We start from the raw sequence: 72,089 nt of genomic DNA, 5'->3' as shown, positions 1-72,089 counted from the left end.
CTACAACAGAGGCAACAACAACAACAATTGAACAAACAACAACCACAAATAAACCAACAACAACAACAATTGAGGCAACCACAAATGAACTAACAACAACTACAATGGAGGCAACAACTTCAACCACAAATGAGCCAACAACTACAACTGAAGTAACAACAACCACAACTGGGCCAACAACAACCAAAATTGTGCCAACAACTTCAACCACAAATGAGCCAACAACTACAACTGAAGTAACAACAACCACAACTGAGCCAACAACAACCACAATTGTGCCAACTACTTCAAACACAAATGAACCAACGACTACAACAGAGGCAACAACAACAACAATTAAACCAACAGCAACCACAACTGAGCCAACAACAACCACAATTGTGGCAATTACTTCAACCACAAATAAACCAACAACAACCCCAATTGAGGCAACAACTTCCACCACAAATGAACCCACAACCACAATTGAGGCAACAACAACCACAACTGAGATAACATCTTCAATCACAAATGAACCAACAACTACAACTGAAGTAACAACAATCACAACTGAGCCAACAACAACCACAATTGGGCCAACTACTTCAACCACAAATGAACCAACGACTACAACAGTGGCAACAATAACAACAATTGAACCAACAACAACCACAATTGAAACAACAGCAACCACAATTGTGCCAACTACTTCAACAACAAATGAACCAACAACCACAATTGAACCAACAACAGCCACAATTGTGCCAACTACTTCAACCACAAATGAACCAACGACTACAACAGAGGCAACAACAACAATTGAACCAACAACAACCACAATTGAGGCAACCACAAATGAACTAACAACAACTACAATGGAGGCAACAACTTCAACCACAAATGAGCCAACAACTACAACTGAAGTAACAACAACCACAACTGAGCCAACAACAACCACAATTGTGCCAACTACTTCAAACACAAATGAACCAACGACTACAACAGAGGCAACAACAACAACAATTAAACCAACAGCAACCACAACTGAGCCAACAACAACCACAATTGTGGCAATTACTTCAACCACAAATGCACCAACGACTACAACAGAGGCAACAACAACAACAATTGAACAAACAACAACCACAAATAAACCAACAACAACAACAATTGAGGCAACCACAAATGAACCAACGACTACAACAGAGGCAACAACAATTGAACCAACAACAACCACAATTGAGGCAACCACAATTGAACCAACAACAGCCACAATTGTGCCAACAACAACCAAAATTGTGCCAACTACTTCAAACACAAATGACCCAACGACTACAACAGAGGCAACAACAACAACAATTAAACCAACAACAACCACAACTGAGCCAACAACAACCACAATTGGACCAACAACAACCACAATTGTGCCAACTACTTCAACAACAAATGAACTAACAACCACAATTGAACCAACAACAGACACAATTGTGCCAACTACTTCAACCACAAATGAACCAACGACTACAACAGAGGCAACAACAACAATTAAACCAACAGCAACCACAACTGAGCCAACAACAACCACAATTGTGGCAATTACTTCAACCACAAATGCACCAACGACTACAACAGAGGCAACAACAAAAACAATTGAACAAACAACAACCACAAATGAACTAACAACAACTACAATGGAGGCAACAACAACCACAAATAAACCAACAACAACCCCAATTGAGGCAACAACTTCCACCACAAATGAACCCACAACCACAATTGAGGCAACAACAACCACAACTGAGATAACATCTTCAATCACAAATGAACCAACAACTACAACTGAAGTAACAACAATCACAACTGAGCCAACAACAACCACAATTGTGCCAACTACTTCAACCACAAATGAACCAACGACTACAACAGAGGCAACAACAACAACAATTAAACCAACAACAACCACAACTGAGCCAACAACAACCACAATTGAACCAACAACAACCACAAATGAACCAACAACAACAACAATTGAGGCAACCACAAATGAACTAACAACAACCACAATTGAGGCAACAACTTCAACCACAAATGAGCCAACAACTACAACTGAAGTAACAACAACCACAACTGAGCCAACAACTTCAACCACAAATGAACCAACGACTACAACAGTGCCAACAACAACAACAATTGAACCAACAACAACCACAACTGAGGCAACCACTTCAAACACAATTGAAGCAAGTTCTTCAACAATAAATGAAGCAATAACAACCACAATTGAGGCAACAACAACTACTATCACAACCACAGCTATTCTAGCCCCAACCACAAGAACGACAATTACCTCAGCACCTGCCACATCAACCAGAGCTTCATCAGCCCGTACTACAACAATCAGAACTACCCCAGCACCTACCACAAGCACTACAACTACTCCAGCCCCTACTACAACTACAACAACTCCCACCACAACAACCACCACGACTACAACTAGAGCACCATCTCGTCCAGCTCCTACATTTGAGATTCGGGCTGTCCTTTTCATAGTATTTGAGTCAGCGCTTACCGACCCACAGAGTCCAGAGTTCCAGCAACAAGCAGTTGTGGTAGAAAATGCAGTAAGTACTCTTTTGTACTACATGACAAATGCAAGTTATCGGTCTGCAGCCATTGGCTGAAATTACACAGTACAGATTTACATACTGTAGATTGTGTATTAGTGAACATGCAATTCATATCTGTGTGGGTCAAAAAAAGGTTACATTTCAGGATGAATCTGAAAGAGTATTTTCTATTTAGTAAATCAGCCATTATAATAACACTCTGCCACTCCAGGGTTAAGCTCTCCTATTTTTTTAAAAGGGAATGGATTGGAGATGGAACTCTTTTTGGTTTACTGTATGTTATGCCCAAAACACATCATTGATTAACTATTAGACTCAGTGCAACCCTTTTGAATCATGCATCAGACACTTGTACTTGCACCAAATGCACCACTGTGTGCTAACGAAGGGACCTATATTTGAAAGCCAGGCCATGCACCTGGAAACCACAGTAACACAATAAAAATAAATTAAACAATATTGAAATTCATAATTAGATACTGACCATATTATGATGGTGCAAATAATTAAAAACAAAACAAATGAAAAAATAATTCTGTCTGTGTTTCTGTGCAGTGTGATTTCATCTATCGACGACGCTTTGGATTTCTGTTTGTGCGGACCATTGTGAGAGCATTCAGGTAAATCTCCCTCATATATTGTATCACAGTGAAAAAGCAAGATATATTTTGAGACTAAAATAAATGTTTTGGCATTGTTACAGGCTGGCTACTAGATACCGAGCGGACACCATTGAATCAGAAGTTGAGACAGATGTTGACGTTGTGTTCAATGAGACTTCAATTGAGCCCCTCCCTACAAGCTCTGTTGTTGTTGAAGCCCTGGCTATCGCTGTAAATGACTCAAATTCAGGCTTCAATCTTTCTGTGGTTCCTGGATCCATCTTTGTGAGAAGTAAGAAAATGTTTGTTTCAGAAACTAGTAATAGTGATCAAACATGAATTAACATAAGAATAATGAATAAGTCACATATTTAGTGCAGTAAACAGTACTATCTCTTCACAAATGTTTGTGTGTGTGTGTGTTTCCTAGGTGAACCCAAATCAGCAGCCATTGTCCAGTTCCGTACCAATGACACATTTATTGCTGACCTTTTGAATTCTTCTTCGTTTGCCTTCAGTAAAAGATCCTCACTTATCAAAACAGAGGTACAGTAGCCTATATTTCATGAGTTATAGCTGCTGACTGCTTTGATCAAACCATTGATTGTGGACTTTTCTCCATTTCTTTCAATCTATGTAGCTAGAGCCATTTTTCTTTGAAGACTACCAGCCAGATTTCATCAGCCTCACACCAACAAGCTTCAGGTGACTGCCACCTGCAAACTGTAACAAGTATAGATAATTGTGTGTGTGTTTATGTGTGTATGTGTGTATGCTTTTGAGAGAGTCAGTGTGTGTGTGTGATGGGATAATGTATTGTTAATAGCTGCTCAGGTTACACATGTATTCTAATCTTGCCTTTGCTATGCTACTGCATTTCCCCTTCACCAGCAAAGGATCAATTATCCATGAGACGAACATGACCATAACCTCTGATGCAACGTTCCCCAATGATACACAGATTATAGCCACCCTGACTAGAGCTGCCTTGAGTGGAAACTTGTCATTTACCATCATCTTCATTGACAGCACAGGTAAACTGATTTGTTTAATATACTTAGTGAGCTCACAATATATTGTATAAATAATGCATTGCACATTGTGTACTCCATTCTCTGTATTGTAAGTCAGCGTAGCATCAAAATAAGTTTGAAAATAGTATCTTAGGGTAAAAAACCACCTGTGTTGCTTTGTTTGCATAAACGGCTAATATGGAATTGCATTTCAACTTGCTTCTATCTTGAGTCTGTTCTAACTTCCTCTTTTTTTTTATTCCCTAATTCCCACGCACACACACGCACACACACACACACACACACAGCCATGTCAGCAGGTGAAGTCAGCAGCAGTGTTAACCTCCTGAGTGCCTGTGGACTCACCATCATATCGCTCCTTGTGGCTCAGCCCTGGTAGACCCAGAAATCTCTCACATTTGACCTCGCCCAAGTGGAGTATCAACATAAAGAGAGAATGTTTCGTGGATCTAATTCCACCAAAAGAGATACAATGAATTATGAGTATTGTCTCTTTGAAGAGGACACACATTATATATGTAAGGTATAACGTCCGCAGAGGTGTCCTGTTATCCGGATTTAATGGACGAGGGCGAGAGGCAAAGAACTCCCCGACGCGCAGTGGAGGGGGGTTGCCTCCACCCAAGTCCATTAATTCCATGTAACAGGACACCTAGAAGGACGTTATCCCACTTATTACCCGGTTGCCACTATAGGCAATAGTCATGCCTTTATAGCATGCAAAGGAAACACGCGGTTCCGTTTAAAAAGAAGCCGACTTGTTCAGTTTGTTTTACAACTTTCTTTTGCCCTATAACAGCGATAGCATGGACGGTTAACTTGTTTACAGTTGATTCTATTGTCGTGAAGCCTGCTTCCAGGCTCAACCATCGTCCTACTGTTACCATTCATAAGCATTGATATGTGTTGGATTCACGATCGTTTTGCGTTGTGTTTTAGTTCTGATGTCTGTATTGAAGATGGTCAATAAAGCTTGACGGCTGGATCAGGATCGGTGATCAAAATAATTTATTGTAGATGGTACAACACTCACTAACCGAGCACAGGCTAAGTCTCAAACAGTAAAACTGCTAGTAGAAGCGGGCCACTGCTGAATGGTGATTAAACTTTTTTTTTTTTTTACCAGATCTACTTCATAGGTGTCCTGTTATTCAGAATTAATAGCCACCCCATCAGCCAATCAGAAAAGATTCTTTTTTCTCTTTGGGTGATAAGCTATCTTAAATGATGGAGACCTGTGCTGTACAATGATTGACAGACTGAATGTTTTTTCCTTGTCTTGAAAAAGCTAGCTAGCTAAATAGCAAATATTTAACATTGCCTAAGTGTGAGATCCTGAAAGGTGTCCCACTGACTTTTCTTGCAATAACCACCCAGTAAGCATGTGCACTAAAGCTGTCATTTGTTATGAAGAAAGAATAAAGAATCAACAGGCTTGTACATGCACAAGTGTTAATCAGTAATCATTATGTGTACTCATGTAAAATCAGAATTCACTCTGAGCATTTCTGTATAATGCAATATTATGGTTGAAAAACTCTATAAATATGTAATAAATTATTATTTAAGCTTGAAAATGTATTTCTTCAATGTCTCATTTAATCTTCAAATGGATGTTGTAGCATGTGGGGGAGACTCCAATCTCATTTAGAATTGTGTGTTCCTATGGGCTATTTGCTCAGTTTCTGTTTGTGATTCCTGATGCAATATCAAAGATATTAGATATTCATTAGTACAGCCGTTTAGTACAGGGGTTCCCAAACTTTTCCATGACAAGGCCCCCCAAATACCACAAGGTTCTGGCCAAGGACCCCCTTGATGTGTTATTAAATATAATAATAGACAATACTACGGCAAATGTAAAAATACATTAAGCTAATCCTAATAATTATTTTAGCCACAAGCACTTCGCGATGGAGCATACAGTGTGTAAAAATTGCATTTAGATAGATAGATAGATAGATAGATAAATAGATAGATACTTGATTTATCCCCAGGGGAAATTCAAGGTCTCAGAAGCATACAGACATCCCACACACATTCACTAACAGCAGAAAACAGTCATTAAAAGTATATAATATAAAAAAACACAACTAAGCAATAAGGACAGTAGAAGATAAAGAATATAAATATAAATATACTAAAATACAAATTATATTAAATAACACTTAATCTAAATCAATTCTAAAAACAGTATCCACATAGTGGGTGATTAATCAAGAGGCGCTTGCAATGACTGAGGCAGGGACTGAGCCTGTGATTCTCTGTGCATAGTAAGGTAAGGTAAGGTGCTCTGTGTGAGTGAGTGTCATGGTGATGGTGCAGATGATAAGTCCAACAGTGCAACAGTGCAACAGTGCAAGACTAAAGTCTAGAGACCAGCATAAAATAAATAAGGACATATCAGCGAGTAGGCAAGGTAATATAAAAAAACTATAGACAAAACTATATCTATATATATTTAGAAAAGGTATAAGTGTGGCCACAATTCGGCTGTGCCATGGAGGGGGGGGGTTATGCATATGTGTTAATATAGCACGCAAACAGTGAGGCAGTAAGACAGTGGTAAAAGTGGCTAGTGGACAGACAGTATCCAAACATGGAGGGGGTAAAGAGGCAGACAGACTATGCGGAGAAGTCTATCTCTCCACTTCCCTTAAGTGAAGCGTTGAACATTTGAGGCTTTCTGCTACATGAGCGTTATCACTCTACTATTATTCCCAGTCATTATCATGGAAAATATAATGTTCAGATATGTGACAAATTATTATTATTATGGCATTGTATAACAAACCTCATAGTAATAGGTATATTTTACATTTTTTTACATCAAATGTATTTATTTGTTGCTTTTATTTTTCCTTTCAACTTGCTGAGGCCCCCCTGGCACCCCCTCACAGCCCCCACTTTGAAAACCACTGGCTTAGTAAACCAAAAGGAGGCTATGGGGTACACTGACTATATCATTAATGGGTTTTTGCCACCCACTGGCGGATACATAAAACACAACTATCCTATGGTTTGTAAGCTCTAAGCCATGTTGTTGCTAATGCAAACAACAGTCTAGCTAAAAACCCCTCTGATTAACCTGTTAATAAAACCCAGGGGGGAATTCACCCTTCGCTAAGTCCCACCCTTCTTAGTTACTGTTGCTATGCCTGACAAGCTTTAGCACCCTGCACGTCTATTACATAGGGGGAGAACCGGGACTTTTCAATGAAATGTAATTTACAAAGACATCGTACCACACTGAAAGCTAATATTTTGTCACTAGCAACCTACATCTGTCCTCTGTCAAATACAGTTGGAATTTCATCTCTGAACAAAACCGTTCATGAGTTATTTAAGCAGAAGTCGAATGTGCGTTTTGTTTCATTCGACTCTCCTGGCCAGAATGAATGGAACAGGCATGGGGGACGAAAGAAACATATCATTTAAGCTATGTACTTCCCACAACTTCAATATTTGACAACATATCATGAATGGTACTTCAAATAGGTGTTATTTTTAATAGATTGCTGATGGGCTATACATCTTGGTGAACGTCTGTTAACAACTTCTTGCCGTTATCGTGAAGCGTGTATCTCGCGGTTATGGAAATATCATGCAATATGCCATTTTTTATAGTTAGAACAATATGTGTTCCCAATTATATTATGTTTCTATAGTGTAACATGTTATTTTACTGTGTCTTTACGTGGGTTAGGGCACCACACATCCAAATAAGTGCCCTTCATGACCCACAGGCCTTCAGTCTCCACAGGTTAACATGGCAAAACTCGAAAAGCTTGTCAGACCTCCCGTGCCTAGTGACGGGTTGCTAAGCCACGATTGGCCTGTGGCGGTTTTTGGGTGTGGCTTAGCGAAGGGTGAATTATCCTTTGTGAAATAATCGGTTATTTATGAACTGTCCAGTAGGGGGCATTGTGTAATAATTGGTTGTTTATGAACTGTCCAGTAGGTGGCACCCCAACACTATATTTGATGTTCAATGCTAAATATGTATAAAACAAGACAAGACCCCCTAATGGTAACATTATTTATTATGTATTACTGTAAGTTAAAACAGACATGGAATGGAGACTTACCAGACTGTGATGCAAACCACCACTTGAATATCTGCCAGTATATCTCTGTCAATGCACTGCTACCTACATGTGCTGTGCATGCCAGTTGTCTTATTTCATTCAATAAGTGTCCAATATTTTATCAGAAATTGATCAATGATTATGGCTGGGCTTGCTTATATAATATGTATTGGATCACCTCTGAACTTTAACTATTAAATGAGCTTCTCCTAGATACTAACTATGTCTATGCCTTTGACATGCATTGATCATTTTCCAATAAGCACTATAGCCCTAAAGTGTCATAAAGGAATGTCCTAGGGTGTGGTAAGAGATGTTCTTTGTTTGCATATGTATGTGTGTGTGTGTGTGTGTGTGTGTGTGTGTGTCTGTGTGTGGGTGTACATGTATGTGTTGTCCGGGGGGGGGGGGGGGGGGGGGGGTGAGTCTTTTCATTACCTCCCATTAACATAAAATGTTGCTTTCAACGTCACATTACCACACCTACGTATGTAGTATACCTCTCAAAACAGAATAATTTCACAGATACATCACAAACATATGAGCAGAATCACAGCGCAAACTTCAAGGATTTAACTATCACAAGAAATGAAAACAGAGCTGGTTGAGCAGCTTTGACTTCTACCAACTGCATACTAGGTTTAGGTGAGTGAGACTTTCAAAACAGAAATATGAATGCAACTCACTTTTTTGTGCTTAGAAAAATTATTTGTAACACTTAACATGTTCGCATGTTAGCCACTAATACCTAATTAAAGGCTGTATTAGTGACTTGTAAGGCATGTGTTAGGCAACATTAGTCATTTGTTAGGCGTGTATTCACAAATGTTCTTGTTCATGGCGAATTAGGCCTTTATTCTTGATATAATCTTACTAATGACCCAGTAAGCCTGGATCTCTACTTACTAATTAGTAGTAAGTACCAAAAGAGAATATGTATAACCCACTAGTATACTGTCTTTATGAATTCCAAATAGTGGGAGAATGCAGGATAAGCAAGTATATGGATCAACCTCGCTGGACTTCACTGCCCAGGTTGCTGTGTAATGGGGTAAAGAATGTCTGTATTGACCAGGGGTTATAGGCTCTAGACTGTAAGACTATAGAATATGGAATCAATTCTTGACTAGTAAGTACATACTGGATAGGTATTACTGATGATAATGTGCCTGCTGCTAAGGAACCAGTTTCCACTTAAGAATGGGAGCCAATCTCCCAGTTGCTAAGTGCTGTTTGACATAGCAACCTGGGCAGTGAAATACAGCAATACAGCAGAGGTTGAGCCATGTACTTGCTTATTCTACAACTGTTCTCCCACTATTCGGAATTTAACCAGACAGTATACTAATGGATTATACATATTCTCTTTTGGTACTTACTACTAATTACTAAGTAGAGATCAAGGCTTACTAGTGGCTTATGTTGAGGAGTCATTTATCTCATTGTGCATGTCTTTCCAATTAATATTAAAGCCAGACGAGAATATACTATTACAATAGTTGGCCTATCATAGTTAACAGATATTAACTAGACTATAAGATTATTTTTGCCATTTTCACACAGTAGGGTATCCCATTAGGACTCCATTAAACGCGAATCAGCCAACTCATAATTAAATATGTAATATCACATATGTTTTGCTCCAATCGTATTAGTCTAGGCCAGTGTTTCTCAAAGTGTGGACCGGGGACCACTGGTGGTCCGCAAGCTATCCCAAGTGGTCCGCGAACAGACGTGGTAAAATACAATATAGATGTGTTGTTTGCAATATTGAACCAACTTGTATGTAAATCCACAGTTCTGCAACACTATCTATGTAAGATATGCCAGTATGAATCCTCTGACACAATAAGCAAAGTGCAAAGACAATAAGCAAGGTGGTTCAGTGAGTAGGCCTATTGTGTAGGCTAATATACCATTTTTTTTAGGTGATTCGTGCGTTTCTTTTTTATTAGTTAGGTGGTCCTTCGTCTGAAAAACTTTGAGAAACACTGGTCTAGGCCCTACTACATAGATTAACAGCCTAGTTGGATGTGATGGTACGACAATGTTTTCGTATATTTAATTGTTTGGAAGAGCAAAATAAATGCTAGGCCTACATATTATTCTTTAAAAAAAAACTATTCAGATGTCCTATATTGAGATTTCAAAGGCTACTGTAATCTCGCCTCACCCATTCCATTTAAAGGTATTGTTCAACACTAGCCTCGGTGCCATTCCGATCTTAGTCCCGCCCATAACATTTGAGGTCGGGAAGTTCGGTCTGGCATTGTTCCATTGTGGTGGAAGTATGCTCGCCCTATATCGGGCAGACCAATCAAATCAGGCTTTACGATGATGGATAGGTGAGCAACAGCACCTGGTCTATCACGTCATCTGAGCACGCTTTGATTACGCTTATGTTTGAAACAAAAACGCTGTGGCTAGAATGATACATGGCTTTTAAGACCCCATATGGAAAATTCATATTATTTAATGAGGTTGTATCACTGAAAACGATTATTTCTGAAAACTTTTGCCAAAGTTGAGATGTGGGAAAACTTGTGGTTTCACTTTCATCAAGGGAAAACATCGCTGTTGCATTGCAACATGTTCCCTCGCTCGTTTGAAATCTCAGATTGACCACCTGTTCGAGGGATTTGCGACAGCCTTTCCCAGCTGTTTAACATGTTTGTAGCATATCACTGTTCAACAGAATTATTTTTAAAAACGGAGGGGATATAGGAGAAGAAGGATGGTTTGTGTGTTTTCTTCCTACACCTCACGGTAAGCTATTTTGTTGCTCTGATTGGTTAGGTCTATCCAATTGAGGAATTACCCCCCCCCCCCCCCCCCGTATCGGTTGAAACACGCCCCATAATTACGTCATTAGTTGAATACAACCTGGCTCGACCCACTTATTGCATTTCATCACACCTTCCTGCTGGTGATTCTCTCATTAAATACATCATTGCCAAACTAATGTTAATTACATTTTTTTTGACCACAGGTCCTCCAACTTATAAAAATGTGGAAAAGAGCAGCTGCTATAACCATGATGATTTTTGGTGGGTTGCATAAGAAAATAATCATATTTAGTTTTGAAGTAAAATAAACATATTTCCTTCTTTGTAATAACTACCTTCTAATTTTCCTAAAGTATCAACTACAATTGGAGCACCAACATCAACGACCAATATACCAACACAATCAACTACAACGGAACCAACCACAAATGAGGCAGCAACAACCACAATTGAACAAACAACAACCACAGATAAAGCAACAACAACCACAATTGAACTGACAACAACTACAATTGAGGCAACAACAACCACAATTAATCCAACTACTTCAACCAAAAATAAACCAACAATAACCACAATCGAACCAACTTCAACTGTGGCAACAACAACCCCAATTGAGCCAACAACAACCACTTCCAAACCATCAACCACAACTGAGGTAACAACAACCACAAATGAGCCAACAACTTCAACCACAAATGAACCAACGACTACAACAGAGGCAACAACAACCACAATTGAACCAACAACCACCACTGAGGTAACAACAACCACAATTGATCCAACTACTTCAACCACCAATGAACCAAAGACTACAACAGAGGCAACAACAACAACAATTGAACCAACGACTACAACAGAGGCAACAACAACAACAATTGAACCAACAACAACCAAAATTGCGCCAACTACTTCAACCACAAATGAACCAACAACTACAACTGAGACAACAACTTCAATCACAAATGAACCAACAACTACAACTGAGGCAAAAACAAGAACTGAACCAACAACCACCACTGAGGTAACAACAACCACAATTGATCCAACATCTTCAACCACAAATGAACCAACAACTACAACTGAGACAACAACTTCAACCACAATTGTGCCAACTACTTCAACTGAGGTAACAACAACCACAACTGAGCCAACAACTTCAACCACAAATGAACCAACGACTACAAGAGAGGTAACAACGACCACAATTGAACCAACAACCACCACTGAGGTAACAACAACCACAATTGATCCAACTACTTCAACCACCAATGAACCAAACACTACAACAGAGGCAACAACAACAACAATTGAACCAACGACTACAACAGAGGCAACAACAACAACAATTGAACCAACAACAACCAAAATTGCGCCAACTACTTCAACCACAAATGAACCAACAACTACAACTGAGACAACAACTTCAATCACAAATGAACCAACAACTACAACTGAGGCAAAAACAACAAGAACTGAACCAACAACAACCACAACTGAGCCAACAACTTCAACCACAAATGAACCAACGACTACAACAGAGGCAACAACAACCACAATTGAACCAACAACCACCACTGAGGTAACAACAACCACAATTGATCCAACATCTTCAACCACAAATGAACCAACAACTACAACTGAGGCAAAAACAACAAGAACTGAACCAACAACAACCACAACTGAGCCAACAACTTCAACCACAAATGAACCAACGACTACAACAGAGGCAACAACAACCACAATTGAACCAACAACCACCACTGAGGTAACAACAACCACAATTGATCCAACATCTTCAACCACAAATGAACCAACAACTACAACTGAGCCAACAACTTCAACCACAAATGAACCAACGACTACAACAGAGGCAACAACAACCACAATTGAACCAACAACCACCACTGAGGTAACAACAACCACAATTGATCCAACATCTTCAACCACAAATGAACCAACAACTACAACTGAGACAACAACTTCAACCACAATTGTGCCAACTACTTCAACTGAGGTAACAACAACCACAACTGAGCCAACAACTTCAACCACAAATGAACCAACGACTACAAGAGAGGTAACAACGACCACAATTGAACCAACAACCACCACTGAGGTAACAACAACCACAATTGATCCAACTACTTCAACCACCAATGAACCAAACACTACAACAGAGGCAACAACAACAACAATTGAACCAACGACTACAACAGAGGCAACAACAACAACAATTGAACCAACAACAACCAAAATTGCGCCAACTACTTCAACCACAAATGAACCAACAACTACAACTGAGACAACAACTTCAATCACAAATGAACCAACAACTACAACTGAGGCAAAAACAACAAGAACTGAACCAACAACAACCACAACTGAGCCAACAACTTCAACCACAAATGAACCAACGACTACAACAGAGGCAACAACAACCACAATTGAACCAACAACCACCACTGAGGTAACAACAACCACAATTGATCCAACATCTTCAACCACAAATGAACCAACAACTACAACTGAGACAACAACTTCAACCACAATTGTGCCAACTACTTCAACTGAGGTAACAACAACCACAACTGAGCCAACAACTTCAACCACAAATGAACCAACGACTACAACAGAGGTAACAACAACCACAAATGAACCAACAACAACCACAATTGTGCCAACTACTTCAACCACAAATAAAACAACGACTACAATAGAGGCAAAAACAACAACAATTGAACCAACAACAACCACAATTAAGGCAACAACAACCACAAATGAACCAACAACAACCACAACTGGGCCAACTACTTCAACCACCAATGAACCAAAGACTACAACAGAGGCAACAACAACAACAATTGAACCAACGACTACAAGAGAGGTAACAACGACCACAATTGAACTAACAACAACCAAAATTGCGCCAACTACTTCAACCACCAATGAACCAATGACTACAACAGAGGCAACAACAACAACAATTGAACCAACAACAACCACAATTGCAACTACTTCAACCAAAAATGAACTAACAACTACAACCGAGACAACAACTTCAATCACAAACGAACCAACAACTACAACTGAGGCAAAAACAACAAGAACTGAACCAACAACAACCACAACTGAGCCAACAACTTCAACTACAAATGAACCAACGACTACAACAGAGGCAACAACAACCACAATTGAACCAACAACCACCACTGAGGTAACAACAACCATAATTGATCCAACATCTTCAACCACAAATGAACCAACAACTAAAACTGAGACAACAACTTCAACCACAATTGAGCCAACTACTTCAACTGAGGTAACAACAACCACAACTGAGCCAACAACTTTAACCACAAATGAACCAACGACTACAACAGAGGTAACAACAACCACAACTGAACCAACAACAACCACAATTGTACCAACTACTTCAACCACAAATGAACCAACGACTACAACAGAAGAAACAACAATTGAAACAACAGCAACCACAATTGAGGTAACAAAGACCACAAATGAACCAACAACAACCACAACTGGGCCATCTACAACCACAAATGAACCAACAACTACAACTAAGACAAATTCAATCACAAATAAACTAAAAACTACAACTGAGGTAACAACAACCACAACTGAGCCAACAACAACAACAATTGTGCCAATTACTTCAACCACAAATGAACCAACGACTACAACAGAGGCAACAACAACAATTGAACCAACAACAACCACAATTGAGGCAACAACTTCCACCTCAAACGAACCAAAAACTACTACTGAGGTAACAACAACCACAACTGAGCAAACAACTTCAACGACAAATGAACCAACAACTACAACTGATACAACAACTTTAACCATAATTGTGCCAATTACTTCAACTGAGGTAACAACAACAACAATTGAACCAACAACAACCACAATTGAGGCAACAACAACCAAAAATGAACCAACAACAACCACAACTGAGCAAACAACTTCAACAACAAATAAACCAACATCTACAACTGAGGTAACAACAACCACAACTGAGCCAACAACAACCACAATTGTGGCAACTACTGCAACCACAAATGAACCAACGACTACAACAGAGGCAACAACAACAATTGAACCAACAACAACCACAATTGAGGCAACAACAACCAAAAATGAAACAAAAACAACCACAACTGAGCAAACAACTTCCACCACAAATGAACCAACAACCACAACTGAGGCAACAACAACCACATTTGAACCAACAACCACCACTGAGGTAACAACGACCACAATTGAGCCAACATCTTCAACCACAAATGAACCAACAACTACAACTGAGACAACAACTTCAACCACAAATGTGCCAACTACTTCAAATGAGGTAACAACAACCACAACTGAGCCAACAACAACCACAATTGTGCCAATTACTTCAACCACAAATGAACCAACAACTACAACTGAGGCAACAACAACCACAATTGGGGCAACAACAACCACATTTGAACCAACAACAACCACAATTGAACCAACAACCACTACTGAGATAACAACAACCACAATTGAGCCAACATCTTCAAGCACAAATGAACCAACAACCACACCTGAGCCAACAACAACCACAATTGTGCCAATTTCTGCAACCACAAATAAACCAACAACTACAACTGAGGCAACAACAACCACAATTGTGCCAACTACTGCAACCACAAATGAACCAACAACTACAACTGAGGCAACAACCGCAATTTACACAACCACCACAATTGAGGCAACAACAACAACAATTGAACCAACAACAACCACAATTGTGCCAACTACTTCAACCACAAATGAACCAACAACTACAACTGAAGGAACAACCACAATTGAGGCAACAACAACCAAATTTGAACCAACAACAACTACAATTGTGCCAACTACTTCATTTGATCCAACAACAACCACAATTGCACCAACTTCTTCAATCACAAAAGAACCAACGACTATAACAGAAGCAAAAACAACAACAATTCAACAAACAACAACAACAATTGAAGCAACAACAACCAAAAATGAACCAACAACAACCACAACTGAGCAAACAACTTCAACAACAAATAAACCAACATCTACAACTGAGGTAACAACAACCACAACTGAGCCAACAACAACCACAATTGTGGCAACTACTGCAACCACAAATGAACCAACGACTACAACAGAGGCAACAACAACAATTGAACCAACAACAACCACAATTGAGGCAACAACAACCAAAAATGAAACAAAAACAACCACAACTGAGCAAACAACTTCCACCACAAATGAACCAACAACCACAACTGAGGCAACAACAACCACATTTGAACCAACAACCACCACTGAGGTAACAACGACCACAATTGAGCCAACATCTTCAACCACAAATGAACCAACAACTACAACTGAGACAACAACTTCAACCACAAATGTGCCAACTACTTCAAATGAGGTTACAACAACCACAACTGAGCCAACAACAACCACAATTGTGCCAATTACTTCAACCACAAATGAACCAACAACTACAACTGAGGCAACAACAACCACAATTGGGGCAACAACAACCACATTTGAACCAACAACAACCACAATTGAACCAACAACCACTACTGAGATAACAACAACCACAATTGAGCCAACATCTTCAAGCACAAATGAACCAACAACCACACCTGAGCCAACAACAACCACAATTGTGCCAATTTCTGCAACCACAAATAAACCAACAACTACAACTGAGGCAACAACAACCACAATTGTGCCAACTACTGCAACCACAAATGAACCAACAACTACAACTGAGGCAACAACCGCAATTTACACAACCACCACAATTGAGGCAACAACAACAACAATTGAACCAACAACAACCACAATTGTGCCAACTACTTCAACCACAAATGAACCAACAACTACAACTGAAGGAACAACCACAATTGAGGCAACAACAACCAAATTTGAACCAACAACAACTACAATTGTGCCAACTACTTCATTTGATCCAACAACGACCACAATTGAGCCAACATCTTCAACCACAAATGAACCAACAACTACAACTGAGGCAACAACAACCACAATTGGGGCAACAACAACCACATTTGAACCAACAACAACCACAATTGAACCAACAACCACTACTGAGATAACAACAACCACAATTGAGCCAACATCTTCAAGCACAAATGAACCAACAACCACACCTGAGCCAACAACAACCACAATTGTGCCAATTTCTGCAACCACAAATAAACCAACAACTACAACTGAGGCAACAACAACCACAATTGTGCCAACTACTGCAACCACAAATGAACCAACAACTACAACTGAGGCAACAACCGCAATTTACACAACCACCACAATTGAGGCAACAACAACAACAATTGAACCAACAACAACCACAATTGTGCCAACTACTTCAACCACAAATGAACCAACAACTACAACTGAAGGAACAACCACAATTGAGGCAACAACAACCAAATTTGAACCAACAACAACTACAATTGTGCCAACTACTTCATTTGATCCAACAACGACCACAATTGAGCCAACATCTTCAACCACAAATGAACCAACAACTACAACTGAGACAACAACTTCAACCACAAATGTGCCAACTACTTCAAATGAGGTAACAACAACCACAACTGAGCCAACAACAACCACAATTGTGCCAATTACTTCAACCACAATTGAACCAACAACCATCACTGAGATAACAACAACCACAATTGAGCCAACATCTTCAAGCACAAATGAACCAACAACCACACCTGAGCCAACAACAACCACAATTGTGCCAATTTCTGCAACCACAATTAAACCAACAACTACAACTGAGGCAACAACAACCACAATTGTGCCAACTACTGCAACCACAAATGAACCTACAACTGAGGCAACAACCGCAATTTACACAACCACCACAATTGAGGCAACAACAACAACAATTGAGGCAACAACAACCAAATTTGAACCAACAACAACTACAATTGTGCCAACTACTTCAACTGAGGTAACAACAACCACAATTGTGCCAATTACTTCAACAACAAATGAACCAACAACTACAACTGAGGCAACAACAACCACAATCGAGACAACAACAACCACAATTGGGGCAACAACAACCACATTTGAACCAACAACCACCACTGAGGTAACAACAACCACAATTGAGCCAACATCTTCAAGCACAAATGAACCAACAACTACAACTGTGACAACAACTTCAACCACAATTGAGCCAACTACTTCAACTGAGGTAACAACAACCACAACTGAGCCAACAACTTTAACCACAAATGAACCAACGACTACAACAGAGGTAACAACAACCACAACTGAACCAACAACAACCACAATTGTACCAACTACTTCAACCACAAATGAACCAACGACTACAACAGAAGAAACAACAATTGAAACAACAGCAACCACAATTGAGGTAACAAAGACCACAAATGAACCAACAACAACCACAACTGGGCCATCTACAACCACAAATGAACCAACAACTACAACTAAGACAAATTCAATCACAAATGAACTAAAAACTACAACTGAGGTAACAACAACAACTACTGAGCCAACAACAACAAGTGTGCCAATTACTTCAACCACAAATGAACCAACAACTACAATTGATGCAACAACAACCAACATTGATCCAACAACAACCACAATTGCACCAACTACTTCAATCACAAAAGAACCAACGACTACAACAGAAGCAACAACAACAACAATTCAACAAACAACAACAACAATTGAACCAACAAAAACGACAATTGCGCCAAGTACTTCAACCACAAATGAACTATCAACGACAACTGAGGCAACAACAACCACAATTGAGCCAACGACTTCAACGGAGGTAACAACAACCACAACTGAGCCAACAACTTCAACCACAAATGAACCAACAACTACAACTGAGGTAAAAGCAACCACAACTGAACAAACAACAACCACAATTGTGCCAACTACATCAACCAGAAATGAACCAACGACTACAACAGAGGCAACAACAACAATTGAACCAACAACAACCACAATTGAGGCAACAACAACCAAAAATGAAACAAAAACAACCACAACTGAGCAAACAACTTCAACCACAAATAAACTATCAACGACAACTGAGGCAACAACAACCACAATTGAGCCAACGACTTCAACTGAGGTAACAACAACCACAACTGAGCCAACAACTTCAACCACAAATGAACCAACAACTACAACTGAGGCAACAACTTCAACCACAAATGTGCCAACTACTTCAAATGAGGTAACAACAACCACAACTGAGCCAACAACAACCACAATTGTGCCAATTACTTCAACCACAAATGAACCAACAACTACAACTGAGGCAACAACAACCACAATTGGGGCAACAACAACCACATTTGAACCAACAACCACCACTGAGGTAACAACGACCACAATTGAGCCAACATCTTCAACCACAAATGAACCAACAACTACAACTGAGACAACAACTTCAACCACAAATGTGCCAACTACTTCAAATGAGGTAACAACAACCACAACTGAGCCAACAACAACCACAATTGTGCCAATTACTTCAACCACAAATGAACCAACAACTACAACTGAGGCAACAACAACCACAATTGGGGCAACAACAACCACATTTGAACCAACAACAACCACAATTGAACCAACAACCACTACTGAGATAACAACAACCACAATTGAGCCAACATCTTCAAGCACAAATGAACCAACAACCACACCTGAGCCAACAACAACCACAATTGTGCCAATTTCTGCAACCACAAATAAACCAACAACTACAACTGAGGCAACAACAACCACAATTGTGCCAACTACTGCAACCACAAATGAACCAACAACTACAACTGAGGCAACAACCGCAATTTACACAACCACCACAATTGAGGCAACAACAACAACAATTGAACCAACAACAACCACAATTGTGCCAACTACTTCAACCACAAATGAACCAACAACTACAACTGAAGGAACAACCACAATTGAGGCAACAACAACCAAATTTGAACCAACAACAACTACAATTGTGCCAACTACTTCATTTGATCCAACAACGACCACAATTGAGCCAACATCTTCAACCACAAATGAACCAACAACTACAACTGAGACAACAACTTCAACCACAAATGTGCCAACTACTTCAAATGAGGTAACAACAACCACAACTGAGCCAACAACAACCACAATTGTGCCAATTACTTCAACCACAATTGAACCAACAACCATCACTGAGATAACAACAACCACAATTGAGCCAACATCTTCAAGCACAAATGAACCAACAACCACACCTGAGCCAACAACAACCACAATTGTGCCAATTTCTGCAACCACAATTAAACCAACAACTACAACTGAGGCAACAACAACCACAATTGTGCCAACTACTGCAACCACAAATGAACCTACAACTGAGGCAACAACCGCAATTTACACAACCACCACAATTGAGGCAACAACAACAACAATTGAGGCAACAACAACCAAATTTGAACCAACAACAACTACAATTGTGCCAACTACTTCAACTGAGGTAACAACAACCACAATTGTGCCAATTACTTCAACAACAAATGAACCAACAACTACAACTGAGGCAACAACAACCACAATCGAGACAACAACAACCACAATTGGGGCAACAACAACCACATTTGAACCAACAACCACCACTGAGGTAACAACAACCACAATTGAGCCAACATCTTCAAGCACAAATGAACCAACAACTACAACTGTGACAACAACTTCAACCACAATTGAGCCAACTACTTCAACTGAGGTAACAACAACCACAACTGAGCCAACAACTTTAACCACAAATGAACCAACGACTACAACAGAGGTAACAACAACCACAACTGAACCAACAACAACCACAATTGTACCAACTACTTCAACCACAAATGAACCAACGACTACAACAGAAGAAACAACAATTGAAACAACAGCAACCACAATTGAGGTAACAAAGACCACAAATGAACCAACAACAACCACAACTGGGCCATCTACAACCACAAATGAACCAACAACTACAACTAAGACAAATTCAATCACAAATGAACTAAAAACTACAACTGAGGTAACAACAACAACTACTGAGCCAACAACAACAAGTGTGCCAATTACTTCAACCACAAATGAACCAACAACTACAATTGATGCAACAACAACCAACATTGATCCAACAACAACCACAATTGCACCAACTACTTCAATCACAAAAGAACCAACGACTACAACAGAAGCAACAACAACAACAATTCAACAAACAACAACAACAATTGAACCAACAAAAACGACAATTGCGCCAAGTACTTCAACCACAAATGAACTATCAACGACAACTGAGGCAACAACAACCACAATTGAGCCAACGACTTCAACGGAGGTAACAACAACCACAACTGAGCCAACAACTTCAACCACAAATGAACCAACAACTACAACTGAGGTAAAAGCAACCACAACTGAACAAACAACAACCACAATTGTGCCAACTACATCAACCAGAAATGAACCAACGACTACAACAGAGGCAACAACAACAATTGAACCAACAACAACCACAATTGAGGCAACAACAACCAAAAATGAAACAAAAACAACCACAACTGAGCCAACAACTTCAACCACAAATGAACCAACAACTACAACTGAGGCAACAACTTCAACCACAAATGTGCCAACTACTTCAAATGAGGTAACAACAACCACAACTGAGCCAACAACAACCACAATTGTGACAATTACTTCAACCACAAATGAACCAACAACTACAACTGAGGCAACAACAACCACAATTGGGGCAACAACAACCACATTTGAACCAACAACCACCACTGAGGTAACAACGACCACAATTGAGCCAACATCTTCAACCACAAATGAACCAACAACTACAACTGAGACAACAACTTCAACCACAAATGTGCCAACTACTTCAAATGAGGTAACAACAACCACAACTGAGCCAACAACAACCACAATTGTGCCAATTACTTCAACCACAAATGAACCAACAACTACAACTGAGGCAACAACAACCACAATTGGGGCAACAACAACCACATTTGAACCAACAACAACCACAATTGAACCAACAACCACTACTGAGATAACAACAACCACAATTGAGCCAACATCTTCAAGCACAAATGAACCAACAACCACACCTGAGCCAACAACAACCACAATTGTGCCAATTTCTGCAACCACAAATAAACCAACAACTACAACTGAGGCAACAACAACCACAATTGTGCCAACTACTGCAACCACAAATGAACCAACAACTACAACTGAGGCAACAACCGCAATTTACACAACCACCACAATTGAGGCAACAACAACAACAATTGAACCAACAACAACCACAATTGTGCCAACTACTTCAACCACAAATGAACCAACAACTACAACTGAAGGAACAACCACAATTGAGGCAACAACAACCAAATTTGAACCAACAACAACTACAATTGTGCCAACTACTTCATTTGATCGATCCAACAACGACCACAATTGAGCCAACATCTTCAACCACAAATGAACCAACAACTACAACTGAGACAACAACTTCAACCACAAATGTGCCAACTACTTCAAATGAGGTAACAACAACCACAACTGAGCCAACAACAACCACAATTGTGCCAATTACTTCAACCACAATTGAACCAACAACCATCACTGAGATAACAACAACCACAATTGAGCCAACATCTTCAAGCACAAATGAACCAACAACCACACCTGAGCCAACAACAACCACAATTGTGCCAATTTCTGCAACTACAATTAAACCAACAACTACAACTGAGGCAACAACAACCACAATTGTGCCAACTACTGCAACCACAAATGAACCTACAACTGAGGCAACAACCGCAATTTACACAACCACCACAATTGAGGCAACAACAACAACAATTGAGGCAACAACAACCAAATTTGAACCAACAACAACTACAATTGTGCCAACTACTTCAACTGAGGTAACAACAACCACAATTGTGCCAATTACTTCAACAACAAATGAACCAACAACTACAACTGAGGCAACAACAACCACAATCGAGACAACAACAACCACAATTGGGGCAACAACAACCACATTTGAACCAACAACCACCACTGAGGTAACAACAACCACAATTGAGCCAACATCTTCAAGCACAAATGAACCAACAACTACAACTGTGACAACAACTTCAACCACAATTGAGCCAACTACTTCAACTGAGGTAACAACAACCACAACTGAGCCAACAACTTTAACCACAAATGAACCAACGACTACAACAGAGGTAACAACAACCACAACTGAACCAACAACAACCACAATTGTACCAACTACTTCAACCACAAATGAACCAACGACTACAACAGAAGAAACAACAATTGAAACAACAGCAACCACAATTGAGGTAACAAAGACCACAAATGAACCAACAACAACCACAACTGGGCCATCTACAACCACAAATGAACCAACAACTACAACTGAGGCAACAACAACCACAATTGGGGCAACAACAACCACATTTGAACCAACAACAACCACAATTGAACCAACAACCACTACTGAGATAACAACAACCACAATTGAGCCAACATCTTCAAGCACAAATGAACCAACAACCACACCTGAGCCAACAACAACCACAATTGTGCCAATTTCTGCAACCACAAATAAACCAACAACTACAACTGAGGCAACAACAACCACAATTGTGCCAACTACTGCAACCACAAATGAACCAACAACTACAACTGAGGCAACAACCGCAATTTACACAACCACCACAATTGAGGCAACAACAACAACAATTGAACCAACAACAACCACAATTGTGCCAACTACTTCAACCACAAATGAACCAACAACTACAACTGAAGGAACAACCACAATTGAGGCAACAACAACCAAATTTGAACCAACAACAACTACAATTGTGCCAACTACTTCATTTGATCCAACAACGACCACAATTGAGCCAACATCTTCAACCACAAATGAACCAACAACTACAAATGAGACAACAACTTCAACCACAAATGTGCCAACTACTTCAAATGAGGTAACAACAACCACAACTGAGCCAACAACAACCACAATTGTGCCAATTACTTCAACCACAATTGAACCAACAACCATCACTGAGATAACAACAACCACAATTGAGCCAACATCTTCAAGCACAAATGAACCAACAACCACACCTGAGCCAACAACAACCACAATTGTGCCAATTTCTGCAACTACAATTAAACCAACAACTACAACTGAGGCAACAACAACCACAATTGTGCCAACTACTGCAACCACAAATGAACCTACAACTGAGGCAACAACCGCAATTTACACAACCACCACAATTGAGGCAACAACAACAACAATTGAGGCAACAACAACCAAATTTGAACCAACAACAACTACAATTGTGCCAACTACTTCAACTGAGGTAACAACAACCACAATTGTGCCAATTACTTCAACAACAAATGAACCAACAACTACAACTGAGGCAACAACAACCACAATCGAGACAACAACAACCACAATTGGGGCAACAACAACCACATTTGAACCAACAACCACCACTGAGGTAACAACAACCACAATTGAGCCAACATCTTCAAGCACAAATGAACCAACAACTACAACTGTGACAACAACTTCAACCACAATTGAGCCAACTACTTCAACTGAGGTAACAACAACCACAACTGAGCCAACAACTTTAACCACAAATGAACCAACGACTACAACAGAGGTAACAACAACCACAACTGAACCAACAACAACCACAATTGTACCAACTACTTCAACCACAAATGAACCAACGACTACAACAGAAGAAACAACAATTGAAACAACAGCAACCACAATTGAGGTAACAAAGACCACAAATGAACCAACAACAACCACAACTGGGCCATCTACAACCACAAATGAACCAACAACTACAACTAAGACAAATTCAATCACAAATGAACTAAAAACTACAACTGAGGTAACAACAACAACTACTGAGCCAACAACAACAAGTGTGCCAATTACTTCAACCACAAATGAACCAACAACTACAATTGATGCAACAACAACCAACATTGATCCAACAACAACCACAATTGCACCAACTACTTCAATCACAAAAGAACCAACGACTACAACAGAAGCAACAACAACAACAATTCAACAAACAACAACAACAATTGAACCAACAAAAACGACAATTGCGCCAAGTACTTCAACCACAAATGAACTATCAACGACAACTGAGGCAACAACAACCACAATTGAGCCAACGACTTCAACGGAGGTAACAACAACCACAACTGAGCCAACAACTTCAACCACAAATGAACCAACAACTACAACTGAGGTAAAAGCAACCACAACTGAACAAACAACAACCACAATTGTGCCAACTACATCAACCAGAAATGAACCAACGACTACAACAGAGGCAACAACAACAATTGAACCAACAACAACCACAATTGAGGCAACAACAACCAAAAATGAAACAAAAACAACCACAACTGAGCAAACAACTTCAACCACAAATAAACTATCAACGACAACTGAGGCAACAACAACCACAATTGAGCCAACGACTTCAACTGAGGTAACAACAACCACAACTGAGCCAACAACTTCAACCACAAATGAACCAACAACTACAACTGAGGCAACAACTTCAACCACAAATGTGCCAACTACTTCAAATGAGGTAACAACAACCACAACTGAGCCAACAACAACCACAATTGTGCCAATTACTTCAACCACAAATGAACCAACAACTACAACTGAGGCAACAACAACCACAATTGGGGCAACAACAACCACATTTGAACCAACAACAACCACAATTGAACCAACAACCACTACTGAGATAACAACAACCACAATTGAGCCAACATCTTCAAGCACAAATGAACCAACAACCACACCTGAGCCAACAACAACCACAATTGTGCCAATTTCTGCAACCACAAATAAACCAACAACTACAACTGAGGCAACAACAACCACAATTGTGCCAACTACTGCAACCACAAATGAACCAACAACTACAACTGAGGCAACAACCGCAATTTACACAACCACCACAATTGAGGCAACAACAACAACAATTGAACCAACAACAACCACAATTGTGCCAACTACTTCAACCACAAATGAACCAACAACTACAACTGAAGGAACAACCACAATTGAGGCAACAACATCCAAATTTGAACCAACAACAACTATAATTGTGCCAACTACTTCAATTGATCCAACAACAACCACAATTGCACCAACTTCTTCAATCACAAAAGAACCAACGACTATAACAGAAGCAAAAACAACAACAATTCAACAAACAACAACAACAATTGAACCAACAAAAACGAGAATTGCGCCAAGTACTTCAACCACAAATGAACTATCAACGACAACTGAGGCAACAACAACCACAATTGAGCCAACGACTTCAACGGAGGTAACAACAACCACAACTGAGCCAACAACTTCAACCACAAATGAACCAACAACTACAACTGAGGTAAAAGCAACCACAACTGAACAAACAACAACCACAATTGTGCCAACTACATCAACCACAAATGAACCAACGACTACAACAGAGGCAACAACAACAATTGAAACAACAACAACCACAATTGAAGCAACAACAACCAAAAATGAACCAACAACAACCACAACTGAGCAAACAACTTCAACAACAAATAAACCAACATCTACAACTGAGGTAACAACAACCACAACTGAGCCAACAACAACCACAATTGTGCCGACTACTGCAACCACAAATGAACCAACGACTACAACAGAGGCAACAACAACAATTGAACCAACAACAACCACAATTGAGGCAACAACAACCAAAAATGAAACAAAAACAACCACAACTGAGCAAACAACTTCCACCACAAATGAACCAACAACCACAACTGAGGCAACAACAACCACATTTGAACCAACAACCACCACTGAGGTAACAACGACCACAATTGAGCCAACATCTTCAACCACAAATGAACCAACAACTACAACTGAGACAACAACTTCAACCACAAATGTGCCAACTACTTCAAATGAGGTAACAACAACCACAACTGAGCCAACAACAACCACAATTGTGCCAATTACTTCAACCACAATTGAACCAACAACCATCACTGAGATAACAACAACCACAATTGAGCCAACATCTTCAAGCACAAATGAAAAAACAACCACACCTGAGCCAACAACAACCACAATTGTGCCAATTTCTGCAACCACAATTAAACCAACAACTACAACTGAGGCAACAACAACCACAATTGTGCCAACTACTGCAACCACAAATGAACCTACAACTGAGGCAACAACCGCAATTTACACAACCACCACAATTGAGGCAACAACAACAACAATTGAACCAACAACAACCACAATTGTGCCAACTACTTCAACCACAAATGAACCAACAACTACAACTGAGGGAACAACCACAATTGAGGCAACAACAACCAAATTTGAACCAACAACAACTACAATTGTGCCAACTACTTCAACTGAGGTAACAACAACTACAATTGTGCCAATTACTTCAACAACAAATGAACCAACAACTACAACTGAGGCAACAACAACCACAATCGAGACAACAACAACCACAATTGGGGCAACAACAACCACATTTGAACCAACAACCACCACTGAGGTAACAACAACCACAATTGAGCCAACATCTTCAAGCACAAATGAACCAACGACTACAACAGAGGTAACAACAACCACAACTGAACCAACAACAACCACAATTGTACCAACTACTTCAACCACAAATGAACCAACGACTACAACAGAAGAAACAACAATTGAAACAACAGCAACCACAATTGAGGTAACAAAGACCACAAATGAACCAACAACAACCACAACTGGGCCATCTACAACCACAAATGAACCAACAACTACAACTAAGACAAATTCAATCACAAATGAACTAAAAACTACAACTGAGGTAACAACAACAACTACTGAGCCAACAACAACAATTGTGCCAATTACTTCAACCACAAATGAACCAACAACCACAATTGCACCAACTACTTCAATCACAAAAGAACCAACGACTACAACAGAAGCAACAACAACAACAATTCAACAAACAACAACAACAATTGAACCAACAAAAACGACAATTGCGCCAAGTACTTCAACCACAAATGAACTATCAACGACAACTGAGGCAACAACAACCACAATTGAGCCAACGACTTCAACGGAGGTAACAACAACCACAACTGAGCCAACAACTTCAACCACAAATGAACCAACAACTACAACTGAGGTAAAAGCAACCACAACTGAACAAACAACAACCACAACTGAGCAAACAACTTCAACCACAAATAAACTATCAACGACAACTGAGGCAACAACAACCACAATTGAGCCAACGACTTCAACTGAGGTAACAACAACCACAACTGAGCCAACAACTTCAACCACAAATGAACCAACAACTACAACTGAGGCAACAACAACCACAATTGTGCCAACTACTTCAACCACAATTGTGCCAACTACATCAACCACAAATGAACCAACGACTACAACAGAGGCAACAACAACAATTGAACCAACAACAACCACAATTGAGGCAACAACAACCAAAAATGAAACAAAAACAACCACAACTGAGCAAACAACTTCCACCACAAATGAACCAACAACCACAACTGAGGCAACAACAACCACATTTGAACCAACAACCACCACTGAGGTAACAACGACCACAATTGAGCCAACATCTTCAACCACAAATGAACCAACAACTACAACTGAGACAACAACTTCAACCACTAATGTGCCAACTACTTCAAATGAGGTAACAACAACCACAACTGAGCCAACAACAACCACAATTGTGCCAATTACTTCAACCACAATTGAACCAACAACCATCACTGAGATAACAACAACCACAATTGAGCCAACATCTTCAAGCACAAATGAAAAAACAACCACACCTGAGCCAACAACAACCACAATTGTGCCAATTTCTGCAACCACAATTAAACCAACAACTACAACTGAGGCAACAACAACCACAATTGTGCCAACTACTGCAACCACAAATGAACCTACAACTGAGGCAACAACCGCAATTTACACAACCACCACAATTGAGGCAACAACAACAACAATTGAACCAACAACAACCACAATTGTGCCAACTACTTCAACCACAAATGAACCAACAACTACAACTGAGGGAACAACCACAATTGAGGCAACAACAACCAAATTTGAACCAACAACAACTACAATTGTGCCAACTACTTCAACTGAGGTAACAACAACTACAATTGTGCCAATTACTTCAACAACAAATAAACCAACAACTACAACTGAGGCAACAACAACCACAATCGAGACAACAACAACCACAATTGGGGCAACAACAACCACATTTGAACCAACAACCACCACTGAGGTAACAACAACCACAATTGAGCCAACATCTTCAAGCACAAATGAACCAACGACTACAACAGAGGTAACAACAACCACAACTGAACCAACAACAACCACAATTGTACCAACTACTTCAACCACAAATGAACCAACGACTACAACAGAAGAAACAACAATTGAAACAACAGCAACCACAATTGAGGTAACAAAGACCACAAATGAACCAACAACAACCACAACTGGGCCATCTGCAACCACAAATGAACCAACAACTACAACTAAGACAAATTCAATCACAAATGAACTAAAAACTACAACTGAGGTAACAACAACAACTACTGAGCCAACAACAACAATTGTGCCAATTACTTCAACCACAAATGAACCAACAACCACAATTGCACCAACTACTTCAATCACAAAAGAACCAACGACTACAACAGAAGCAACAACAACAACAATTCAACAAACAACAACAACAATTGAACCAACAAAAACGACAATTGCGCCAAGTACTTCAACCACAAATGAACTATCAACGACAACTGAGGCAACAACAACCACAATTGAGCCAACGACTTCAACGGAGGTAACAACAACCACAACTGAGCCAACAACTTCAACCACAAATGAACCAACAACTACAACTGAGGTAAAAGCAACCACAACTGAACAAACAACAACCACAACTGAGCAAACAACTTCAACCACAAATAAACTATCAACGACAACTGAGGCAACAACAACCACAATTGAGCCAACGACTTCAACTGAGGTAACAACAACCACAACTGAGCCAACAACTTCAACCACAAATGAACCAACAACTACAACTGAGGCAACAACAACCACAATTGTGCCAACTACTTCAACCACAATTGTGCCAACTACATCAACCACAAATGAACCAACGACTACAACAGAGGCAACAACAACAATTGAACCAACAACAACCACAATTGAGGCAACAACAACCAAAAATGAAACAAAAACAACCACAACTGAGCAAACAACTTCCACCACAAATGAACCAACAACCACAACTGAGGCAACAACAACCACATTTGAACCAACAACCACCACTGAGGTAACAACGACCACAATTGAGCCAACATCTTCAACCACAAATGAACCAACAACTACAACTGAGACAACAACTTCAACCACAAATGTGCCAACTACTTCAAATGAGGTAACAACAACCACAACTGAGCCAACAACAACCACAATTGTGCCAATTACTTCAACCACAAATGAACCAACAACTACAACTGAGGCAACAACAACCACAATTGGGGCAACAACAACCACATTTGAACCAACAACAACCACAATTGAACCAACAACCACTACTGAGATAACAACAACCACAATTGAGCCAACATCTTCAAGCACAAATGAACCAACAACCTCACCTGAGCCAACAACAACCACAATTGTGCAAATTTCTGCAACCACAAATAAACCAACAACTACAACTGAGGCAACAACAACCACAATTGTGCCAACTACTGTAACCACAAATGAACCAACAACTACAACTGAGGCAACAACCGCAATTTACACAACCACCACAATTGAGGCAACAACAACAACAATTGAACCAACAACAACCACAATTGTGCCAACTACTTCAACCACAAATGAACCAACAACTACAACTGAAGGAACAACCACAATTGAGGCAACAACAACCAAATTTGAACCAACAACAACTATAATTGTGCCAACTACTTCAATTGATCCAACAACAACCACAATTGCACCAACTTCTTCAATCACAAAAGAACCAACGACTATAACAGAAGCAAAAACAACAACAATTCAACAAACAACAACAACAATTGAACCAACAAAAACGAGAATTGCGCCAAGTACTTCAACCACAAATGAACTATCAACGACAACTGAGGCAACAACAACCACAATTGAGCCAACGACTTCAACGGAGGTAACAACAACCACAACTGAGCCAACAACATCAACCACAAATGAACCAACGACTACAACAGAGGCAACAACAACAATTGAACCAACAACAACCACAATTGAAGCAACAACAACCAAAAATGAACCAACAACAACCACAACTGAGCAAACAACTTCAACAACAAATAAACCAACATCTACAACTGAGGTAACAACAACCACAACTGAGCCAACAACAACCACAATTGTGCCAACTACTGCAACCACAAATGAACCAACGACTACAACAGAGGCAACAACAACAATTATACCAACAACAACCACAGTTGAGGCAACAACAACCAAAAATGAAACAAAAACAACCACAACTGAGCAAACAACTTCCACCACAAATGAACCAACAACCACAACTGAGGCAACAACAACCACATTTGAACCAACAACCACCACTGAGGTTACAACGACCACAATTGAGCCAACATCTTCAACCACAAATGAACCAACAACTACAACTGAGACAACAACTTCAACCACAAATGTGCCAACTACTTCAAATGAGGTAACAACAACCACAACTGAGCCAACAACAACCACAATTGTGCCAATTACTTCAACCACAATTGAACCAACAACCATCACTGAGATAACAACAACCACAATTGAGCCAACATCTTCAAGCACAAATGAAAAAACAACCACACCTGAGCCAACAACAACCACAATTGTGCCAATTTCTGCAACCACAATTAAACCAACAACTACAACTGAGGCAACAACAACCACAATTGTGCCAACTACTGCAACCACAAATGAACCTACAACTGAGGCAACAACCGCAATTTACACAACCACCACAATTGAGGCAACAACAACAACAATTGAACCAACAACAACCACAATTGTGCCAACTACTTCAACCACAAATGAACCAACAACTACAACTGAGGGAACAACCACAATTGAGGCAACAACAACCAAATTTGAACCAACAACAACTACAATTGTGCCAACTACTTCAACTGAGGTAACAACAACTACAATTGTGCCAATTACTTCAACAACAAATGAACCAACAACTACAACTGAGGCAACAACAACCACAATCGAGACAACAACAACCACAATTGGGGCAACAACAACCACATTTGAACCAACAACCACCACTGAGGTAACAACAACCACAATTGAGCCAACATCTTCAAGCACAAATGAACCAACGACTACAACAGAGGTAACAACAACCACAACTGAACCAACAACAACCACAATTGTACCAACTACTTCAACCACAAATGAACCAACGACTACAACAGAAGAAACAACAATTGAAACAACAGCAACCACAATTGAGGTAACAAAGACCACAAATGAACCAACAACAACCACAACTGGGCCATCTACAACCACAAATGAACCAACAACTACAACTAAGACAAATTCAATCACAAATGAACTAAAAACTACAACTGAGGTAACAACAACAACTACTGAGCCAACAACAACAAGTGTGCCAATTACTTCAACCACAAATGAACCAACAACTACAATTGATGCAACAACAACCAACATTGATCCAACAACAACCACAATTGCACCAACTACTTCAATCACAAAAGAACCAACGACTACTTCAACCACAAATAAACTATCAACGACAACTGAGGCAACAACAACCACAATTGAGCCAACGACTTCAACTGAGGTAACAACAACCACAACTGAGCCAACAACTTCAACCACAAATGAACCAACAACTACAACTGAGGCAACAACAACCACAATTGTGCCAACTACTTCAACCACAATTGTGCCAACTACATCAACCACAAATGAACCAACGACTACAACAGAGGCAACAACAACAATTGAACCAACAACAACCACAATTGAGGCAACAACAACCAAAAATGAAACAAAAACAACCACAACTGAGCAAACAACTTCCACCACAAATGAACCAACAACCACAACTGAGGCAACAACAACCACATTTGAACCAACAACCACCACTGAGGTAACAACGACCACAATTGAGCCAACATCTTCAACCACAAATGAACCAACAACTACAACTGAGACAACAACTTCAACCACAAATGTGCCAACTACTTCAAATGAGGTAACAACAACCACAACTGAGCCAACAACAACCACAATTGTGCCAATTACTTCAACCACAAATGAACCAACAACTACAACTGAGGCAACAACAACCACAATTGGGGCAACAACAACCACATTTGAACCAACAACAACCACAATTGAACCAACAACCACTACTGAGATAACAACAACCACAATTGAGCCAACATCTTCAAGCACAAATGAACCAACAACCTCACCTGAGCCAACAACAACCACAATTGTGCAAATTTCTGCAACCACAAATAAACCAACAACTACAACTGAGGCAACAACAACCACAATTGTGCCAACTACTGCAACCACAAATGAACCAACAACTACAACTGAGGCAACAACCGCAATTTACACAACCACCACAATTGAGGCAACAACAACAACAATTGAACCAACAACAACCACAATTGTGCCAACTACTTCAACCACAAATGAACCAACAACTACAACTGAAGGAACAACCACAATTGAGGCAACAACAACCAAATTTGAACCAACAACAACTATAATTGTGCCAACTACGTCAATTGATCCAACAACAACCACAATTGCACCAACTTCTTCAATCACAAAAGAACCAACGACTATAACAGAAGCAAAAACAACAACAATTCAACAAACAACAACAACAATTGAACCAACAAAAACGAGAATTGCGCCAAGTACTTCAACCACAAATGAACTATCAACGACAACTGAGGCAACAACAACCACAATTGAGCCAACGACTTCAACGGAGGTAACAACAACCACAACTGAGCCAACAACTTCAACCACAAATGAACCAACAACTACAACTGAGGTAAAAGCAACCACAACTGAACAAACAACAACCACAATTGTGCCAACTACATCAACCACAAATGAACCAACGACTACAACAGAGGCAACAACAACAATTGAACCAACAACAACCACAATTGAAGCAACAACAACCAAAAATGAACCAACAACAACCACAACTGAGCAAACAACTTCAACAACAAATAAACCAACATCTACAACTGAGGTAACAACAACCACAACTGAGCCAACAACAACCACAATTGTGCCAACTACTGCAACCACAAATGAACCAACGACTACAACAGAGGCAACAACAACAATTATACCAACAACAACCACAGTTGAGGCAACAACAACCAAAAATGAAACAAAAACAACCACAACTGAGCAAACAACTTCCACCACAAATGAACCAACAACCACAACTGAGGCAACAACAACCACATTTGAACCAACAACCACCACTGAGGTTACAACGACCACAATTGAGCCAACATCTTCAACCACAAATGAACCAACAACTACAACTGAGACAACAACTTCAACCACAAATGTGCCAACTACTTCAAATGAGGTAACAACAACCACAACTGAGCCAACAACAACTACAATGGTGCCAATTACTTCAACCAGAAAAGAACCAAGTACAACTGAGGCAACAACAACAATTGAACCAAAAACAACCACAATTGAGGCAACAACTTCAACCACAAATGAACCAACAACCACAATTGAGGCAACAACAACCACAATTGCACCAACTACTTCAACCACAAATGAACCAACGACTACAACAGAAGCAACAACAACAACAATTCAACAAACAACAACAACAATTGAAACAACAAAATCGACAATTGCGCCAAGTACTTCAACCACAAATGAACTAACAACGACAACTGAGGCAACAACAACCACAATTGAGACAATAACTTCATCCACAAATGAACCAACGACTAAAACAGAGGCAACAACAACCACTATTGAACCAACAACAACCACAATTGCGCCAACAACTTCAACCACAACTGAGGCAACAACAACCACAATTGAACCAAAAACCACCACTGAGGTAATAACAACCACAATTGAGCCAACATCTTCAACCACAAATGAACCACCAACTACAACTGAGACAACAACTTCAACCACAATTGTGCCAACTACTTCAACTGAGGTAACAACAACCACAACTGAGGCAACAACTTCAACCACAAATGAACCAACGACTACAACAGAGGTAACAATCACCACAACTGAACCAACAACAACCACAATTGTGCCAACTACATCAACCACAAATGAACCAATGACTAAAACAAAGGCAACAACAACAACAATTGAACCAACAACAACCACAATTGAGACAACAACAACCACAATTGAGGCAAAAACAACCACATTTGAACCAACAACAACTACAATTTTGCCAACTACTTCAACAACAAATGAACCAACAACTACAACTGAGGTAACAACAACCACAACTGAGCCAACAACAACCACAATTGAGCCAACTACTGCAACCACAAACGAACCAACAACTACAACTGAGGCAACATCCACAATTGAGACAACAACCACAATTGAGGCAACAACAACCACATTTGAACCAACAACAACTACAATTTTGCCAACTACTTCAACAACAAATGAACCAACAACTACAACTGAGGTAACAACAACCACAACTGAGCCAACAACAACCACAATTGAGCCAACTACTGCAACCACAAACGAACCAACAACTACAACTGAGGCAACATCCACAATTGAGACAACAACCACAATTGAGGCAACAGCAACCACATTTGAACCAACAACAACTACAATTTTGCCAACTACTTCAACAACAATTGAACCAACAACTACAATTGAGGCAACAACAACCACAATTGCACCAACTACTTCAACCACAAATGAACCAACGACTACAACAGAAGCAACAACAACAACAATTCAACAAACAACAACAACAATTGAACCAACTACAGCCACAATTGAAACAACAAAATCGACAATTGCGCCGACTACTTCAACCACAAATGAACTAACAACGACAACTGAGTCAACAACAACCACAATTGAGACAATAACTTCATCCACAAATGAACCAACGACTAAAACAGAGGCAACAACAACCACTATTGAACCAACAACAACCACAATTGCGGCAACAACTTCAACCACAACTGAGGCAACAACAACCACAATTGAACCAAAAACCACCACTGAGGTAATAACAACCACAATTGAGCCAACATCTTCAACCACAAATGAACCAACTACTACAACTGAGACAACAACTTCAACAACAATTGAGCCAACTACTTCAACTGAGGTAACAACAACCACAACTGAGCCAACAACTTTAACCACAAATGAACCAACAACTACAACTGAGGTAACAACAACCACAACTGAGCCAACAACAACCACAATTGTGCCAACTACTGTAACCACAAATGAACCAACGACTACAACAGAGGCAACAACAACAATTGAACCAACAACAACCACAATTGAGGCAACAACAACCAAAAATGAACCAAAAACAACCACAACTGAGCAAACAACTTCCACCACAAATGAACCAACAACCACCACTGAGGTAACAACGACCACAATTGAGCCAACATCTTCAACCACAAATGAACCACCAACTACAACTGAGACAACAACTTCAACCACAAATGAACCAACAACTACAACTGAGGCAGCAACAGCCAAAATAGAACCAACAAGAACTACAATTGAACCAACAACAACAAATGAACCATCAACTACTATTAAACCAACAACAACCACAATCAAACCAACAATCACATCTGAGGCAACAACAACCACAACTGGGCCAACTACAACCACAAATAAACCCACAACTACAACTGAGGTAACAACAACAACAACTGAGCCAACATCTTCAACCACAAATGAACCAACTACTACAACTGAGACAACAACTTCAACAACAATTGAGCCAACTACTTCAACTGAGGTAACAACAACCACAACTGAGCCAACAACTTTAACCACAAATGAACCAACGACTACAACAGAGGTAACAACAACCACAACTGAACCAACAACAACCAAAATTGTACCAACTACTTCAACAACAAATGAACCAACGACTACAACAGAGGCAACAACAACAATTGAACCAACAACAACCACAATTGAGGCAACAACAACCAAAAATGAACCAAAAACAACCACAACTGAGCAAACAACTTCCACCACAAATGAACCAACAACCACAACTGAGGCAACAACAACCACATTTGAACCAACAACCACCACTGAGGTAACAACGACCACAATTGAGCCAACATCTTCAACCACAAATGAACCACCAACTACAACTGAGACAACAACTTCAACCACAAATGAACCAACAACTACAACTGAGGCAGCAACAGCCAAAATAGAACCAACAAGAACTACAATTGAACCAACAACAACAAATGAACCATCAACTACTATTGAACCAACAACAACCACAATCAAACCAACAATCACATCTGAGGCAACAACAACCACAACTGGGCCAACTACAACCACTAATAAACCCACAACTACAACTGAGGTAACAACAACAACAACTGAGCCAACAACAACAACAATTGTGCCAATTACTTCAACCACAAATGAACCAACAACTTCAATTGAGGCAACAATTTCAACCACAATTGATGCAACAACAACCAAAATTGATCCAACAACAACCACAATTGCACCAACTACTTCAACCACAAATGAACCAACGACTACAACAGAGGCAACAACAACAATTGAACAAACAACAACCACAACTGAGCCAACAACAGCCACAATTGAACCAACAAAAACAACAATTGCGCCAAGTACTTCAACCACAAATGAACTAACAACGACAACTGAGGCAACAACAACCACAATTGAGACAATAACTTCATCCACAATTGAACCAACAACCACAATTGAGGCAAAAACAACCACATTTGAACCAGCAACAAACACAAATGAGGCAACAACAACCACAATTGCACCAACTACTTCAACCACAAATGAACCACCGACTACAACAGAAGCAACAACAACAACAATTCAACAAACAACAACAACAATTGAACCAACTACAGCCACAATTGAAACAACAAAATCGACAATTGCGCCGACTACTTCAACCACAAATGAACTAACAACGACAACTGAGGCAACAACAACCATAATTGAGACAATAACTTCATCCACAAATGAACCAACGACTAAAACAGAGGCAACAACAACCACTATTGAACCAACAACAACCACAATTGCGCCAACAACTTCAACCACAACTGAGGCAACAACAACCACAATTGAACCAAAAACCACCACTGAGGTAATAACAACCACAATTGAGCCAACATCTTCAACCACAAATGAACCACCAACTACAACTGAGACAACAACTTCAACCACAATTGTGCCAACTACTTCAACTGAGGTAACAACAACCACAACTGAGGCAACAACTTCAACCACAAATGAACCAACGACTACAACAGAGGTAACAATCACCACAACTGAACCAACAACAACCACAATTGTGCCAACTACATCAACCACAAATGAACCAATGACTAAAACAGAGGCAACAACAACAACAATTGAACCAACAACAACCACAATTGAGACAACAACAACCACAATTGAGGCAAAAACAACCACATTTGAACCAACAACAACTACAATTTTGCCAACTACTTCAACAACAAATGAACCAACAACTACAACTGAGGTAACAACAACCACAACTGAGCCAACAACAACCACAATTGAGCCAACTACTGCAACCACAAACGAACCAACAACTACAACTGAGGCAACATCCACAATTGAGACAACAACCACAATTGAGGCAACAACAACCACATTTGAACCAACAACAACTACAATTTTGCCAACTACTTCAACAACAAATGAACCAACAACTACAACTGAGGTAACAACAACCACAACTGAGCCAACAACAACCACAATTGAGCCAACTACTGCAACCACAAACGAACCAACAACTACAACTGAGGCAACATCCACAATTGAGACAACAACCACAATTGAGGCAACAACAACCACATTTGAACCAACAACAACTACAATTTTGCCAACTACTTCAACAACAATTGAACCAACAACTACAATTGAGGCAACAACAACCACAATTGCACCAACTACTTCAACCACAAATGAACCAACGACTACAACAGAAGCAACAACAACAACAATTCAACAAACAACAACAACAATTGAACCAACTACAGCCACAATTGAAACAACAAAATCGACAATTGCGCCGACTACTTCAACCACAAATGAACTAACAACGACAACTGAGTCAACAACAACCACAATTGAGACAATAACTTCATCCACAAATGAACCAACGACTAAAACAGAGGCAACAACAACCACTATTGAACCAACAACAACCACAATTGCGGCAACAACTTCAACCACAACTGAGGCAACAACAACCACAATTGAACCAAAAACCACCACTGAGGTAATAACAACCACAATTGAGCCAACATCTTCAACCACAAATGAACCAACTACTACAACTGAGACAACAACTTCAACAACAATTGAGCCAACTACTTCAACTGAGGTAACAACAACCACAACTGAGCCAACAACTTTAACCACAAATGAACCAACAACTACAACTGAGGTAACAACAACCACAACTGAGCCAACAACAACCACAATTGTGCCAACTACTGTAACCACAAATGAACCAACGACTACAACAGAGGCAACAACAACAATTGAACCAACAACAACCACAATTGAGGCAACAACAACCAAAAATGAACCAAAAACAACCACAACTGAGCAAACAACTTCCACCACAAATGAACCAACAACCACCACTGAGGTAACAACGACCACAATTGAGCCAACATCTTCAACCACAAATGAACCACCAACTACAACTGAGACAACAACTTCAACCACAAATGAACCAACAACTACAACTGAGGCAGCAACAGCCAAAATAGAACCAACAAGAACTACAATTGAACCAACAACAACAAATGAACCATCAACTACTATTAAACCAACAACAACCACAATCAAACCAACAATCACATCTGAGGCAACAACAACCACAACTGGGCCAACTACAACCACAAATAAACCCACAACTACAACTGAGGTAACAACAACAACAACTGAGCCAACATCTTCAACCACAAATGAACCAACTACTACAACTGAGACAACAACTTCAACAACAATTGAGCCAACTACTTCAACTGAGGTAACAACAACCACAACTGAGCCAACAACTTTAACCACAAATGAACCAACGACTACAACAGAGGTAACAACAACCACAACTGAACCAACAACAACCAAAATTGTACCAACTACTTCAACAACAAATGAACCAACGACTACAACAGAGGCAACAACAACAATTGAACCAACAACAACCACAATTGAGGCAACAACAACCAAAAATGAACCAAAAACAACCACAACTGAGCAAACAACTTCCACCACAAATGAACCAACAACCACAACTGAGGCAACAACAACCACATTTGAACCAACAACCACCACTGAGGTAACAACGACCACAATTGAGCCAACATCTTCAACCACAAATGAACCACCAACTACAACTGAGACAACAACTTCAACCACAAATGAACCAACAACTACAACTGAGGCAGCAACAGCCAAAATAGAACCAACAAGAACTACAATTGAACCAACAACAACAAATGAACCATCAACTACTATTGAACCAACAACAACCACAATCAAACCAACAATCACATCTGAGGCAACAACAACCACAACTGGGCCAACTACAACCACTAATAAACCCACAACTACAACTGAGGTAACAACAACAACAACTGAGCCAACAACAACAACAATTGTGCCAATTACTTCAACCACAAATGAACCAACAACTTCAATTGAGGCAACAATTTCAACCACAATTGATGCAACAACAACCAAAATTGATCCAACAACAACCACAATTGCACCAACTACTTCAACCACAAATGAACCAACGACTACAACAGAGGCAACAACAACAATTGAACAAACAACAACCACAACTGAGCCAACAACAGCCACAATTGAACCAACAAAAACAACAATTGCGCCAAGTACTTCAACCACAAATGAACTAACAACGACAACTGAGGCAACAACAACCACAATTGAGACAATAATTTCATCCACAATTGAACCAACAACCACAATTGAGGCAAAAACAACCACATTTGAACCAGCAACAAACACAAATGAGGCAACAACAACCACAATTGCACCAACTACTTCAACCACAAATGAACCACCGACTACAACAGAAGCAACAACAACAACAATTCAACAAACAACAACAACAATTGAACCAACTACAGCCACAATTGAAACAACAAAATCGACAATTGCGCCGACTACTTCAACCACAAATGAACTAACAACGACAACTGAGGCAACAACAACCATAATTGAGACAATAACTTCATCCACAAATGAACCAACGACTAAAACAGAGGCAACAACAACCACTATTGAACCAACAACAACCACAATTGCGCCAACAACTTCAACCACAACTGAGGCAACAACAACCACAATTGAACCAAAAACCACCACTGAGGTAATAACAACCACAATTGAGCCAACATCTTCAACCACAAATGAACCAACTACTACAACTGAGACAACAACTTCAACAACAATTGAGCCAACTACTTCAACTGAGGTAACAACAACCACAACTGAGCCAACAACTTTAACCACAAATGAACCAACGACTACAACAGAGGTAACAACAACCACAACTGAACCAACAACAACCACAATTGTACCAACTACTTCAACCACAAATGAACCAACGACTACAACAGAGGCAACAACAAAAATTGAACCAACAACAACCACAACTGAGCAAACAACTTCAACAACAAATGAACCAACAACTACAACTGAGGTAACAACAACCACAACTGAGCCAACAACAACCACAATTGTGCCAACTATTGCAACTACAAATGAACCAACGACTACAACAGAGGCAACAACAACAATTGAACCAACAACAACCACAATTGAGGCAACAACAACCAAAAATGAACCAAAAACAATCACAACTGAGCAAACAACTTCCACCACAAATGAACCAACCACCACAACTGAGGCAACAACAACCACATTTGAACCAACAACCACCACTGAGGTAACAACGACCACAATTGAGCCAACATCTTCAACCACAAATGAACCAACAACTACAGCTGAGACAACAACTTCAACCACAAATGTGCCAACTACTTCAAATGAGGTAACAACAACCACAACTGAGCCAACAACAACCACAATTGTGCCAATTACTTCAACCACAAATGAACCAACAACTACAACTGAAGCAACAACAACCACAATTGGGGCAACAACAGAGGCAACAACAACCACTATTGAACCAACAACAACCACAATTGCGCCAAACACTTCAACCACAACTGAGGCAACAACAACCACAATTGAACCAAAAACCACCACTGAGGTAATAACAACCACAATTGAGCCAACATCTTCAACCACAAATGAACCACCAACTACAACTGAGACAACAACTTCAACCACAAATGAACCAACAACTACAACTGAGGCAGCAACAGCCAAAATAGAACCAACAAGAACTACAATTGAACCAACAACAACAAATGAACCATCAACTACTATTAAACCAACAACAACCACAATCAAACCAACAATCACATCTGAGGCAACAACAACCACAACTGGGCCAAATACAACCACAAATAAACCCACAACTACAACTGAGGTAACAACAACAACAACTGAGCCAACATCTTCAACCACAAATGAACCAACTACTACAACTGAGACAACAACTTCAACAACAATTGAGCCAACTACTTCAACTGAGGTAACAACAACCACAACTGAGCCAACAACTTTAACCACAAATGAACCAACGACTACAACAGAGGTAACAACAACCACAACTGAACCAACAACAACCAAAATTGTATCAACTACTTCAACAACAAATGAACCAACGACTACAACAGAGGCAACAACAACAATTGAACCAACAACAACCACAATTGAGGCAACAACAACCAAAAATGAACCAAAAACAACCACAACTGAGCAAACAACTTCCACCACAAATGAACCAACAACCACAACTGAGGCAACAACAACCACATTTGAACCAACAACCACCACTGAGGTAACAACGACCACAATTGAGCCAACATCTTCAACCACAAATGAACCACCAACTACAACTGAGACAACAACTTCAACCACAAATGAACCAACAACTACAACTGAGGCAGCAACAGCCAAAATAGAACCAACAAGAACTACAATTGAACCAACAACAACAAATGAACCATCAACTACTATTGAACCAACAACAACCACAATCAAACCAACAATCACATCTGAGGCAACAACAACCACAACTGGGCCAACTACAACCACTAATAAACCCACAACTACAACTGAGGTAACAACAACAACAACTGAGCCAACAACAACAACAATTGTGCCAATTACTTCAACCACAAATGAACCAACAACTTCAATTGAGGCAACAATTTCAACCACAATTGATGCAACAACAACCAAAATTGATCCAACAACAACCACAATTGCACCAACTACTTCAACCACAAATGAACCAACGACTACAACAGAGGCAACAACAACAATTGAACAAACAACAACCACAACTGAGCCAACAACAGCCACAATTGAACCAACAAAAACAACAATTGCGCCAAGTACTTCAACCACAAATGAACTAACAACGACAACTGAGGCAACAACAACCACAATTGAGACAATAACTTCATCCACAATTGAACCAACAACCACAATTGAGGCAAAAACAACCACATTTGAACCAGCAACAAACACAAATGAGGCAACAACAACCACAATTGCACCAACTACTTCAACCACAAATGAACCACCGACTACAACAGAAGCAACAACAACAACAATTCAACAAACAACAACAACAATTGAACCAACTACAGCCACAATTGAAACAACAAAATCGACAATTGCGCCGACTACTTCAACCACAAATGAACTAACAACGACAACTGAGGCAACAACAACCATAATTGAGACAATAACTTCATCCACAAATGAACCAACGACTAAAACAGAGGCAACAACAACCACTATTGAACCAACAACAACCACAATTGCGCCAACAACTTCAACCACAACTGAGGCAACAACAACCACAATTGAACCAAAAACCACCACTGAGGTAATAACAACCACAATTGAGCCAACATCTTCAACCACAAATGAACCAACTACTACAACTGAGACAACAACTTCAACAACAATTGAGCCAACTACTTCAACTGAGGTAACAACAACCACAACTGAGCCAACAACTTTAACCACAAATGAACCAACGACTACAACAGAGGTAACAACAACCACAACTGAACCAACAACAACCACAATTGTACCAACTACTTCAACCACAAATGAACCAACGACTACAACAGAGGCAACAACAAAAATTGAACCAACAACAACCACAACTGAGCAAACAACTTCAACAACAAATGAACCAACAACTACAACTGAGGTAACAACAACCACAACTGAGCCAACAACAACCACAATTGTGCCAACTATTGCAACTACAAATGAACCAACGACTACAACAGAGGCAACAACAACAATTGAACCAACAACAACCACAATTGAGGCAACAACAACCAAAAATGAACCAAAAACAATCACAACTGAGCAAACAACTTCCACCACAAATGAACCAACCACCACAACTGAGGCAACAACAACCACATTTGAACCAACAACCACCACTGAGGTAACAACGACCACAATTGAGCCAACATCTTCAACCACAAATGAACCAACAACTACAGCTGAGACAACAACTTCAACCACAAATGTGCCAACTACTTCAAATGAGGTAACAACAACCACAACTGAGCCAACAACAACCACAATTGTGCCAATTACTTCAACCACAAATGAACCAACAACTACAACTGAAGCAACAACAACCACAATTGGGGCAACAACAGAGGCAACAACAACCACTATTGAACCAACAACAACCACAATTGCGCCAAACACTTCAACCACAACTGAGGCAACAACAACCACAATTGAACCAAAAACCACCACTGAGGTAATAACAACCACAATTGAGCCAACATCTTCAACCACAAATGAACCACCAACTACAACTGAGACAACAACTTCAACCACAAATGAACCAACAACTACAACTGAGGCAGCAACAGCCAAAATAGAACCAACAAGAACTACAATTGAACCAACAACAACAAATGAACCATCAACTACTATTAAACCAACAACAACCACAATCAAACCAACAATCACATCTGAGGCAACAACAACCACAACTGGGCCAACTACAACCACAAATAAACCCACAACTACAACTGAGGTAACAACAACAACAACTGAGCCAACATCTTCAACCACAAATGAACCAACTACTACAACTGAGACAACAACTTCAACAACAATTGAGCCAACTACTTCAACTGAGGTAACAACAACCACAACTGAGCCAACAACTTTAACCACAAATGAACCAACGACTACAACAGAGGTAACAACAACCACAACTGAACCAACAACAACCAAAATTGTACCAACTACTTCAACAACAAATGAACCAACGACTACAACAGAGGCAACAACAACAATTGAACCAACAACAACCACAATTGAGGCAACAACAACCAAAAATGAACCAAAAACAACCACAACTGAGCAAACAACTTCCACCACAAATGAACCAACAACCACAACTGAGGCAACAACAACCACATTTGAACCAACAACCACCACTGAGGTAACAACGACCACAATTGAGCCAACATCTTCAACCACAAATGAACCACCAACTACAACTGAGACAACAACTTCAACCACAAATGAACCAACAACTACAACTGAGGCAGCAACAGCCAAAATAGAACCAACAAGAACTACAATTGAACCAACAACAACAAATGAACCATCAACTACTATTGAACCAACAACAACCACAATCAAACCAACAATCACATCTGAGGCAACAACAACCACAACTGGGCCAACTACAACCACTAATAAACCCACAACTACAACTGAGGTAACAACAACAACAACTGAGCCAACAACAACAACAATTGTGCCAATTACTTCAACCACAAATGAACCAACAACTTCAATTGAGGCAACAATTTCAACCACAATTGATGCAACAACAACCAAAATTGATCCAACAACAACCACAATTGCACCAACTACTTCAACCACAAATGAACCAACGACTACAACAGAGGCAACAACAACAATTGAACAAACAACAACCACAACTGAGCCAACAACAGCCACAATTGAACCAACAAAAACAACAATTGCGCCAAGTACTTCAACCACAAATGAACTAACGACAACTGAGGCAACAACAACCACAATTGAGACAATAACTTCATCCACAATTGAACCAACAACCACAATTGAGGCAAAAACAACCACATTTGAACCAGCAACAAACACAAATGAGGCAACAACAACCACAATTGCACCAACTACTTCAACCACAAATGAACCACCGACTACAACAGAAGCAACAACAACAACAATTCAACAAACAACAACAACAATTGAACCAACTACAGCCACAATTGAAACAACAAAATCGACAATTGCGCCGACTACTTCAACCACAAATGAACTAACAACGACAACTGAGGCAACAACAACCACAATTGAGACAATAACTTCATCCACAAATGAACCAACGACTAAAACAGAGGCAACAACAACCACTATTGAACCAACAACAACCACAATTGCGCCAACAACTTCAACCACAACTGAGGCAACAACAACCACAATTGAACCAAAAACCACCACTGAGGTAATAACAACCACAATTGAGCCAACATCTTCAACCACAAATGAACCAACTACTACAACTGAGACAACAACTTCAACAACAATTGAGCCAACTACTTCAACTGAGGTAACAACAACCACAACTGAGCCAACAACTTTAACCACAAATGAACCAACGACTACAACAGAGGTAACAACAACCACAACTGAACCAACAACAACCACAATTGTACCAACTACTTCAACCACAAATGAACCAACGACTACAACAGAGGCAACAACAAAAATTGAACCAACAACAACCACAACTGAGCAAACAACTTCAACAACAAATGAACCAACAACTACAACTGAGGTAACAACAACCACAACTGAGCCAACAACAACCACAATTGTGCCAACTATTGCAACTACAAATGAACCAACGACTACAACAGAGGCAACAACAACAATTGAACCAACAACAACCACAATTGAGGCAACAACAACCAAAAATGAACCAAAAACAATCACAACTGAGCAAACAACTTCCACCACAAATGAACCAACCACCACAACTGAGGCAACAACAACCACATTTGAACCAACAACCACCACTGAGGTAACAACGACCACAATTGAGCCAACATCTTCAACCACAAATGAACCAACAACTACAGCTGAGACAACAACTTCAACCACAAATGTGCCAACTACTTCAAATGAGGTAACAACAACCACAACTGAGCCAACAACAACCACAATTGTGCCAATTACTTCAACCACAAATGAACCAACAACTACAACTGAAGCAACAACAACCACAATTGGGGCAACAACAGAGGCAACAACAACCACTATTGAACCAACAACAACCACAATTGCGCCAAACACTTCAACCACAACTGAGGCAACAACAACCACAATTGAACCAAAAACCACCACTGAGGTAATAACAACCACAATTGAGCCAACATCTTCAACCACAAATGAACCACCAACTACAACTGAGGCAGCAACAGCCAAAATAGAACCAACAAGAACTACAATTGAACCAACAACAACAAATGAACCATCAACTACTATTGAACCAACAACAACCACAATCAAACCAACAATCACATCTGAGGCAACAACAACCACAACTGGGCCAACTACAACCACAAATAAACCCACAACTACAACTGAGGTAACAACAACAACAACTGAGCCAACAACAACCACAATTGCGCCAAACACTTCAACCACAATTGAGGCAACAACAACCACAATTGAACCAAAAACCACCACTGAGGTAATAACAACCACAATTGAGCCAACATCTTCAACCACAAATGAACCACCAACTACAACTGAGACAACAACTTCAACCACAAATGAACCAACAACTACAACTGAGGCAGCAACAGCCAAAATAGAACCAACAAGAACTACAATTGAACCAACAACAACAAATGAACCATCAACTACTATTGAACCAACAACAACCACAATCAAACCAACAATCACATCTGAGGCAACAACAACCACAACTGGGCCAACTACAACCACAAATAAACCCACAACTACAACTGAGGTAACAACAACAACAACTGAGCCAACAACAACAACAATTGTGCCAATTACTTCAACCACAAATGAACCAACAACTACAATTGAGGCAACAATTTCAACCACAATTGATGCAACAACAACCAAAATTGATCCAACAACAACCACAATTGCACCAACTACTTCAACCACAAATGAACCAACGACTACAACAGAGGCAACAACAACAATTGAACAAACAACAACCACAACTGAGCCAACAACAGCCACAACTGAACCAACAAAAACAACAATTGCGCCAAGTACTTCAACCACAAATGAACTAACAACGACAACTGAGGCAACAACAACCACAATTGAGACAATAACTTCATCCACAATTGAACCAACGACTACAACAGAGGTAACAACAACAACAATTGAACCAGCAACAAACACAAATAAGGCAACTACAACCACAATTGAACTAACAATAACCAAAATTGCGACAACTACTTCAACCACCAATGAACCAATGACTAAAACAGAGGCAACAACCACCACAATTGTACCAACAACAACCACAATTGCGCCAACAACTTCCACCACAAATGAACCAACAACCACCACTGAGGTAACAACAATCACAATTGAGCCAACATCTTCAACCACAAATGAACCAACAACTACATCTGAGACAACATCTTCAACCACAATTGTGCCAACTACTTCAACCACAAATGAACCAACGACTACAACAGAGGTAACAACAACCACAACTGAGCCAACAACAACTACAATGGTGCCAATTACTTCAACCAGAAAAGAACCAACTACAACTAAGGCAACAACAACAATTGAACCAAAAACAACCACAATTGAGGCAACAACTTCAACCACAAATGAACCAACAACCAAAATTGAGGCAACAACAACCACAATTGCACCAACTACAGCCACAATTGAACCAACAAAATCGACAATTGCGCCGACTACTTCAACCACAAATGAACTAACAACGACAACTGAGGCAACAACAACCACAATTGAGACAATAACTTCATCCACAAATGAAGCAACGACTAAAACAGAGGCAACAACAACCACTATTGAACCAACAACAACCACAATTGCGCCAACAACTTCAACCACAACTGAGGCAACAACAACCACAATTGAACCAAAAACCACCACTGAGGTAATAACAACCACAATTGAACCAACATCTTCAACCACAAATGAACCACCAACTACAACTGAGACAACAACTTCAACCACAATTGTGCCAACTACTTCAACTGAGGTAACAACAACCACAACTGAGGCAACAACTTCAACCACAAATGAACCAACTACTACAACAGAGGTAACAATCACCACAACTGAACCAACAACAACCACAATTGTGCCAACTACATCAACCACAAATGAACCAATGACTAAAACAGAGGCAACAACAACAACAATTGAACCAACAACAACCACAATTGAGACAACAACAACCACAATTGAGGCAAAAACAACCACATTTGAACCAATAACAACTACAATTTTGCCAACTACTTCAACAACAAATGAACCAACAACTACAACTGAGGTAACAACAACCACAACTGAGCCAACAACAACCACAATTGAGCCAACTACTGCAACCACAAACGAACCAACAACTACAACTGAGGCAACATCCACAATTGAGACAACAACCACAATTGAGGCAACAACAGCCACATTTGAACCAACAACAACTACAATTTTGCCAACTACTTCAACCACAAATGAACCAACGACTACAACAGAGGCAACAACAACCACATTTCAACCAACAACAACTACAATTGTGCCAACTACTTCAACCACAAATGAACCAACGACTACAACAGAGGCAACAACAACAACAATTGAACCAACAACAACCACAATTGAGGCAATAAATGAACCAACAACCACCACAACTGAGCCAAATACTTCAACCACAAATGAATCAACACCTACAATTGAGGTAAAAACAACCACAACTGATCCAACAACAACAACAATTGTGCCAATTACTTCAACCACAAATGAACCAAAAACTACAACTGAGGCAACAACCACAATTGAGATGACAACCACAATTGTGGCAACAACAATCACATTTGAACCAACAACATCCACGATTGCACCAACTACTTCAACCACAAATGAACAAACAACTTCAACAGAGGCAACAACAGCAATTGAACCAAAAACAATCAAATTTGAGGTAACAACTTCAACCACAAATGAACCAACAACCACAATTGAGGCAACAACAACCACATTTGAACCAACAACTACAATTGTGCCAACTACTTCAACCACAAATGAACCAATGACTACAACAGAGGCAACAACAACCACATTTGAACCAACAACCACAATTGCGCCAACTACTTCAACCACAAATGAACCAACAACAGCAACCACAATTCAGACAACAACTTCAACCACAAAAGAACCAACAACAACAACAATTGAACCAACATCAACCACAATTGAGGCAGCATCAACCACAACTGAACCAAAAACAATCACAATTGGGCCAATTTCTTTAACCACAAAAGAACCAACAACTACAACTGAGACAACAACAACCACAATTGAGACAACAACAACCACATTTGAACCAACAACAACCACAATTGAGGCAACAACTTCAACCTCAAATGAACCAACAACCACAATTGAGGCAACAACAACCACAATTACACCAACTACTTCAACCACAAATGAACCAACGACTACAACAGAAGCAACAACAACAACAATTCAACAAACAACAACAACAATTGAAACAACAAAATCGACAATTGCGCCGACTACTTCAACCACAAATGAACTAACAACGACAACTGAGGCAACAACAACCACAATTGAGACAATAACTTCATCCACAAATGAACCAACGACTAAAACAGAGGCAACAACAACCACTATTGAACCAACAACAACCACAATTGCGCCAACAACTTCAACCACAACTGAGGCAACAACAACCAGCATTGAACCAAAAACCACCACTGAGGTAATAACAACCACAATTGAGCCAACATCTTCAACCACAAATGAACCACCAACTACTTCAACCACAATTGTGCCAACTACTTCAACTGAGGTAACAACAACTACAACTGAGGCAACAACTTCAACCACAAATGAACCAACGACTACAACAGAGGTAACAATCACCACAACTGAACCAACAACAACCACAATTGTGCCAACTACATCAACCACAAATGAACCAATGACTAAAACAGAGGCAACAACAACAACAATTGAACCAACAACAACCACAATTGAGACAACAACAACCACAATTGAGGCAAAAACAACCACATTTGAACCAACATCAACTACAATTTTGCCAACTACTTCAACCACAAATGAACCAACGACTACAACAGAGGCAACAACAACCACATTTCAACCAACAACAACCACAATTGGGACAACCGCATCAACCATAATTCAACCAACAATGTTAACCACGTATGCACCAACAACAACCACAGCTGAGGTAACAATCACCACAATTGAGGCAACTACATCAACCAAAAATAAACCAACAACAACCACAATTGAGGCAACAACTTCAATTGAAACGTCACCCAATTATGCACCAACAACAACCACAATTGAGGCAACAATAACAGCAATTGAGGCAAGTACTTCAACCACAAATGAACCAACAACAACATCCACAATCAAACCAACAACAAAAAAAAATGAACCAACAACAACGATAAATGAGGAAACTAATTCAACAACAAATGAACCAACAACAACCACAAATGAACCAGCGACAACCACAATAGAGGCAATAACAACCACAATTGATCCAACAACAACCACAATTGATGCAACTACTTTAACCACACATTTACCAACAACAACAATTGAACCAACAACTACCACAATTGAACCAAAAACAACCACAATGCCAATTGAGGCATCTACGTCAAGAACAAAGGAACAAACAGCGATCACAATTGAGCCAACGACAACAACAATGGAACTAACATCAGCCACAAATGAACCAACAACAACCACAATTGGGGCAACAACTTCAACCACAAATGAACCAACAACCACAATTGGGGCAACAACTTCAACCACACTTGAACCAACAACGTCAACCACTAATGCACCAACAACCACAGTTAAGGCCATAATTGAAACAACTTCAACCACAATTGAAGCAAATTCTTCAACAATTGAAGCAACAACAACCACAACTGAGGCAACAACAATTACTATCACAACCAGAGCTATTCTAGGCCCAACCACAAGAACTACAAGTACCTCAGCACCTGCCACATCAACCAGAGCTTCATCAGCCCGTACTACAACTATCAGAACTTCCCCAGTACCTACCACAAGCACTACAACTACTCCAGACCCTACTACAACTACAACAACTCCCACCACAACAACCACCACAACTACAACTAGACCACCATCTCGCCCAGCTCCTACATTTGAGATTCGGGCTGTCCTTTTCATAGTATTTGAGTCAGCACTTACCAATCCACAGAGTCCAGAGTTCCAGCAACAAGCAGCTGTGGTTGAAAATGCAGTAAGTACTCTATTATACTACATGACAAATGTAAGGTATTGGTCTGCAGCCATTGGCTGAAATGACACAGTACAGATTTACCTACTGTAGATTATGTATTAGTGAACATGCAATTCATATCTGTGTGAGTCTTCAAAAAAGGTTACATTTCAAGATGAATCTGGAAGAGTATTTTCTATTTGGCAAATCAGCCATTATAATAACACTCTGCCACTCCAGGCTTAAGTTCTCCTGTTTTTTAAAGGGAATGGATTGGAGATGGATCTCTTATTGGTTTACTGTATGTTACGCCCAAAACACATCTTTTATTAACTATTCGACTTAGTTCAACCCTTTTGAATCATGCATCAAAAACTTATACTTGCACCAAATGCACCAGACTGTGTGCTATAAACAGGCCATGCACCTGGAAACCACAGACACAATGAAAATAAACACAATGAAAATAAATTAAACAATATTGAAATTCATAATTAGATACTGACCATATTATGATGGTGCAAATAATTAAAAATAAAACAAAGAAAAATAAAAAATATTTCTGCCGCTCTGTTTCTGTGCAGTGTGATGTCATCTATCGACAACGCTTTGGATTTCTGTTTGTGCGAACCATTGTGAGAGCATTCAGGTAAATCTCCCTCATATGTTAATTATATGTGAAAAAGCAAGATATATTTTGAGACTAAGATAAATGTTTTGTCATTGTTACAGGCTGGCTACTAGATACCGAGCGGCCAACGTTGAGACAGATATTGACGTTGTGTTCAATGAGACTTCGATTGAGCCCCTCCCTACAAGCTCTGCTGTTGTTGAAGCCCTGGCTACCGCTGTAAATGACTCAAATTTAGGCTTCAATCTTTTTGTGGTGCCTGGATCTATCTTTGTGAGAAGTAAGAAAATGTTTGCTTCTGAAATTAATAATAGTGATCAATCATGAATGAACATATGAATAATGAATAAGCCGCATATTTAACACAGTAAACAGAACTATCTCTTCACAAATGTGTGTGTGTGTGTGTGTGTGTGTGTGTTTCCTAGGTGAACCCAAATCAGCAGCCATTGTCCAGTTCCGTACCAATGACACATTTATTGCTGACCTTTTGAATTCATCTTCGGTCGCCTTCAGTGATAGATCCTCACTTATCAAAACAGAGGTACAGTAGCCTATATTTCATGAGTTATAGCTGCTGACTGTTTTGATTGAAGCATTGATTGTGGACTTTTGTCCATTCCTTTCAATCTATGTAGCTAGAGCCATTTTTCTTTGAAGACTACCAGCCAGATTTCATCAGCCTCACACCAACAAGATTCAGGTGACCGTCACATGCAAACTGTAACAAGTATAGATAATTGTGTGTGTGTGTGTGTGTGTGTGTGTGTGTGTGTGTGTGTGTGTGTGTGTGTGTGTGTGTGTGTGTGTGTGTGTGTGTGTTTATGTTTGCATGTGTATATGTTTTTGAGAGAGTGTCTGTGTGTGTGTGTGTGTGATGGGATAATGTATTGTTAATAGCTGCTCATGTTAGACATGTATTCTAATCTTGTGTCTTGCTATGCTACTGCATTTCCCCTTCACCAGCAATGGATCAATTATCCATGAGGCGAACATGACCATAACCTCTGATGCAACGTTCCCCAATGATACACAGATTATAGCCACCCTGACTAGAGCTGCACTGAGTGGAAACTTGTCATTTACCATCATCTTCATCGACGGCACAGGTAAGCTGATCTGTTTGATATACCTAGTGAGCTCACAATATATTGTATAAATAATGTGTTGTGCATTGTATACTCCATTATCTGTACTGTAAGTCAGTGTAGCATGAAAATGTTGAAGCTGTTTGAAGCTGTTATCGTAGGGCTTGCATAAGGCCTGTTGGGAGATTACATTTCTACTTGCTTCTATCTTAAGTCTGTTCTAACTTCGTTCAACTTTTTCCCCAATTCACATACACACACACACACACACACACACACACACACACACACACACACACACACACACACACACACAGCGGTGTCAGCGGGTGAAGTCAGCAGCAGTGTTAACCTCCTGAGTGCCTGTGGACTCACCATCATCTCGCTCCTTGTGGCTCAGCCCTGGTAGACTCAGAGATCACTCACCTTTGACCTCGCCAATGTGGACCGTCTCTGTGAAGAGGAAGCACATTATACATGTACATTATTTTTAATGATAAAAGAGACCTGTATTGTAAAATGATTGACAGACTGAATGCCTTTCCTTTTCATTAAGCTACCTAAATCTAAATATATTTAAATAAATAACGTTACTGATGTGGTAGATCCTGAATGTTTTCCCAATTACGTGTCTTGTGGTAACCACCCAGTAGGCCTATGTGCTAAAGCTGTCGTTTGTTATGAAGAAAGAATAAGGAATAAGCAGCCTGCACATGTAGACGTGTTGGTCAGTAATCATATATAAAATCAAGTAAAATTCACTTTGAGCATTTCTGTATAATGTAATATTATGGTAGAAAAATGTTTGTAATAAATCATTTTTGAGGCTTGAAAATGTTACTTCAATGTCTTTTAAATGGATGTTGTAGCATTTGTGGGAGAGTCAGGTGTACAAGTGTGTCATATTGCTTTCTTTCTGTCTTATACATGAATGGTCTTATCAGAAGTTCAGAACATCACATTTGCAATGTGCCTGAATGTCCTAACATAAAGAAATAGTAAATAAATAAATCACTTAAGGAGCAATACAATAAATATGCAAATTATCTCATTAACTATGCGTTATATAAAAATATCCCAAGCAGAAATGGATTCTACGCGAAAAAGTACTATAACATCAATTGAGAAATGTTTGGTAGTGACCTTAATCAGATCATTCTGAGTTTTGTCTGGTCTATAAGGTCATGATTGAGCAACCTTTTGGGCAATGTTGCTGGCAACCACATAACCAGTTCAATGGTGTCAGATTTAGTGATCATGATGATTTAATGATCATGAGATGTCATTGACAATGGGTGTATGCTGGAACAACAATACACAGGAACATTACCCAGCAACATTCCTAAAACAGTAAACAATACAACAATACCCAGCAACATTTCTAAATAGCCTTGTGCAGAGCCTTATCCTATTAAGCTGTCAAAATATATGAAACACCCATTCAGAGGGAACAGTCAAAAGATGCAATTTCATTAGTCTGCCTTGTGCCTCCCAATAGGTTACTGTTGCCGAATTAGGCTATTGCCAGCCAGGAGTGGACAAAAAATAAATTTGTTCTCTTACTGAAGAAAAGTAAGAGTGAATACAGGATTTTTGATTGTAATGAGTTCCCTAACTGGTAATACTATGTCCCGACTGTCATGCTAATGAAGCAACTTTAAAGGAACACGCCAACTTTTGGGACTTTACCTCATTCACCGTATTTCCCAGAGTTTGATAAGACGATTCATACCTTTCTCATCTCCGTGCGTGTAGTTAAGCTACTCTGTCTGACGCACTACACTACACCTGCCAATTACGGGAAAAACGGACTCACCCTATGTATAATATATTTTTATTGGGGGTAAAATTCAATAGCTTCACTATCATTGGGCCTAGTGCTTCCAAAATCACAATACACATCTAAGGCCTCACCAACAACAAACTACACCAGCTAATTATGGAAAAACAGACTCACCCTATTTATAATCTATGTTTAATGGTTGAGAAATTCAATAGCTTCACTGTTATTGAGCCTACTCCGTCCAATATCACAACATACATCTAGGGCCTGCCAAGCAACATACTACAGGAGGTAATTATGGAAAAATGGACTCGCCCTATTTATAATATGTTTTTAACGGGGGTAAAATTCAATAGCTTCACTGTTATTGAGTCTAGTACTTCCAAAATCACAACACACATCTAGGGCCTCACTAGCAACATACTACACCAGCTAATTATGGAAAAACGGACTCACCCTATTTATATTTTTTTATGGGGGGAAAATTCAATAGCTTCACTGTTACTGAGCCTACTCCTTCAAAAATCACAACTCACATCTAGGGCCTCACTAGCAGCATATTACACCTGCTAATTATGGAAAAACTGACTCACCTTAGTCTAAAGTCTAAATAAAAGTCTAAAATATAGCCGCAAGCGGCAATGGCGGGCCCGAGCACCTGCGGGCCGCAACCCGTGACATTTCGGAATCCAACAAAGCACCGGTGTGGTCCGTTTGTGAAATGTACATATTTGATGCGTGTGCTATTTGTTTTTGTTTTTTATTTTCTGGCACATTTACTTGCTTGGCCAGGTGGGGGGGCGCAATGCAAGGCAGGCCCATTGGGTGTCATCATAATCATAATATATATTAACCTGAGAAATTTCAGACCATTCATTTTGAGCAAAGAACATTTCTGATACACTTTTTGGTTGGCCAGATGATGGCGCTATGCTAGGCATGTGAATTTCACATGTGAATGTCATTACAATCATAATATCCAATATTTTGTAAAGTTTCAGATCAATCCATCAAAGCCTTGAAAATTTTTGGAACATTCCCTGCTTGGCCAGATGGTGGCACTATGCTAGGCATGTGAATTACACAAGTGAATATCATCACAATAATGATATCTAATATTTTGTAAAGTTTCAGATCAATCAATAAAGTCATTGCCAATTTCTGGCACATTTTCCTGCTTGGCCAGGTGGTGGCGCTATGCCAGGCAGGCCCATTAGGTGTCTGGATATCATCATAATTATAATATCTATTAACCTGAGAAGTTTCAGACCATTCATTCAATGCACTGTGACTTTATGACACATTTCCTGTTTATGTGGTGAGATATTAAAATCATGACATATTACAACATATCAAAAATCCCTTCACAATTTAACATCAGCTACATCTTGGCATCATATCTGCCAAATTTCACATGAATCTGACAAACCGTCTAGGAGGAGTATGTTAAAATTCATCATGTGTCATCAGTGTAATTGCCATTCTTTCTGTTGCCAGGTGGTGGCGCTATGCCAAATATGCATTATGGGCATGTGAATATCATCACTCCCATGGTATTCAAAGACCTGTGAAATTTAAAACATTTCAAGCCATGCATGGTGAATTAAGACACATTTATTGTTTATGTGGAAGGGTATTAAAATTAATAATTTCGCCATTTCGTCAAATTACAACATATCAAAAAAAGGCTTCACAATTTATAATCAGGAACATCTCGGCGTCATGTATACCAACTTTGACATGAATCGGATCAACCGTCTAAGATGAGTATGTTAAAATTGATCATGTCCACAACGCACAAAATCTCAATTACCTCACTTCCTGTGGGCGTGGCTAATGGCATGTTAATACAAAAGTTGTTTGTTTTTGGGAGTTACATACACCCACCAAATTTGGTGTGTGTATCTAAAACTATATGCCAACCACAAGTCACAGTGACATAAGGGGGCGCTATGGAGTTCCTGGGCAACGCCCGGTGCCAAGCTTTTATCCCTGTCTATTCACTGTATTACTTGATGTGTGTGCCAAATTTCATATGTTTTCACCCATGGGAAGCACCTCCTTTGGCATCATGATTCATCACATATTTCATCACATATTAGTCTGCACAAAATCCCAAATACCTCACTTCCTGTTGGGCGTGGCTAATGCATTGTACATACGAAAGTCGTTCATCTTGGGGAGATACAAACACCTACCAAATTTGGTGTGTGTAGCTGAAAGTATATGCCCACCACGGGATCAGTCATCTAAGGGGGCGTAAGGGAGCGCTAGCGAGTCTCTGGGCCATACCCGGGGCCAAGCTTTTTTACCTAGCTGCTTTGTGTGACACCTGATGTGTGTGCCAAATTTCAAGACTTTTCGATTATGTTAACCACCTCAAAATATATGGCAACAACAGGATCAGTCACCTAAGGGGGCGCTAGCGAGTCCCTGGACCACGCCCGGGGTCAAGCTCTTGTACCTAACTGCGATGTGTGACACCTGACGTGTGTGCCAAATTTCAAGAGTTTTCGACCATGTTAACCACCTCAAAAACAGGAAAGCAAAAAAGTAGAATAACAATAATAATACTCTATAATAATAATAATAATCCTTACAAAAACAATAGGGCCTTGCGCCCTTCGGTGCTCGGGCCCTAATAATAATCCTTACAAAAACAATAGGGCCTTGCGCCCTTCGGTGCTCGGGCCCTAATAATAGTGAAAAATAATAATCCTTACAAAAACAATAGGGCCTTGCGCCCTTCGGTGCTCGGGCCCTAATAATAATAATAATCCTTACAAAAACAATAGGGCCTTGCGCCCTTCGGTGCTCGGGCCCTAATAATAATAATAATCCTTACAAAAACAATAGGGCCTTGCGCCCTTCAGTGCTCGGGCCCTAATAAGTCTAAATATAGACATAACAGCTATTGCTTAGCTGGTGAGCCTTAATTAACGGGCTTTGGCTTTTTCAGAATGTCCTTAATGGATTGGTCATAGGCCACTTCTATTTTTGGATGCACATTTTTATTTTAATAATTGCCAGATGATATGTGATGATGCTTCACATCTTATCACAAATGTGGAGGCGAAATGGCAGGGCCCAGTAGGCCTACACGATGCCAGGAATGATGTACCAGGAATCTAATTTGAGCGACACATTTCAACAGGGTACGTTAGGGCAGGCCTACACCTTACTAGAATATTATCAGATCCACTACAGACTAATTAATGTGTAGGCTGTAACCTGTGCAATTACAGGAAAACTTGATGGGTATGCTACTGTGCATAGGCTACCCATGCCTTCCGACATTCATCACCCTTCCGATGCTGGAGCGCAAAGGTTTAACTTGGCCCACAGCTGCAGAACCCGCGTTAAAATAGAAAATTACATTTGGGATTCTCAAGGAGTCTATGGCCCACTCAATCTGTGACAAGGTAGGCTAGTTTAAGAAAGCATCATTCAAAGCAGTCAATACAATATGTAATGTCCACTGAATTATTTAATTGTGCTTTTAACATTAAATAGGCTATCCTAAACGTAGGCATTTACACAGTCAGTTATTCTCTGCCAAGCAAGGTCTCGTTCGTTGGCAGACGCTCAAGTATTGCTCTTTGTTTGTTATTACAGTTCTCTCCTCCTCGTAAGCTTCGAGAAGAACTTGCTACTCCGCCTCTGAAAAATACGATCTTCGTTTCGCCAGTTTCACTCATGGTTTCGACCTCGGCCTTTATAAGTTCGCTGTGAATGCGCACAACTATAGGTTATCTAACACAGGGTTGATTGAACTAACTGGTAACCAGTGTTTTGGACCCGACAGCTTGGGTTTAGTCGCCACAGGTTCAGACAACCCAGAGGTTAAGTTTTATCTCAGTGTTTGTTTAACACTGAGATAAAATGTGGAATACCCCCTAGGCCTCTCACAGGGTAAGCTATGAGTTATTTCACTCAATTCTTTGTCCCTCCCCAATTGTGATGGCTCACTGCAAAGCTGATTATACAGTTTTTAGGCAATGTTGCCGACAATGGGCAACCAGGTGAGACACAGGGCAACTAATGAGGACAACAGACAACTAGCAACAACGACCCTGGGTAACTTTGTTAGCAAAACAACCACTAGTTATTGATAGCTAAATCCCATTCAATCTCAATGAAGCAATGTTAGCAAACATTTTACTGAAGAAAACGATGTCTTAACAATCTCATTACATACAAATAGATGTTAGTTGTTTTTTAAGCATTTGACGGGGTAAAATGCCCGGTTTGGGTTTCAACATAAGACATAAGAAGCCTCTCTTTTTCCTACCATCTTTGTTGAAAATTTCAGAAGCTTACAGATGGTCATGTGATTCATTGCTAGCACTCTGATTGGATGATCTCAAACGTTTAAGTACGGCACCGAAAATCCAAAAATCCAGTGGAAACTAGATGGCAGAAGTGTGTAGGCCAATCTGCCCAGCAGCTTTTTCTACTTTGTCACCTACAGAGTTTGACAGGTACGATCTTTCAAAACGCCATGTTATTTCCCATAGACATTTGACGACCGAAGGTTGGATGGATACGGAAGTTAGGAGGCGGGACTTATTCTGGAAAGGTCTATAGAGCTGCACAGTCCCGCCCACAGCCAAAATGCGGTTAGGTGCCGGATGTAAGATTCCCATTCATTTGTCCCATTGACGTTTGGAAAAATCCGTATCTAAAGAGTTTTACAGCATGTCTTAGGCTAACAAGCTACGGCATAACTCATAAGCATACAGTACAACATATCATTTCGAGTGAAAAAACGGAGAGAAAATCCAAAAAAAGTCAAAGGTACAAGACTGTGTACATATTTTCATTTCCGAGCGAAGGAACTACTCATCCCATAAACCACTGCGCCTCACTGAATAATATAGGCAAAATCGGCGCGATTTATTTTGCCATTTAAACCATTTCCAACCGGCGACAGCATGCAAACCCTTTCCTCCAAACATTGATTTTTATATAGTGAATGTGCAGTTAATAGCAGTTATTTCAGGAGTAATCGTGTAAATAATAGTGTTTTGATATTGAATTTTATATTTATCATCGTGTATTTTATATCGTGAGTGTGTGAAAGCGGTTAAAGTTAACGTTAGCAACATGGTGGAGTTACCTGACTCATCCTATGCTGTCATCACTGCTCAGTCGGGCTGATGCATGGACTGGTGCATGGTCTGCTCTTGGACAACCATATTCAGTTTATTAATTTGCCGTGAATTATTACACAAAATGTTCATTAAATGCACAAAGTATTCCTAGGTTAATGATTGATATGAATCATACAGTATGAAGGCTACAGTAGCCTAGCTAATGTTAACTAGCACTGATAGCAGCATTAATGTTGCAACCTCCCTGCTTAACTCACCACAACTTTGTAGGTCTTGTCCCTCATGCTGGCCCTTACAAAACCCACAAACTGACTCTCGGACACACAACAGTCAATAATGTGACCCGATTTAAAGTGGCTTTCACCCCTTTGGACACTCACTAAAACACAATATATTTCTTACCTGTGTTGCAGCATGTAGGCTAATGTTAGCTGCATTATGTAATGACATACAATGTTGGAAATGCGAAAAGGTTAGCCTGTCGGCTACCTGAAAAGTTTGAATGTTTAAACTAACATTTACAGTGGTCTATTTGATAGTGTATTGGCCCTGACTAAGTTTGTGTGATGTATAAACCACAATCCTTGTTGATACAACTACCAATATTCGTCAAGAAAGTTTTTAATCACATTAAGATTTTCGCCATAGGCAGTAAAATACTTTCGCTGAGAAAGTTTCAAACTATGACCATAACGGCCTTTCCACCAATCAGAGGCATCCCTGTGGGATTGTGGGATTGTTCAGGATTGTGGGTAATGAAGTACTTATCCAAGAGATCGCGAATAAAAGGCATTTATCTCAAAACAAGGTTAGTGCCCCATGAACTCTTGGCGTCTATATGAGCATATACAATCGCTTAGTACAGCCGTAGCTGGTTTTAAGTCTACCACGTGCAGTTAAGTTTTTATGGCTTATACCGCAATTGTCAATGGAGAAATTGCATTGAATTTTTACTTCCGGCATTGGCTGTAGGCGGGACTGTGCATCTCTATTCAGATAGAAATGATCCCGCGCTGCTCCACCCAGCGGCTGTTCCACCTCTGCTGCTGCCTCCTGCTCGGCTGAATTACCCATCAGTGATTATTTTAGCATGGAGGAGGTGAGGGCGGAGCTCAGTAGATTGCACCCTGGCAAGTCAGCTGGACCAGATGGAATACCACCGAGGCTTCTGAAGGATTGTGCTTCGGAGCTGGCGGTTCCTCTGCACACACTCTTCAACTGGAACCTCCAGACGAGTCAGGTGCCGAAGCAGTGGAAGACATCCTGCATTGTGCCAGTGCCTAAGGGGGGCGGCTACTTGAAAACAAAGAAGATGGATGTTGCTGTTGGTGAACAGTGTGACATGAGTTAAGTTTTTTTTTTAAGTTGTCAAAAGTTTGAACTAGCCAACTAGCTCCGCTGATGGGAAAACGCATGGGACTCATGAGTTGTAGTGCTATCCTATTGCGTGCAGAGGGAACTTTTTGTATAGCGACCCCCCCCCCCTACATTGGCCAAGTCTCGTGACCCCCTTCTCTCCAACCGGTGAAATTTAGTTTTGAAATTTTGCGAGATGGGCATTGGAAGTAGAGGCATCATTGCAAGGGGCGCAGGTAGATATTGAGTTTGCGTTAACAGAGTATCCACTTTCTGAGGAACATTATGGAAACACTGTGAATTGGAAGCCTACCAGCTGCGCTGGTTTGGTCACAAGCAGCCCGGGCTCGCCAGATATTTTTATCAACCCGACTGCAACTCGGACCGCGAATATTAATTAGGACAAAATTATACCCGACCCGTGATCCAACCTGCTTATTTACAAAATGTGTGCTTTTGGTAGCCTACCATGCAGTGTGACGGTAGCCTAGGCCATTTCTCTAAAACAAACTAATTTATTTGCGAAACTTTAGACTACACATATGCAGGACATAATGTTTGCGCAGGAGAGAGAATGAGAATAAGAGCGCAAGCATACACGCAACCAGCTAAGGATTAGCTAAACACTAAGACAAGATTTCAAGGCCATGGACATATTTTTCTTTCGAAAACAGAAATAGTGAAGGCAGCAAGGTAGGCAAGAGAGATAACATTGCTGACAACGGTTTTAGCACAATTTTCAAGCACCAATGCTTTTAAGATATGAAAAATCCTTAATCTTTAACCTCCAGCTATTGGCAACATGCCTTATGTTAATGTTTAGTACACTGGCTTACAAGCAAGAGAGCTAATGTTACATATTATCAGCCATTCATGCATGATGAAACAAAGTAGGCTATAACTAGATCTTATGTTTAGCGATTGACAAACCAAACCACCCATATTTTTGCTGCAACCCTGCTACAAATAAAATCCTCACCATAACTCATTTATTTAGTGTAACACATTTTTACATTTACCACTGTCTCATTTTTTTCTCTTTTCTCCTCTTGCCTTTGCTTTCTTTTCTTGTTTCCTGAGGCATGGGTGCACCACATGATAGCCTACATATGATGACGCTGTAAAACCTCAAACCTTTTAGCAACATGGGGCCTTGTTACAGGGATTCTGACAACAGTGTTGTTGCAGTTTCCTGCGTATGACCAATCATAAAACTTACAGGGGTGCTCACACAGTTGTTATTGCTGTGGATTAAGTATATAATCAGTAACAGAGAAGGTCCGCACACTTGCTCTACATTTTTTCATTTTATTTGACTTCAATCCCCCACACACATGACGTTTCGAGCCCTTCGGCTCTTCGTCAGACTTGAACAGACAAAAGACCATCACCATTTTAAATTGGTCATAGGTCGCCTGACCCATATGTACCGGGGTTCACAATACATACATGCATCGTCCACCATCCCAATAGGGATTAAATATTTAGAAACATACATTGTATAACAGCAAAATATAAAACATCCTGTATATAAAGTCTCTGTAGAAAAATAAATATTTAGAAAAATATATAGGTATATAGAAAGATAGAAAAATAGAAAAATATATATACTTGACACACAGTCTTAACAGGGACCTACATAGCATACAATCATCTAGACAGACGCACAACCAAGATGTATACTTAGCTAGAAAGTGATCTTATCAAGTCTTCCAGGGGTTTCTTTTTATCATGTACATAAGCAGAATGTTGCACAAACTCCAGATAAAAGGATGATCTCTAGACCTTAGACATTATGGTGTGATACATGTCTTTATCACATCTCTCAGATCCTATAGAAATATCAACATTAACCGTCCTCAATCCCACAACAGAATTACAATTAGTATCTCAAATTATCACAAGTATGGTCTTATATTGAACTATTCATTAAGTCCCCTATGGGTGAGTGTATCCCGTGTGAAAATCCACCATAATTCCCGTTTAAGGAGCAAGTTGTCCATATTCCCACCTCTTCTTGGGCATTTCATCTTAATGAAGCTACATTATGCTTGGCCTCTTTAAAGTGTATAGCAACTGGGCTTTTTTTTTGTCCTGGTTACGGATGGTACAGCGATGTTCAGTGATTCTGTTTTTTAGTGCTCTTGATGTTTTTCCCACGTACGCCAATCCACATGGACATTTAGGTAAATTACATTTCTAGTGTTGCAGGATATCACACCTCTAATTTTGTAACTCTTTCCTGAATGGGGGTGGTTGAATGTTTGAGTTTTGTGTGTGTAGTTGCACTGCTGGCAATTTCCACATCTGTAATTCACTACCTTAGAATAATAAGGTTCTATCTGCGTTTTAAATAGTTCTGAGATATTGAGCTTCAAAGTTTTAGAATTCCATAGAGTTACATGGTAAATGGAACAAGTTCTTTTTGATATAAAGTCCAAATATGTACACAACTTTAAGAAACACCTCTTCTGAACTTAAGAAACTTTCAAAGAATAAAAATATGTAAATAACTCCATTTTGACAAAAATGTCAGATAGAACCTTATTATTCTAAGGTAGCGAATTGCCAGAAGAAATGTGGCTGAGAAAATGTGTTGGAGTAGGTAGGGAGGGAGATAGGAGGCAAATCTGCCCTTACCAACATATTCCGGAGATTAGGTGGTCTCTTAAACACTACCCGTAGTGGTTTCTTAAACACATCTTTCAAAGTGGGATCTGTTTCCATAACATGCCAATGTTTACTTACAACCTTCTGGATATCTCTGCTTACAGGTGAAAATTGGATACAACAGGTAATTCTTTTTTTCTGTTCAAAAACCACCATGGGTAGTGTTTAATATTTTTCTATTTATTCTATATAGCTATATATTTTTCTACAGATATATTTTTCTACAGAGACTTGATATAGAGGATGTTTTATATGTTGCTGTTATAAAACATATGTTTCTAAATATTTATTATGACCGCCGCGCATCGAAGCATTTTTCTGTGAATATCTCGAGAACCGTAGGGTTTAGGAGGACCATTTTTTTGTATGTTGATCTCAAGGAGCCATGTCAACCCATTCCATAACCACTCATTTCATGTATAGCGCCACCTAGTTAAACACAAAAAAGTAAAAATGAGGTGTTGTAATTGAAGGTATCTGTGACCTAACATAGTCAAAACTGCATGAAATTGGAAGTGTAGGATCATTATGACACCCTCTGTATGCACGCCAAGTTTTGTGGAATTCCGTTCATGGGGGACCACACAATAAATTAATTTATGTTGCTATACACCAACTGGCCTGTAGGTGGCCAGAGACAGTTTTCTGTGAATATCTCGAGAACCGTAGGGCCTACGAGGTACACCTTTTTTATGTATGTTGGTCTTAAGGGGGCACGTCAACCCATCCCATTACCACTCATTTCATGTATAGCGCCACCTAGTTAAAAATTAAAAAGCAAAAAAAATTCACCACAATATCTCTGGCTGACAAGGTCAAAACTGCACGAAATTAAAAGTGTAGGATCATTATGACACCCTCCGAATGCATGCCAAGTTCTGTGTACTTTCGTTCATGGGGGGCCTTACAATAAAATAATTTATGTGTACATTTAGTGACGTACACCAACAAGGATTCCCGGGACACTGAAAGACCGGGGTACACAAAACTTGGAGGGCATGTACCCCCACCTGGATAGCATGGAACCGTCATTTTTCGTTTTGATCTGTAGCCCCCCCGCTGGACTGGACCCCCCGAAAGGAGGGTAGGGCAGACACAGTTCTCTGTGAATATCTTGAGAACTGTAGGGCCTAGGATGACCATTTTTTTCCGTATGTTTGCCTCCAGGGGTCATGTTAACCCATTTAATGTGCACACATGTGCACAAACAGATACACACACACACACACATACATTCACAGTAATCATACGTATGACACATACACAGTAGACATATGTACGCTTGCATGCACAGGCACATACGCAGGAAACACACACAAGCACGCACACACACTCACACACACACACCCACACACATAACATAACACAAACAATCAAGAATTTCTCAGAATTATGAACAGGCAAGATGGAGGTGGGGTTGTATAAAATTAATTTTACATGTAAAATCTATGAACTAATCATGTTTTGGTACTTGTTGTCTAGCAGATACCAGTGAGAATTGAATGTGGATAATGCAATTTAGTGAGACAGTTAGAATCATATAGGCCTTTCAGCGTGATTTCTTTTTGTGGAAAAAATGTGCTGGACTGGGCGGTGGTCATATTTTGTACCGCTCTGCGGTACATCTAGTTCACTATTGGGATGGTGGACGATGTATGTATGTATTGTGAACCCCGGTACATATGGGTCAGGCGACCTATGACCTATTTAAAATGGTGATGGTCTTTTGTCTGTTCAAGTGTGATGAAGAGCCAAGTGTTACGGCCCTGTTGACTCTTCTTGGGGCTCCGCCCCTTTATTCTATGTGTTGCCTGTCTGTCTCCTGCAGGGTGCTGAGTGCAGGGGTGGCGCCCAGTAGCTAATGGGCTGGACTATAAGAAGGCCGGGTTTCCCATGGATGCTCTCTTGGCCTATCGCTCATTTGTGGCTTGCTCCGATGGGGAGAGCTTGGAGAGAGCAGTCACCGGTCGTGTAGCCCTTGCTGGGAGCTCCCTCCGTCTTCATCGCGTTTTGTTTTGGTTATTCATTTCCCCTAGACACACTTTGCATGACACTTTGCTTTTATACATTATACTGACGTTTTCTATTTATGTAAATAAATTATATATTTATATTGAACGCTACGGTGTGGTCTCCCCCATTTTATGTCAGTTCTGCTTTGAGCCAAGCAGCCTTGACACAAGGGCTCGAAACGTCATGTGTGTGGGGGATTGAAGTCAAATAAAATAAAAAAACGGAGAGCAAGTGTTCTCTGTTACTGGATCTTGGACTTTTGGCTCCTGCATCTCAATTTGGATGTCCGCACGTTCCAAACTGAAATACGTGGCCTACATAATCAGCCATTCGCATGGCCTGCTTTGCCTACCCAGTTGTGACAGCCCTGAATATGAGGCTGTGGCTTGTATATCGGACTAGGAATGAAGTCTGGAGAGTGGTGAGTGGGGAACAGGATTGCGAGGATTCAAACTCAATCAAGAGGTGGTCAGCCATGTCAACAGTCTTAGAGATGGATACAAGAAAACCAGATGATAGGACAAGATCTAGTGTGTGACCCTTCTGATGAGTTGGGCCAGATAGCCTACTGGTTAAGTTAAATTAAGAGAGTTTACATAGTTCTACTATTGGGGAACAACAAATGAAAATAGTCTGGATTGACATGTGTGTGTAGGGGTGGCAGTGTCATCAGACAACATTCTTTGTAGGAGCACAAGGTTATGGCCCAGGGGTGGCCACATGGCAATCAAATGACTAGCCAACCAGAAATCCAAATAATGGTTTCACCTTGCTCTTCTGGTTTAGTGATAACTCTGTCACTTTGCCTTTGTGATGCATTGGTTATTAGTACAGTGAAGCCAAAATGTCATGTTAGTGTTCATAGATGTCATTAAGGAACGCAAATCCTAGTGGTATTTGCATGTTAGAGTGTTCATGCGTGTGTGTTTGTGTGTGTGTGAGTGTCAAGAATTACATAGCCTCCCATGGAAAAGTAAACATTACAAACATTACAATAAACATTGTCAATGTCATAGCCACACCTATATATGTGCCTCACCTCCGAAAACATAATCTTTTGAGATATATCAGTGTATCAGGAGTACTACTACGACTGCTCGACTGATACACAAAGGACTTTACCCATCACAAGAAATTAAAGCAGCTATCTGTATCTTTTCCTGCAACCAACTGCTTACTAGGAGCAGGTAAGTGAGACTTATATTTCTGTGAGCTTCAGCAAGTCATTGAGCATCAATTCTAGATATAGACAAAAGTGTATTTTTTTTTAATGTCATCTCGCCTGGGCTGACAGACCAGAATTATTATACACAATAATTGTGTTCGTTTTATGTTTACTAGTTTTGTGTTCCCAGTAAAAATGACCGCTGCATTATAACTTGTTATAAATCCATAGTAACACACATATTATCATGCAATGTTGTGATAGACCTTTGTATTAACTTCTGTTCTATTGGATATAAACAGTTTTGTGCTTCCATTTGCTATTAATGGCCTGCAGGCCTCACTGACCTGAGCTCATGCAAGTCAGAAAGGGGAAGATTCTATTGGGGAAAGGTTCCAGTGAGGGCTGGCATAGAAGCAAAGAGGGGGAGTGAGGGTGTGTTTGTGTGTGTGTTTTAATGTACAGAAGCACATATACAGTACCCTGGAAATCCACAATGGAATTGTCTCTGCAAGACACTCTGGCAATGAGCAATAATACACGTTACTTTTACCCCAACATTCCGGGGAACCAGCTAAACTGATAAAGACAGCGCTGCAACGTTGGAGGACAGTAAACATGGTCTAGCGTTTTTCAGTTGCGTGCAGTGAGATTTTTAAATGCATGGTTGTTGCCGTCCCTCGAGTTGGAGTTGTCGAGTTGTCATTACATTGTTCGTGGCCAGACCCTTAATCTTTCTAGATTACCAGGGTCTGGATTTCCCAAGCTACTTATACAGTCCATCTGATCAATGTAGTATGTGTATATAAGTATGTGCCTGGACCCAATTTTATACATTGACCATTTTCTCACCCATTAACCCATTTCACCCCATCGGTCACAATTGTGACCGAAAAAAAAAAAATGTACTTATAAGCCTCTAAAACTGTAACTGGGGAATATCCCAATACTCTTTCAGTAAATATTGAAACAATAGAGTGTTTCAATGAAATGTGTGCAGTGTCAAATGTTTTGAGTAAATTGTCACATGACCAGAGCTGTTTACTTCCTGGTTGCACCTTGAGAAGAGGATGATGGCCTCACAGCTCCCAAATAAAAGGTTTTTAAAGTATGTTAAAATAAACATAGGACAAATATTTTTTGTACACATGGTCTTTAAGGTGTTAAGTTATGATATATACATTTATAATTATTCAAACGTCTTTGGTGTGTTTGCAGAATGAGTAAACATGTTAACGGTCACAATAGTGACCGGTGGGATAGAATGTTGTATCTAGATGCACACATACTTCTACACCTACAAACACACACACATACACATACTCATACAGATTGTCAACATTATAAAATCCAAATAAATCATAGAAGAGATGTATACTAAATCTTTGGGATAGTGGAAAGTATTATTGATCCCTATCCTGAGTGAGAATGTATTGTGCCAAACTTCATAACGTAATTTAGCAACAGTGCAGCCTGCAAGTTACCAGTGAACAGTAACAGCCTTACAACACTGTTTACAGCTCTTCGAATCACGGTAAAATTTATATTTTGGTAGGCTACATAGCTAATTTAGATAAACTTATGGTGTGGGTGGTTGCGTTTCTTTAGGAATCCGCCGCCTTGGTTTGTATAGAAATGAATATTAAGTGACAGATACACGTAAGAGGTTGGACATACGTGACAGTAATATGTGACGTTCCGATAGCTAACTTAAAATTGACAGATTTGTCACATTTTATCGCTGCACGGCCCGAGCCTGATATGGGCAACAAAGCCAAACGTCGAAAATATGATAAAAACTCATTGCATTGCATAGCATAGTATAGCATTTATTTAAGTGGCTTAACTGAAGCGAATATCATTATTTGCAAATGATTGTCGAGGGGGGGGGGACCCGGAGGTGTCTCTGTTTTTGGAGGGGAGGCCCACATTGATGGAGTTTGGGAACCCATTGTTTATCGCATCGCAATGCATTATCTTATTGCAAGCTGCAATTATTAATGTCGTGAAACACGACACTGCACTGACGTGCTCATCAATCAGAAGTGGCACAACTTTGGATATTAGCTAAATCTTGACATCAACATTAAAAAAAAAAAAAAAAAAATCGCTTTTGCATTGCTCCAATCATTGGACAGCAGCACATATCCGCAGCACTCTCCATTTCCGCGGCATCTTGTTCCATAGGTCGGATAGGAAATTCCTTCCTCCTCCGTCTTTTAACTCCTATTTAAGTCCTATATGTCAGGATTCTCGTATGAACTGTTGTTTTTGTCTCCCCCTACCTGTTGGAGTGTGAATTCTAGACTTTATTTTTGTAGCCATGTGTTGGGTCATGTGCCTGGAATCACGCCCATGTCCTTATTTGGGCAACTTCCTGCCTTTGTTCAATTCCCTCCAATTTCTCTGTTCAGCTGTCTCTCATTTTGTGTTGATTTTTGGAGTATTTAAACACTGCCCTTTTAGTTCACTTTGTCAGATCATCACGGTATGTACTGTTTGCTACCTGACTGCCACGTGAGTGAGACTAGCGTGAAGCTCTTTAAAGAGAAAGAATTAGTTTACTGTCTTCCCGGTTTTGAACTCTGCCTGTTATTGACGAAGTCTTCTGCCTGTCGGTTTTGGATTACTTGCCTGCACCTGTCCGTCTGTATCTGTCTGCCTGCCTGCCTGTACCTGGACTCTGATT

At 40.0% G+C, this 72,089-nt stretch overlaps 2 protein-coding genes and 2 long non-coding RNA genes across 4 annotated transcripts in view; all 4 read left to right on the top strand.

The window, feature by feature from the left end:
- The window catches only part of LOC143127301 (uncharacterized), an 8,671-nt gene extending 2,943 nt beyond the window's left edge, over window positions 1-5,728 (top strand). The window contains exons 1-7 of the mRNA XM_076288711.1: window positions 1-2,600; window positions 3,162-3,226; window positions 3,310-3,500; window positions 3,639-3,754; window positions 3,849-3,913; window positions 4,100-4,242; window positions 4,530-5,728. The exon at window positions 1-2,600 is cut by the window's left edge and continues 2,943 nt beyond it. Of these exons, the coding sequence (XP_076144826.1) occupies window positions 1-2,600; window positions 3,162-3,226; window positions 3,310-3,500; window positions 3,639-3,754; window positions 3,849-3,913; window positions 4,100-4,242; window positions 4,530-4,621 (3,272 nt within the window). The 3' untranslated portion in view covers window positions 4,622-5,728. The remainder of the gene's footprint in view (window positions 2,601-3,161; window positions 3,227-3,309; window positions 3,501-3,638; window positions 3,755-3,848; window positions 3,914-4,099; window positions 4,243-4,529) is intronic.
- A 6,353-nt stretch (window positions 5,729-12,081) lies between these two features.
- Window positions 12,082-49,844, top strand: LOC143127024 (uncharacterized). Its single transcript, XM_076288326.1, has 13 exons — window positions 12,082-12,140; window positions 12,305-13,100; window positions 13,173-14,003; window positions 20,544-21,305; window positions 29,701-30,456; window positions 34,450-35,055; window positions 36,016-36,294; window positions 36,667-36,939; window positions 40,171-40,284; window positions 40,441-41,136; window positions 44,458-45,084; window positions 45,601-46,212; window positions 49,824-49,844. Exons 1-13 carry the CDS (start codon window positions 12,082-12,084, stop codon window positions 49,842-49,844), a joined length of 6,432 nt encoding a protein of 2,143 aa, XP_076144441.1.
- Window positions 49,845-53,447: 3,603 nt separating this feature from the next.
- Window positions 53,448-54,481, top strand: LOC143127303 (uncharacterized). The gene is made up of 3 exons (XR_012987565.1): window positions 53,448-53,601; window positions 54,165-54,229; window positions 54,313-54,481. It is a non-coding gene; the product is annotated as an uncharacterized LOC143127303 (long non-coding RNA).
- Window positions 54,482-54,681: 200 nt separating this feature from the next.
- Window positions 54,682-55,941, top strand: LOC143127302 (uncharacterized). The gene is made up of 4 exons (XR_012987564.1): window positions 54,682-54,755; window positions 54,850-54,914; window positions 55,178-55,320; window positions 55,617-55,941. It is a non-coding gene; the product is annotated as an uncharacterized LOC143127302 (long non-coding RNA).
- The last annotated feature ends 16,148 nt before the right edge of the window (window positions 55,942-72,089 follow it).

This window comes from Alosa pseudoharengus, unplaced genomic scaffold (genome assembly GCF_046254945.1).
Source record: "Alosa pseudoharengus isolate Yale_2024_CS ecotype anadromous, Long Island Sound unplaced genomic scaffold, YU_APseudo_1.1 YU_APseudo_1.1_scf_17, whole genome shotgun sequence".
NCBI classification, from domain to species: domain Eukaryota; kingdom Metazoa; phylum Chordata; class Actinopteri; order Clupeiformes; family Clupeidae; genus Alosa; species Alosa pseudoharengus.
The sequence above is the reverse complement of the archived record's forward strand: the minus strand, read 5'-3'. Positions and strand labels throughout refer to the sequence as shown.

What these genes read in the sequence shown, in the direction of transcription:
- LOC143127024 (XM_076288326.1), top strand. Translation starts at nt 12,082, where the DNA reads ATGAACCAACAACTACAACTGAGGCAAAAACAAGAACTGAACCAACAA. An exon ending in CCACAATTGTGCCAACTACT is followed by an intron (nt 40,285 to 40,440) that starts GTAACCACAAAT and finishes ACCACCACTGAG; the next exon opens with GTAACAACGACCACAATTGA. An exon ending in AACCAACGACTACAACAGAG is followed by an intron (nt 46,213 to 49,823) that starts GTAACAACAACC and finishes TACTTCAACCAG; the next exon opens with AAAAGAACCAACTACAACTA.